Source organism: Rattus rattus, chromosome X (assembly GCF_011064425.1).
Source record: "Rattus rattus isolate New Zealand chromosome X, Rrattus_CSIRO_v1, whole genome shotgun sequence".
Lineage (NCBI taxonomy): Eukaryota > Metazoa > Chordata > Mammalia > Rodentia > Muridae > Rattus > Rattus rattus.
In genome coordinates, this window is record NC_046172.1 from 93187845 (window position 1) to 93259933 (window position 72089).

The following is a 72089-nucleotide window of genomic DNA, read 5'->3' on the forward strand; positions in this document are numbered from 1 at the left end:
GACATCTACAAAAGGAAAGTGAGGGTTTCCACATCATAAATCTGAAGAGGACCTGGGAGAAATTGTTGCTTGCAGCTTGCACTGTTGTTGCCATTGAGAACCTTGCCATCAGCATTATCTCCTCCGGGAACACTGGCCAGCGAGCTGTGCTAAAGTTTGCTGTTGCCACAGGAACCACTCCAAGTGCTGGCCACTTCACACCTGGGACCTTCACTAAGCAGATCCCATCAGCCTTCAGGGAGCCACGGCTTCTAGTGGTGACCGATTCCCAGGCTAACCACCAGCCCCTCACAGAGGCCTCTTAAGTCAGTCTGCCCACCACTGCTCTGTGTTAACACTGATTCTCCCCAGCGCTATGTGGACATTACCATCCCATGCAACAAGGGAGCTCGCTCAGTGGGGTCCGACGTGGTGGATTCTGGCCCAGGAAGTACTCCGCCTGCTCCTGCGAGGTACTATCTCCTGTGAACACCCATGGGAGGATTTGCCTGATTTTACTTCTACAGAGACCTAGGGGAGGTTGAGAAGGAAGAGCAGGCTGCTGTTGAGAAGGCTGTGACCAAGGAGGCATTCCAGGGTGAATGGACCGCACCAGCGCCCGAGTTCACTGCTCCTCAGCCTGAGGTAGCCAACTGGTCTGAGGGTGGTCAGGTACCCTTTGTGCCCATCAACTCAGAGGAGAAGGGGATGGGGAATGGGGGATAGGGGAAGGATTGTGGGAGAGGGTGACCTGGAGGGGGGCAGTGAGTGAGATGTAAAGTGAATAAGTAAAATATAAAATTAAATTAAAAAAGAAAACTACCCTAGGCACAGTTTTCTACTCCCTGAGTCCCTCTTTTCTTCCCTCTCGGCAGAGCCTTCTTTTTTTTTTTTTGGTTCTATTTTTCGGAGCTGGGGACCGAACTCAGGGCCTTGAGCTTCACTAGGTCAGCGCTCTACCACTGAGCTAAATCCCCAACCCCTAGGCAGAGCCTTCTTAACTTTCTATCTAGGCAACTCCCTCTGGACCGCCTCATTTCCGGAGTCTTTTTCCCCTTTCCCCACCTCTGAGAGCGTGGCTCTCCTGGCTCTCGTGCAGAATCTCTTTGCTGCCGGCAGAAAGTGAAAGAAGAGCAAATTGGTTTTGCAAACTCAGTGAGTGCTTCCGCATGGAGGCTGAGAAAAGCCCCTCCCCCCTTTAACTGGATGAAACCAGCCTGGAAATCAAGTAAGTTCCCTCAGGACTCAGCGACCCTAATTCCCCAGGGCTCTGGATACCCTTGGGAAGTGCCATTTCCCTAACTTTGGGACTTGAACGTAGGAGATAGCCAGCCAGAAGCCCCTTGGGGTTGAGAGACTATGATTCCGCTGTGAGTTTTTGCCGTGAGCGGGTCCTGGTCCTTGCACGAGGAGGGCCAGTTTGGTAAGCCTCAAAAGTTTGCTTCTGGTAGGGTAGGCATGCAGGGGATCGGAGGTGGGGATATGTGTGTGAGGGATGAAATGAATGTATGTGGGGGAGCACTACCAGAGATGCCAATTGGAAGCTTTTTGCCAATTGGAAGTTTTGTTCAAGGAAGTGGGGACTACATACACTAAAGTATTCCAGACTTAAGTGTAACCCCAAGCATTTTGAGCAAGGGGCCTTTAAAATAAAAAAAAAAAAAAACAAAAACAAAAAAACAAAAAACACATCCTGGTATCAGCTGCCTAAGGAGGCTTGTACAAGTAAGCAGTTGAACAGAAGCTAAGATATAACACGTGGGGTATCAAGACCTCGGGCCCTAGAATAGAGTTGGATGATTTTTCAGGGGAATTCTCCATCAAGAAGATAAATGTCCTGAAATGGCCTCAGTAACAATACAAGATGGCTGGAGGTCTTCACTGTCTTGCCCTGTGTGTGTGTGTGTGTGTGTGTGTGTGTGTGTGTGTGTGTGTGTGTGTGTGTGTGTGTGTGAAGTGGTTCACAGAGGAGATGCAAATGGATGTTTTTACCCAGCTGTAGTTGGGGCTGTGCACCCAGTGACTTTGGTACATTCAACCTAAAAGGGTGTGCAAGGGAATGTGGACTTAGAGGAGTTTGGGTGGGCGTGTCTGCAAGGGATTTGTATTCATTTGCACCTGCGTGCGTGCATACGTGCTTCCGTGCATGCCTGGGAGCGAGGTGCAGTGGGTGGGGGTGTTCTACCTGAACAGGTTCGCTTGTGCATGCTTGTACTTGCATGTGCATGCATGCGCTGGGGAGGGGGAAACCACCAGGAAGGCTAATCCAAAGTAGGAGTCGGGGCAGACACTGTAAGTGCCTGGGGCTGACACTGCACATCTGAGGGCTTTTGCTGATTGCTGGAAGTCATGGCTTTTACCTACAACTTTTTGCTTTTTTATTTTCTTTTTTCTCAGTTGGGCAGAAAAGTGACACGGACTTGTGGTAAATCTATGAAAACTCTTCACTATCCCTCTCTAAGTGCCTATAGTTTGCTTCTAAGCTTAGAGTTCATACAGTGGCTAGTCATAGTTCACAAGTCGTGACTTAGGAGAGGAACAGACCCAGACAAGTTTATTTGCTGTTGTAGTGTCTTTTGAATGTGTGACAGAAGACGTGGAACAGGTGACCTCCTGTTATGTAGTCTTTATTCGGGACTGTCTTTTACTTGGTATGACTGAAGGTAGGTATGCTGGTTCTGTGAGACAGGGAGTCCTCAGAGTGAGAGGATTGTGAGAAAGGACACCCCCCCCGTAAGCTTACAGGAGGATGGGCTCTGCACATCAAGTACAGAATTCCACTGTATGCAGCACCTGCATACCCTGTCCCTCCCCCAGTCTATCCGGGATATCATTAGTATTGGAGAGTATTTGCCAACTGATTGCCAAACAAGGTTGTAGTACTACAGCACATCCGGTGTGTGGGAGGCCAAGGTGAGACGTCACTGGATAAGTGATGGGAGACAAGCTGGCAGGGTTCTGACCCCATCTTTACCACTGAGTCACTGTAAACCTAAAGCAGTGTCCTTAATGTTTCCTGTGCCTTCTACACTCACAAAATTGGATGAGTTCACAGGAAATTAGAAGTGCAAGTACAACTATAATAAACTCTTAACCCCTGGGAAGCATTGAATAAGTAGCACCATATCTAGGAATTTGCATGCAGGTATCCAGTGCTCCCTTTATGTCCTAGGAGCGACACTTGCAGGAGGGGAGGTAGCTCAGCAGGTAAGAGCACTTGGTGCTCTTGCAGAGGATCCAGGTTTATTTCCCAGCACCCACGCGGTGGTGGCAAGGACCAGCCTTGACTTGGGAGAGGGGTTCTGAAAGAAGGGGTACTTGGGAGTGGCAAAAACAAAAGGCTTGAAGTCAAATCATGGGTATGTGCTGGCAGCTTATGCTCTGCTGGAGACACATTTCCAGCCTGCTTTCTCTGAGAGCTCAGACAGCTTAGCTCAAGGCTAGTATCTCTCTCCTCTCTCTCTCTCTCTCTCTCTCTCTCTCTCTCTCTCTCTCTCTCTCTCTCTCTCTCTCTGTTTTGTTTGAGACAGCTCTCCTAGCACTTCTCTCTAGCTATCCTAATTCTCTGGATAGCTCATCTCCTGCTTTTACTTACATATCAGTCCAGTCATTTACTCCAGGTTCCCTTTGATTATCTTATAAATCAACATCCCTTGACCTAAGCCTCTTAATTCTTAGGAGACTGCGAGCACACATTTTATTTTAACACTGCGAAAGCATTCGGAGACCTGCCTGCCTCTGTTAAGCACAGATGCTAAGCTAGCTGGGTGGGACCCCATCCTGAAATTACCATTTCTACCACATCTCAGCCTGGACTCACGTGTCCCAGGCTGACCTTGAACTAAGGAATCTGCCTGCCTTTTTATTTTTCTGTTAAGCTGGCTCATTCATGCAGCTGTTTTTGTTCCTTTAGATTCCTGAAGCCCCTCATAATTCATGTTGCATCCTCATAATTTACATTGGTGAGAAATTATATATTTTTGGGCTCACGTTTTCAGAGAGTCCTTGTCCACATCCTTAAGGGCAGTCCTGAAGGTCCCAGTGCTAACCATTTTGCTGAGGCAGTAGCCACACTTCCACACAGACTGGTGCTGTCTCAGATTATCAGGAAGTCATTAATAGAGAGGATATTCCTCCGAGGGACATGAAAATATGTACATCATATAACAAGCCTTATGCCCATGGCAGCCATTGACAATCATGGAGACCTACGTTCAATGGCCCTGTCCCAGTCGCAAGAACCATGTCATGCTGTGCCCACCAAGTCCATGCGGGACCTGGCATGGTGGTTCACAACTGTCTGTGAACTCCAGTTCCAGGGGTTCCCAGGCACACTTCTGACTTCTGCAGTCACTGGACGTGCATGTGGTATGCAGATATACATACAAGTAAAACATCCATACACAAAATAAAACAAGTAAATCTAAAAAAAAACCAAAAAACTTTTTTTCCAATTTTTTTCCCACTTTTGACACATTGTTGCCCAAGAAAATTTGATGATACTCTGGGTATATAGATATGTAGATAGGTATACAATGCAAAAAAAAATCAGTGGATAATCGTAAAGAAATTGATTCTATGATAATTTTTGGTATACATATTTTTCATTTATTAAATACAAAAGGAAATCAGCATTTTAGGTGGATGTGCTTAATTATTAAATACAGAGTTAAATCATGATATTATAGTTTTCAGAGATGAACAATAACTTTAATTCTATGACCACCAATGCAAAGAACTCCACCTTGTATTAATGTGTAGTACAAAACAACACAGATATATTTAGTGCTTTTGCAGAAATTCTTGGGAATGCTGTCCTAATTGTAAGCCAAAACTTACCTGATAATTTTTTTTGAAATTCAAGTCAGCAATTCAAAGAGCAATTTAAAAATGGAACATCCTAACAAAATACAAAGTATTCAATACATGACAGGAGGGGGATATTAAAAGTATTTTTTTTCTCTAAATTAAACCATCCTGTTTCTGTTGGAGGAGGAAACCATACATACAATAAAGCGCTACAATTCCTAATATGTAGGAGGTACAATCTGAGCTGTGGTCTTTCAGGTAGCATCTGCTGTGCTCATGACAGCATGCTCAGTACACAATGCACATGTGTGCTCAGAGCCAAGCCTACAGTGAAATTGCGTGATGGGGAACATAGCCAGAAGCATGTTGGATTTAGTAAGAATTCAATTCTGAATTAAATTTTGGTAACCGTACACCTAGAAACCTTATATTTGCCACCCAATTTTTTATGACCTCCACAATCAGGTGGCATTGCTGTGTCTTACTTCTTACATTGTTGAGCCTCATATAAAATGTAAGTTACAGTATCAACTATACACATACCCACAGTATACTTCCTTTTTGTTTGTTTGTATAGCCTTGGTTAGCCTGGAACTGTGTAGATCAGACTGGCCTCAAACTCACAGAGATCCGCCTGCTTCTGCCCCCCAAGTGCTGAGATTTAAAGAAATGCGCTACCACCAGAATGTAATTAAATCATCTCTGGATTAGTTACACGTGCTATGCCATAAAGGCTGTATAGATAGTTGTTATACTACATTGTTTAGATAATAATAGCAAGGAAAATCTCTACCTAGAAAAGTCTACATTTACTCAGTTCAAGTTATTTCTCAATCACTTTTGGTTCTCAAATAAAATCAAATTAGTTGAATGAGGAACCCTCCATAAGGGCTATTTTGTGTGTGTGTACACTTCACATATACACATGTAAGGGTATTAGCTACTTTATTCCGGATAGAAGATATTAAGCTGATTTCTTTGTGGTTTCTTTTTTGGCACGTCATGTGCTACCCTCATCCATAGCTTTCTGAGTCCATCTTGTGATGTTATACACTGAAAGTAAGTCGGACTTCATTTTGAATTACAGTGTTCAGGTCTTCCGTAAACCCATCTAGATTGCTGCTTTTGGCATTCAAGACTTTTTTTTGTCTTCTTTTCTTTGTCCCTTGGTAACAGCCTGTTCTACCACTCTCTCACTTGTGTGATCTTGTACAAGGTACTTCACAATCCAATCTCTTTGCCAGATGTGGTGATACTCCTAGCACTAAAGGAGGCTGAGGCAGGAGGATAATGATTTTGAGGCCAGGCTAGAGATCGTCCCTCAAAACAACCTCTTATTTGATGAAGGGGGTAAGGGTGCTGAATATTTCATGTGGTTTTTGGGAGGAGTAGCAGTGATCTAGATGGAGTGCCCTTCAGTAGCTACACCGTAAGTGCTAGATTAAAATCAGTAAATAGAAGACCAAGTATGGTGGTATACACCTTCAATCCCAGCACTTGGAAGGCAGAGGAAGGAGAACCTCTGAGTTCAAGGCCAGCCTATTCTACATGGCAAGTCCTAAGATAGCCAGAGCTACATAAAATGACCCTGTCTCAGAAAAAAAAAAAGGTAAATATGATTGAATATTCACAGAAAGGAGCAAAAATGGTGCTATATTCTCTGACATTTGTCTGTATTCCCAGCTCTCAGGAGGCTGAGGCAGGAGAATAAATTTTTGGCCAGCCATAGCTATAATGCAAAACTTTACCTTAAGGGAAACCAAACTTTCAGGTGATGCTTCCTGTTGAAATGATTCTAATTTGTGGCAAGTTGACATTTAAACCAACCCCAATACCTGACTATCACTGTATTGTTCTACTCTAGAGGCTAAGAAGGCAAACTTCAAGAAGTGACACGTGAAGTGGCCTTTGATTAGTTGGTTCATCTTACATTGTTGTTGTTGAGCTGTTTCTTGTGACTCTATAGAGAGAAATACACCAAAAACTTCTGGTGGTGTGCTGGTGGTGCCTTGATGCTTCTGCAAACTCGGGTCAATTGGCAGAGTGATGTCAGCTGATACAGACTGCCATGGAGTTTCACTAAGACAGACTCATGTGCTACATCTGGTGAGGCAAGATTTGTGGAGGACAGGAGATTATATATATGAATATATGATGTGGTCACAGTTAATGTAAAAAGTTAATGTAAATTAACAGTTAATGTAAAAAGAGTTCATGAATTTGAAAGGGAGCAGGGAGGAGTGTATGAAGAGGGTTTGGAGGGAAGAAAGCTAAGGAAAATGTAATCATATTATAATATAAAACAAAACCAAACAACTCTGTGGACATCTCGCTGGCCCTGGCTGTGGTTTTGAGAGCTGGTCTCATTTAAGCCAGACTAGGTTTGATCTTGATCCCTTTGTCTCTCACACCTGAGTGCTGGGGCTACAGCACATTTCACTAAGCCTGGCCTTATTGGCTTCTTCCTTAAGCAATGTAAAATCGTCTAGTTATTAAAAAAAAAAAAAAAACCACATCCCTGAAATAGAGTAAATTGTGCAAGTTCAGTTCATTTGTCCATTAGCATATATTTGTCCATAAATGTGCAGACTCAGCATGACATGTAACAATGCATCATCCAGTCATCACATTTCCACTTCCATGTATGGAAATCATGTCATTTCATTTTAAAATATTTTTTATTAATTCTTTGAGAATTTCATACAGCATATGAATCATGTCAACCCCACACCATCCCCATTGCTGCTTTTTTTGAGATAGAATCTTCCTATGCAGCCCTGACTGGCCTGGAACTTACCACGTAGACAAGGCTGGGTTTGAATTAAAGGCATGCACCATCATAACTGAGTACTTGTTAAAAGGTTTGGAGTATTCCATTACCTTCTTTAAAAAATATTTTTCTGAAGGCATCGGACAGGACAGCCACTATAAGATTGTAGAAACATCATACATCCTTATTTACTTCCTTAAGTGAGAATAACTGAGAATATTTCTAACACTTCATCATTAAGTATTTTGTTTGATGTGGCTTCTAAGAGTTAGACTTTATCAAGTAAATGACTTCAGTTTTTGCCTCTTTGCAGCTTTTTGAAAAACATTAATTGATGTGGATTTATCCACTTTATATCCTGATCACAGTCCTTCATTTTCTCTCAATCTCATCTCACATAGAACCCCCCCTTTCCCCCTCCTCTTCTCCTCTGAGGAGGGGACCCTTCCACACCAACCCATCCTAGCATGATGTGAAGATTTTTAAACTGCTTTTTCAACTTTTATTATACTAGTACTTATTCAGTGCTGCTTAAATTTGTGTGTGTGTGTGTGTGTGTGTGTGTGTGTGTGTGTGTGTGTGTGTAATATAGTGTAGTGTATGCATGTGTTCCTATGTGTACATGTGGAGACCAGAGGTTTCCACCTTATGTTTTTGTGACAGGGAGTCTTCCTGAATCTAGATCACTTCATTTGGACTAGACTGACCAATGAAATCCAAGAATCTGCTTTCTCCCATAGTTCTCCAGTGCCAGGGTAACAGATAAACACTATAGCGCCTGGCTTTTCTGTGATTGATGGGATCTGAACTCAGGTCCTGGTGCTTGAACAGCTAGTCCGTATCCCACTGAGCCATCTCCGTGGCCACCCCACAATGCTTTTAATGTTGAGATTCCTTGGAATCTAGATCCAACCAAGATCATTTTTTTGTATTAGGTTATATCTAATCTTTTTATTTTATTTATTTATTTTAAAATGGAAAATACTAACGTTTTATTTTGGAACATTCTAAATATATTCAAAGGCAGAATAATATGTCCTGTGTATTCCTGTTCTGCTCTAGGAATTTATGATAGATAATTTAATGTGGTATTAATGATTGTAAACAAATTGCTCTGGCTTGTTTTGTTTTTTAATTAGATATATGAAACAAACAGTTTCCTCATAGCATTTTCTTAAGTATGAAAGTTTTAATAGACCTCACTGCTTCGGTTTCTCTCTGATTATAATAATTTTAAATCTTTTTCTAAATTTGAAATTTTTACTTTATGGGCAGGAGTGTTTTGCCTACATGTACGTGTCTGCACCATGTACCTGCTTGGTGCCTAAGGAGGCCAGAAGAGTGTGTTAGATCTCCTGGAACTGGATTTATGTATGATTGTGAGGCACCGTATGGATGCTGGGGATAAAACCTGGATCCTCTGCAAGAGCGGCGGCCCGTGTTCTTAACCCCTGAGACATCTATCTCTCCATCTCCCTTGCTCATGTTAAATCTTTTCAAAGCTAAAAGCAAACAGTGCTTCATTTCTTTAAATCCCTTACCATTGGCTTGTTGAAGAAGTCGGGAATTTGTCCTGTAGGTTGTCCTGTGTTGAAGAAGTCGGGAATTTGTCCTGTGGGTTGTCCTGTGTTTTTGATTTGGCTGATAGTTCCTTCCTCCCGTTGTTTTACTTGTATTTAATGTCGTCTGGAAACAGTCTTGAGAATCGTGTTCTTTGTTCATATTTTAAGAAAGGATAGTTTATTGTTGAGGGTAAGAACTTTTATTTATATAATGTCTGCTCGCCTCACTTTTAGTACAAACACAAGTGGATTGAGGTACTGGAGATGTGACCACTCTATTGTCAAGTTTTCCTTTGTCTTCTTACTTAATGGCTTTACTAATCATTTGGTAAGTGTTCTCTAAATGATTTTATGAAGGGTTTCCAAGTAATGGTTTTCCAATTCTACACTTCTCAGCATTTGTCAGTTACAATTGCTTTGTAATAATTATCTGTGCCCTATTTGATAAGCCCAATAAACTTAAGCCCTTTTACTTGTCATTACTCCAGATAAGGAGTCAGCATTCTATTCCACATTGAGAGATCCTTAAATGCTAGCCTTCTTTGTATTTCTTGGATAAACTCTTTCTGGACAGGATGCATTCTTGTAAATGTACTGCAATATTTGAGTTATTATTATTTCACTCAGCATATTCCGTTTCTGTGTTCATAAGTGTGAATGCCTATAACACTGATTCTTAATCTGTGGAAAAGTACTTCCCTGTGGAGCATTTGGAAATACCTGGAGGTGCTTTAAATTTTCACCGTTAATTCAATACTTATTTCTGTATGTACTTTGTTATTAGTATTTAGCAGAAATTATCTAGAAATGCTAAATGCTAACTGACCTATCCAAATTGACAGCTGTTGCCAGGAATGGTGACACACAACTTTTATCCTTGCCCTCAGGAAACAGAGGTAGGTGGACAAATTGGATTCCAGCCTCGTCTTCATGCTGAGTTGCAGGCTAGCCAGGACTGTAGGCTTTGCTTTTTCAAAACCTACTTTTAATAAGGCTTTCTAAATGGTTTAACCTCCCTTCTAGCCCACCACCCACCAGAGGAAAAGAAAGGTCATTAAGACATGGGGGAAGTCAACCTGTTTAGAAATAGTTCTTTGGAGTAAATCCTATCTGGGTTGTCAGGATATATACCAGCAGTCCAGTTCAGTAGTGTCAGGATAACAAATGTGAATTGGCAGTGACAGTATGACCCAGCAGAAACAACCAGGCTTCTGCTGAATTGGCACGAGTCAGCAGGAGCTACCAGGACCAGCAGGGACACCAGAAATTCTCTGTCACACTTCTGTTAACGAAGTGAAGATCAGGGAAGATGTAAGACCAGTGAAGCATTGCAAAGCTAGCTATGCAAGCCAACAGTCACTGTCCATTGAGTCCTATTTATACTCCCTCCAAACATCACATGTTCTCCCATGGGTCTTGCCTCCCACGGGTCTTGCCTCAGCGAGATACCACATGAGTCTATCTTAGCAAAAGTCCACATGATTCTGTATCAGCTGACATCATTTTGCCAATTGGTCCAAGTCTGCAGAAGTGACAAGAACCTTCTTATTTGGGGGGGTCTCTCCCCTGTCTCTCTTGTCTGTCTGTCTGTCTGTCTGTCTGTCTGTCTGTCTCTCTCTCTCTCTCTCTCTCTCTCTGTGTGTGTGTGTGTGTGTGTGTGTGTGTGTGTGCATTTCTTTTTGGTTTTTGGTGCATTTCTTTCTATGAAGTCACTTCAAATGATGACCACTAGCAGCACCCACTGTCTGCTATGTTATATTTATATTCTTAACATCATGTGTCCTTTCACGTGTTTGCTTTAGCCAAACATCCTTTCACTGGTGTCTGCTTCAGGAAAAATGCTTTGACATAACTGAATTTCCAAAGATACCTGAAGTATCTTCCACTTCTATATAAAAGTCCTTCTATAAGGACTATATAAAACCCTTCTGAAGCATAAAACACACACACACACACACACACACACACAGAGAGAGAGAGAGAGAGAGAGAGAGAGAGAGAGAGACAGACAGACAGAGGGAGACAGAGAGACAGAGGCAGAGAGATAGAGAGACGGGGGGGGAGAGACCCCTAAATAATAATAAAGAAATTTCCAGCTGTTAAAAATGTACTTTTCTTGTGCATATCCAATGTTCTTGTGGAATTAATGTTCATAAGAGAGATGGGCCTGTAATGTCATCTCCTTATACTTGGCAGTTTGGGTATAGAGATTACACTACGCTCACTCTCGTAATGTAATTTACCTCATTTATTGTTGCTGTGGAAATTTGTATAAGACATTTTAACATTTTATAATTTAACTGTTCAGTGTAGTTCAACTTGTCATCTTGGACCTTTTAGTATTTTGCACAAAGATCCTATCTACACTGCTGGGGATCTGGGGCAATGTATAGCCTTCTCTAGCCTAGATCTGGGGCAATGTATAGCCTTCTCTAGCCTAGATCTGGGGCAATGTATAGCCTTCTCTAGCCTAGATCTGGGGCAATGTATAGCCTTCTCTAGCCTAGCATTTTGTCCATTCTACAGCCTTTATTCTAGTATAGATTACGAACTAGCTTTAAGTCTCCCCTCCACAACTCCCCAAAGGTTTCTCCACTTTAATTCAATCTCTGGGATTCATTTTATATCAAATTATTTCATTGTAAGCAACAGAAATTGATTTTACATAATGTAAACAAAAGTAAGACTATTTAGAAGGATATTGGAGTTATTCAAATTCAGTTGATGATGCTTGGAAAAACAATGCCTCAAGAAGTCAGGAAGCAGAGAGCTTAGGGTGTTTGGGGAGCAGTACACCTGACTCTGGTATCTTTAATCGAGATTGAAAAATTAAGGATGGTGTTGGGCAGTATGGAATACACCTTTAATCCTGGTACACAGAAAATAGAGGCAGGTGGATGTCTAAGGTCAAGGCCAGCCTAGTCTACAAAAGTGAGTTCAAGGACAGCTAAGGCTACAGAGAAACCTTGTCTCAAAGAAAATAGTAAGGATGCTAAGCTGACGAGATGGTTCAGAGGATAGCAGCGCTGTCTGCTCTTCGAGAGGACCTGGGTTTGATTTCCCGTCCTTACATGGAAACTTAAAGCTACCTGTGGTTTCAGTTCCAGGGTAGCTGATGCACAGGTCCAGACCCCACAGGCACCAGGCAATACTGACATTCAGGCAAAACACCTATACACAGAAAACATATTTTTAATTTAAGGATGGAAAACCTAACTATTCAAAGGACTGTTTAGAACTCATTTTAGTGTAAGAGGTCTGGGGACTGGGGTGGTGTCGGATGCACAGTTAGCTTGCAAGTAGAGCGCAGGGGAATTTCTGGTGGTGAACACTTCAGGAGTGTTCTCTTCCCAGGCAGTGGTATAGCTTTTGTGACAGATGTTCTAGGGGTGATTCTCACACACCTTTATTCCTTCTGGATAGCATCTTATGTACAGTTTGGGAGTGGGTTGGGTCTGACAGCAGGTGCTTCCTATTGGCTTGGCCTGAGATGTCTCATCTATATGAGGAGAGACTTGTGGGCATTGTTCCTAAGTGACTGATGGCCACATTTTTCTCTATGTGGGGTGGGGGCTGTGGCTATGGGACAGGGGACAGGAGCAGGCAAAGCTCCTACCTTCTCTTCTGGGTTTCTGGGGCTTCAAGCCTTAGCTTGACCTTACCAGGCATCCTCTCACGGTCTCCTGCCCCATAGCGGGCCAGTCAACTACATTTTTTTTTAAAAGCTAGCCATTCAATTTAGCCAGTAAATATTAAATGGGTATCTGTTCTGTTCCAAATGGTGTCTAGGCAAGCAGGAACTATCAATTGGCCCTTGCCACGGTGCAATGTAACAAAGCCCATAACATTTCTGATTGCTTTGGAAGTACTTGTTCTCACAGATTTGGAGGGCAGCTGAAAGCAGCTGATTAGTCGTATTTTGTTGGGCAACTCTGATTGAGACTGCAGTGGCTCTCCAGGTTTCTGCAGTCCTATGATTAAGTTACGGCAGCTGTGCTTTGCATACGTCTACTCTCAGACCAGTGAACTGGCTGCCATTGGTTGGAAATTAAGCACCACCTTTTTGTCTGTGTAGACTTGGAAGGTGCGTGGGCAAAGCTGAAAGTTGGACCCAGTAATTCAATTTAGCGGGGAAAGATGATATCATACAATATGTAAGTATAATCTATAAATAAATTACCAAGCATAGAAGAAGAAACCAAGTGGTAGTGCAAAGACAATGAAGGTTTAGAAGCTACCGTGAAAGCAATCCCAGTGTGCAGCTAGGACTGCGTGATGGCTAATCTTGCTCATCGACTTGTCTACATCCGGAATGAAGTAACGCCCAAGGAGCTGGCCATGCCTGTGAAGGGTTTTCTTGTTAGGATCATTTGGAGAAGACCCATCCTAAATCGGGGCCACATCTTCGGGTGCCTGTCCACCAACAAAGGACATGGAAGAAGGAAACTTGCTTTTTGCCTGCCTGCCTGCCTGCCTGCCTGCCTGCCTGCCTGCCTGCCTGCCTACCCTCACTCTAACTGGCAAATTCCTGTGTCCTGTTGCTGAGGCTTTCCTTTGCTCCTATTAGAACTAATTCTTTGGCATTCCAGCATAGACTCAGACCAGCAGCAATCTAGGAATTCCTTGGGGTCTAGCACTGGATTGGGACTGCTGTGATGTCGTCTCATGAATCGAATGACTGCTGACTTCCTGGCCTTTCCATTGGGGAGACAGTCATTGTTAGACTAGCTAAATCATAGCCTGTAAGCCACTCCAATAAATTCCCCTTTAATATGTATACTATATAATTAAATACATGAAGGTAATAGTTATATAAGTTCTGTTTCTTTGAAGAACCCTGACTAAACAGATGGAGTAGTTGTTCATAAAATAGTGACAATGAAACTTGGCCTGGTATTGCCTCAACCATATTAAAAGTAAGAATATGACCCTAAAAGTTGAAGAATATTATATCTAGCTAGAAATAAAGTTGGGGCCTAGGCCTCCCTCCTTACCTACCTACCTTCCTTCCTTCCTTTGTTTCTTTTTCTTTCTTTTTTCTTACGGGATAGGTTCTCACATTGTAGGCCAGTCTGACCTTAAACTCACATAGCTCTACCTGCCTCTACATCATGAGCACAGGAATTAAGACATGTACCACTGTCTTAGTTAGAGTCTTTTGCTGTGAACAGACACCATGACCAATGTGAGTTTTATAGAGTTTTTACAGGTTCAGAGGTTCAGTCCATTATCATCAAGGCAGGAACATGGCAGCATCCAGGCAGGCATGGTGCGGGATGAGCTGTGTTCTACATCTTCACCCGAAGGAAGCCAAGAACAGGCTCAGCACCCTCAGGCAGCCAGGAGGAGGGTCTCCTAGCCCACCCCCACAGTGACACACCTCCTCCAACTAGGAACACCTTCTAATAGTGCCACTCCCTGGGCCAAGCATATGCAAACCATCACAACCACCATGCCTGGCTTTGCATCTTGGTTTCTTAACCCTCTAGACAACAATGTTTGACTCTTTAGTCTTGGAATTTCCTCCTACTAGAGGCACCAAAAATACATTATAGAGAGTTATTATGTTAGCATCTCACTTACAGCTCACAATGTTGTTCTTGATTTTCCAGGATGAATACTCTGAAGAAAAGCAAAGATTTGGGACCTGCTGGCACCTCGAGTGTATTATCTGGGGAGAAAAGTGAGTAATTGGCTGAAGTAGAGAGAAGCATATAGGAAAGCCTTCCTGTTCTCTTTTATGGCCGCTTCCTATGGAGAGCAGAGGCTGGTTATTGTCAAGAGACTGCTCACTTTCCTGTGATAATCTAACATCTGCCTTTCTACACACCACTTTCTTCTATCCACTTTTATCCCTCCTTGTGTCCTACCTTCTTGCCAACTGTATGTGCCGCACTTTAAAATGTATGCAGTTGTTAAAAACAACAACAACAGAAACCAAGGATGTGGATATATGTGTTTTTATTTACCTATGTGTACGAGAATTTGGATTGAGTATTTGTTTATGTTATTTGAATGTAGATATTGTATAGATTTGTTGAAATACTGTTCAGCCATGCCATATCCTTCAATCAGTTACCACGTTGGGTGCTGTTGTGGTATGAATGCGAAATGCCCTCCATAAGCTTATATGTTGAAATACTTGTTCTCTAGTTGGTGGTGGAGGTTTGGAACTTTGTAAAACATTTACTACACATAGTTTTGATGAAACAAGTGGCTCTGTGTGGTGTGAACCTTGGGGTTCAACAGCCTGGTACCATTATATGTCACCTGGTTCCTCCCTGCAGAGGCAACATGAACAGCCAATTCAAACTGCTGCCGCCTTTCCTTCTCTGCCACAGAAAACTGTATAATCCCTAGAATTCTAAGCCCAAGTGAACCGTTCCTTCTTTAGGACACTCTTGCCTAAAGCTTCCATATTGTAAAAGACCTAGAATATCAATAAAGAATACTTCTGGGCTTGCCTGGAAGAACATTTCCAGAGGGGCTTAACTAAGGAGGGAAGAAAGACCTGAGCTCAATGGAGAAAAACCCATCCAATAGGCTGGGGGTCGATATAGATTAAAAAGGAAGAAGGAAGAAGCCCACTAACACGGGAGGAATTCTTTCTTCTTCCTGGCTGCCACAAAGTGAGCAGCTCTGTTACAGCAAGCTCGTTCACCATGATGCTTTTGCCTTAGAACAGATCCAGAACCAACTGATCCAGCCAACTAAGGACTCTGAAACTCCAGCACCAAAAATACATCCATCCTTTTACTATTTTTCTCAGTTATTTCACATCAATAAAAGTCTGACTTAACATATTAATTATGTAAATTAAAATGCCTATACCCTAAGAGAAGATGTTAATGGGACTTCTTATGATTTGCTTTATGTTGGATATTAGCTAAAAACACCTTTCTAGGTGTATTAGTTACCTTCTTTATTGCTGAGATGAAATATCCTACTCAAGCAACTTAAGAAAGGAAGGGTTCATTTTTGTTCATAGTCCATCATGGCCAAGAATGCATCGTAGCGGAAACAGAAAGCAGGCCATCAATTACACGGCATGCATCCGTAGTCAGGCTGCAGGGAGAGATGAATGCTGCTGCTCAGTTCACTGTCTCCTTTTTTTATTCAGTCCAGGATACTGGTCCATAGAAGAGTACCACCCACATTTAAGTTGGCCCTCTCTGTCTCAGTTATCCTAATGAGAAATTCTCCTACAAACAGGCTGCGAGGTTTGTGTCCTAGGTGACTCTAGATCCTGTCAAATTGGCAATCAGTACCAAACATCACAAGAGCATCCCCTGTCAACTTGGCATACAAATACTCGCTGATGTGACTAATACAGCTAGCCAGTTTGCTCCCGGCATCCTTTGGCTCTGCCTTTCGGGTGCTGCAATTATAGGCAAGCTGCCACACCTACCTGGTATTAACATGATGAGATATGGGTATGTCAAGTCCAGTCTTCGGGCTTGTATGGTAAATACTTTATCCATTGAGCCATATCCCAACCCCTGACTTTTAAACTGTAACCTTCTACTCTTTCTTTATATAGGTTCAGGATCATCTTCTAATACGAAATGCATTTAGTTCGTTTCTAAAAGGCCCCACAGTCTTTGAAGTTCTAACAGTTTTCAGAACTATCGGCGTAAAGTTATCTCTTCTGAGGCTCAGGCTGTCTTTTAACTCTGAGCCTCTATATCAAAAACAAAACATGTGACATACTTCCAACATTTAAAGAAACAGAGTAAACATTCCCATTCCAAAAGGGAATAATGGCGCATAGCAAGGAAAAATCAGGTCAAAATAAGATGAAAACCTAGCAGAAAAAAAAAAATCAAACCCTGCAGTTCTGAATCAGGCTTCTGTGGCTCGTGATAGAATTTATCATCTGGGCTCCAAAGAGCCTGGGGTAGCTCAACCTTTCCAGCTCTGCCACCTGAAGCACACTTAGCTTTACTCTTGAGTTAAGTGCTTTTGGTTTCCCTTAGTGAATGTCCCACAATCTTTGGCATGCTCGACATCTGATGATGTTTATTGTAGTTTAGGTTTATTTTGCTAATATTTCCATATCACAGTTCACCATAGAAGGAAGTGAAGACTAGAACTCTAATAGGACAGGAACCCAGAGCAGTTGAAGAGGCCATGGAGGAGTGTTGCTTAGCTTGCTCCCCCACAGCCTGCTTTCTTATAAGCAACTGTGGTGGTTTTCAATAGGTATGAAACCCCCATAAGTTCATGTGTTTGAATGCTTGACCCATAGAGAGGGGCACTATTAGGAGGTATGGCCTTATTGCAGTAGGTGTGGTGTTGGAGGCAGTGTGTCACTGCGGAGGTGGGCTTTGGGGTTTTATGTATTCAAGCCCCATCCGGTGTTGTACGCAGTCTTCTGCTGCTGCCTGCTCATTTAGATGTAAGAACTCTCAGCTCTGTCTGCAGCACCATGTCTACCTGGATGCTGCAATGCTCCCACCATGATGATGATGGACTAAAACCTCTGAAACTATAAGCTAGCTCAGTTAAATGTTTTTCTTTATAAGATTGGCCTTGGTTTTGGGGTCTCTTCACAATGGAAACCATAATAAGCAGCAACCAAAACTACCAGCTCAGGGGTGGCACTACCCACAATGGGCTGGACCCTCACCTATCAATAATGAATTAAGAAAATGTTGTAAGGCTTCTCTATAGCCTGATCTAATGGAGGTAGTTTCTCTCTCTCTCTCTCTCTCTCTCTCTCTCTCTCTCTCTCTCTCTCTCCTCCCCCTCCTCCTCCCTCCCTCCCTCCCCTTCCTTCCTCCCACTTTTCTCTCTCTCCTCTCTGTCTTCTTTTTTACCATTTTCCCCATAATTTATTTTTTTATTTACTTTATATCCCAATTGCAGCCCTCCTCCTCTCCTTGAAGTTTTGTATCCTTTTGTGTCAGCTATCTGGCTGCTGCGCATGGGACACTTCTCATAGTCTCTTTCCTCATTTAGGTGGGGTAATAGTTACCCTACTCCTTGGCTCTGCTTATACTTACCCAGTAAACAGTGTACATAATTTACTCAAGGAAGGCAACTGCCAATCTTTGATCAAGTTTAATCCCTTTAACCTACAATCCGCACGTGTGTGTGTGTGTGTGTGTGTGTGTGTGTGTGTGTGTGTGTGTGTATGTGTCTACCAACTGATATTTATTGCTTCTGTTATTCCTAAGGGCCACTAGGAACTGCAGCATACTTGTTTCCACGATCCACCCAAACATATTTTAACATTAATAAAAGATTAATCAATTCACAATTCAGCATGGGGCCCTTCAGTAACTCTGAATGGTTGTGATTTGCAGGTGTCCTTAGCCATTCCATTAGGGAAGCAGCTGGGGGGTTTCTAAAACTGAAGACCTTCTTCCTCTATAGTGTATGTGTGGTAGGTGTTATCATCCCTCTTTTGTATACCCACCTTTGTGGGGAAGTCCTGCATGCTGTAAGGCCTTCCAAAGACTTGCCAGCACTGAATTTTATCTTTGATCATTTTTATCTTGAGGGACTCCAGCTGGATGAAAATCTATCTACATTTGCCTCCAAGTGACTCAGAGAGATCCCTTTGTTGGCCTCCTCTTACCCCAAATCTGTGTTTGATTGTTTTAGCACCTTATAAATCGAGTTAAGAGGCTAGTCTGTCATCTGGCTCTATTTAAGTTTTTCTCCTACATGACAATGATCATGTCCGACTGTAGGACTTACCAGAGCCACCAAAGCTTCATCCCAGTCTCAAGGTCTCATCTGAATCAATCTCTTCCTCAGTTTTTGGATGAATAGCCTCATCTGGGCTGGTGAACTGGGCATCAGACACCTCTTATCTTTTAAGTAAGTGGTCGCTTTTGTCTTCTTTTTTCTTTTTTACCATCCAATGCTTTTTAAGTTTTGGGCCCTTAGGAAGGGCCCTTTATCACATAACTTGTATTCTTCCATGTATCTTGCTCATCAATCAGCAAGACAGCATGTCTAGCTCATCCTCTCTTATACAACAAATTTCCACCGATTAGCCATCTTAGTCCTGTGTGTGTGTGTGTGTGTGTGTGTGTGTGTGTGTGTGTGTGTATCAGCCCCAAAACCTATGTCGTAACCTGTTGAAACTCATTCCTTACATGTTACTCTCACAGAACACCAAATGTGCATGTCAACATCTAGATAGGATCACATGTGCCTGGAATCCTAGCACTGAGGAAACACAAAAGGGAGGAACCCTGGAGCTCTCTGGCCAGCTACCCGTGCTAAATTGGTGAGCTCCAGTGTAGTGAGTAAACTTGTCCCATGTTACCACCGAAGGCCATGTGGATGTCCCTGATCTGGGCTGCCTCCTGGGACCTTCTTGATGTCTAAGGGCTATGCAGAGCTGTCCTTTCCTCTCCCCAGCTGTAGCACTTGGGAAAGCAGGCCCTGACCTTGTCTGGGCAGCTTGGGAGAGCTGGCCCCAAGGGCCTGATAGTGCAATAGCTGGCTCTGCTCTTTGCTGGCTACAGCACTCGGGAGGGCAGGCCCTGTACCTTACCTGGGCAGCACAGTAAAGCTGGCCCTGGTGGTGTGGGTGCTGAGTGGCTTGAGGTTGTGAGAACAAGAGAGCTGGTTCTTCCCCTCTCCAGGGCATTGCTGGAGAGCTATCTGTGGTGTGGTGTGCGTGCGGGAGAGACAGACCCATCTGTCATAAGCAGGAGAGCTGGCTCTGGTAGGGCAGGTACAGGAGAACTTGTAGGATAAACAATATAGACAAACCCCAGGCCCAAATCTAGGGTTTTTTTTTTGGTTTTTTTTTTTTTTTTCGGAGCTGGGGACCCGAACCCAGGGCCTTGCAGCTTCCTAGGCAAGCTCTACCACTGAGCTAAATCCCAACCCCCAAATCTAGGGTTTTAGTTGACCTGCTCCAACATCTACCCTGTCTATGAATTGCTAGAACACATGAAGGGGCCAGTCCTGCCAAACCAAAGCTGCAGGATCTCCATGACACAGTCAACAACTCTTTGCAACAAGCAGTTTGCAAGTAAAGCTACTTGGGCAAAAGGGGTATACTGTGAGACATACTGTGATTCTGCAGCTTCCATAGTGAGATTTTGTTTGTTTGTTTGGGGAGGGTGAGTTTGCAAGGATAGATGGAGGATAATGAGGGGTGGGAGATGAATGGGATTGGAGCGTGTGATGTGAAATTCACAAAGAATCAATAAGAGGTTAAAATAAGCTGGAAAGCAATTGAGGAACATATGCACGTGCATGGGTATTTATGTGCATGTATACTTCCTAATCAGGAGTCCATGTACACATGCATGTAAACATATACAGGCAACACATATAAAACTGTTAAAAATGTTATACAGTAAATGTTGTTGGGAAAAGTCACTGATCTTCCAGTATAATAGTGGTTACAATACCATCAGCTATACTGCGCCTATTCTCTCTTTAATATTGTTCAATATGCAGGGTCCAAAGGTCAACAGTAGTAGGAGAATGATTAAAGGTCCTAACAAGGTGGATATGAGGGTGTTGACCAAGGGGAGGCATCAAAAAGAGAGTGATAAAAGCCTTTGGAATTTTCTTACTCTCTTTGGCATCGCTCTAAACTTTCTCACACTTCGGCTAGGGACTCTCTAATCACCCCTGAGTGATTTACATAGAAACAGCACTCCTCATATAATGTGGCACATAGCCTTCCCTGTTGTAAAAATACCAAATCTAGCCTTCTTCTATTCTGTAATACAACCTCTGCTAGGGCTAAATGGGAGATGGATTTCTTTAGATGTTGAATATCTTTATCAATATCTGCTTTGAGGCTATTATAATTCTTATCTTGTAGGGTTAACACTGCAATACCAGTACCTGCCCAGCTAGGCCTGCTCCCAAAATTAGGGCCAAGGTCAAAGAGACAAGTTCTATTTTCTGTAACATTAGACTTCCAGTTGGGTTCCCTAACAGAGCCTGGAGGACAGTTTCTTCAGAATAATAGGTTATTGGGGGCACCAACTGGACTATCACACAAACCCTTTAGGGTGGAAGGAATTGAGAATTTCTCCATGCACACAAGCGGTTAACTCGGTGGTGCAAGCCCACCAGGCTTGATGGTGGATGGTGGAGACTATCCAGCTTGAAGGTACAGAAGAGTTAGTCTGGTTACATGAGCAGATTGCCCATCTTCTGTACCATCCAGCGAGGGTCCCCAGAGAGCGAGACATTTGCAGGTTTCACATGAGAAGCATGCACCCAGGCTGCAATACCGTCCACCTTGAGGGTTGTGGGAGTGGTTAGCAGTACCAGGAAGGGTTCCTTCACTGAGTTCCAACAGCACACCGATGTCTCGAGGGCATAGTCGATCCTGATCTGGGCTTAGTGAGCAGGTGGAGGTCTCATCCTGGAGCATAAGGCAGACCGTTTGGGCCAAATCTCATGTTGTATAGACTGAGGGCTTGGAGCCTCAAGAAGAGGTTCCTATTAGTGAGTTAGGATACCTCCAGGGAGGGCCCAGTGGATACTAAGGGATTTAGGGTATCAAACAGAATCTCAAAAGGGGACAGGTTAAAATGGTAGGGGATGTTCTGGGCTCGGAACAGGGCCAGGGGAAGGAGCACTACCCAGTTAGCACCAGTCTCCAAGGTCAATTTAGTTAGTCGTTTTAGGGTTCTGTTCACCCTCTCTACCTGCTCTGAGCTCTGGGGATAGTACGTACAATGGAGCTTCCAATTAGTCCCCAATATCTCTGCTAATCCATGACTTACCTTACAAACAAACAAACAAACGAACAAACAAACAGAAAACAGGATCATTGTCCGATCTAATTACCTTGGGCATTCCGAATCTCAGAAAGATTTCTTCTAATATCTTTTTGGCTACCACAGTAGCTGTTTCCCACTTGGTGGGGAAAGCCTCAGCCTATCCAGAGAAAGTATCTACAAACACTAGGAGGTATTTGTAAGCATATTTTTCTGGCCTAACTTCCATAAAATCGACCTCCCAATATACCCCAGGTTGTTCTCTCCGAGGTCTCTTGCCCTGTTCACTCTTGGCTACATAAGCATTTACTTGCTGACATAACTTACACTTACACTGTTCTACTGTCTCTCTGGCCAAAACCTAAGGTTCATTACATATGCCTTGACTGCTTGGATGAGCTTCCTATCCCCTAATGAGTCCATTTGTGCATTCAGCCAAGTGAGTCTTTTGCTTGTTCTCTGGGGTACTCCAGGTTTTCCCCTCTTGAGTGCACAAAAGGGTGGCTAGTAATTTGGGCCTTTCCTTCTGTTGTATATTCTAAGTGAGGTCATCCCTTAGTCCGATCTCAGTTCCCTGCGTGTGTCTCTTGCAGGCCCATAAGTGGGAGAGGCTCCTGCATAGCCACTTCTTGAACCACTTGGTCTGCCTTGATCCCCGGGCCACTGAGTCTCCTTCCTTCTGATGTTCTGGGCAACGAATAATACTCACAGTTGCTGGCTTCATCAGGGCATCCAAGAGATCCAAGATCTCCTGTTGTTTTTTATTTCTTTTCCCTCTGTTGTGGGCAGTCCTCTCTTGGTATATAGCCCTGTGGACGTGGGCTGTGGCAAAGGCATACCTGCTAGCCGTGTAGATGCTAATTTTCTTGCTGGCCCCAGTTCCAAGGCTTTGGTGAGGGCAATTGGCTCCACTTTCTGTGCCAATGTGCCAGGGAGTGTATAGCTCAGATGACATTTGTGCAGTCCACCATGGCAGCACCCTCTCGTCTCTGACCTTCATGGAGAAAACTGCTCCCATCTGTAAACCAGGGAGCCTCGGATCCCCAGGATCTGTTGGAGAGGTCTTTCCTCCACCCACGGACTTCTGTCAGTATTTCTTGACATTCATTCTGTGGTGGCTTGAGGTCTGAATTAGGCAGCAAGGTGGCCAGATTGAGCCCAACTGGTACAGAATCTAGTCCATGTCAGTTGACCAGTGGTCCTATCCTCTGGGTCTTTCCATTGAAAGGCAAAGTGTTCTTGATTTTGGGATGCCAAGAGCAGGCAGAAGAAAGCATCTTTCAAGTTTAAGTACATGTACCAAATTCTGGAAGGTGGCAAAGAACTCAGAGTGTATGGGTTAGGCACAGTAGGGTGGATGTAAGCCACTTTCGATGGTTTAGCTCTCATAAGTACGTAGACTGGTGATAATCATTAGTACCGGCTTCTTAACTGGCAGAGTGGTGTGTTTCAGGCTTAATGGCACTTATGCAATACCTCAAGCTGGAGGAGCCTAAAAATGTGTGACTTAATACCTTCCCGTGCCTCCCGAGACATAGGGTATTGTCTGAGTGACACTGGGGTATCCTGCACCTTGAGTTCTACCACCACCTGGGGTGGTGGTGGTGGTGGTAATAATTTTGCTTTTCCCATCTCCTCCACTTTCACCCAGAGTGATGGAAATGTTTTCAACCACCAAGTCAAGTCCTGGTTCTGAGTAAAGGTGGTTTCAAATAATTTATACTCATCATCTAGTCTGGTAGTCAGAATGTGTATGGATTCTCTTTTTGGGCCAGTTAGTTGTGGCCTGTCAGGCAGGAAGTATATCTAGACCCCCATCTTGGAGAGTAAGTCTCACCGCAATAGAGGGTAGGGACAGTCTGGGATGACTATAAATGAATGGGGTACCTGGCCCATCCCTAGGTCCAATGCTCTTTGGGTAATCCATGAATACTGTTTAGTCCCAGTGCCCCCCCCCCCTTTTTGGTACGATTTTTTGCTAGAGATTGACCCATCAGTTTGGAGGAGGACTAAGTGTTGGGCCCCAGTATCCACCAAGAATTGGGTGGGTTTCCCTTCCACTTTCAAGGTTACTCTGTGTTCAGGGATAGGGTCTGAACCCTGTCCTCCCTAGTTGCTGTCTTTCCCCCAGGGCTAACACCTTTGCCATTTGGGAGAGCTTTTCCAAAGGCCTAGGATTTCTCACTTCCAGGGGCACTCTCAGGACCAGTGGCCCCTCTACTTGCAATATGTGCACTGGTCCTTTTCAAGGGATTTTGTCTCTCTCTCTCTTTGGTTGGAGTCTCTGTTCTCTGCTTTCCCTAACTACTGTAGCCAAGATTCTCTGTAAATTCCTTTCCTGTCACTTTTCTTTTTTCATCTCCCTTTCATTGTCTTTCTCTTTTTTTCCTCTGCTCCTTCTCCTCTGTCTCCCTGTTATGGCAGACTTTCTCAGCAATCTGCACTAAATCCCTCATCAACTTATCCTATGGTCCTTCTAGCCTCTGACGCTTTAACCTGGTATCTCTACTAGCCTGGTCTATAAAAGCCATGGTCACAGTAGCTTTGTGCTCCTCGCTGCTGGGGTCAGAGAGTGTATATTGGTGGAATGCCTCCATGAGTCACCTTAGAAAAGCTGAGGGCGACTAGTCTTATCCTTGCATAACCTCACATACCTTGGTCAAATTGGTGGGTCATCCTGCGACCCTCAGGAGCTCCTTATCTCTTGTCGTATTAAAGTCCCAATCAGGTCTAGTCAGGGGAAATCCACTGTTGATGACAGCCTGGTCAATCAATGATGCCCCCGTGTCTGAGAGGACATTCTTTCTGGCTTCCTGCATTGTCCTCTCTCCCTCTTCAGTCATGAAGAGCACTCTCACGAGTTGTTGGATATCATCCCAGGTGGGCCGATGAGTAAATAAAACAGTCTGAGATGAATTAGCCCCTTGGGGTTATCTGAAGAGGGGGGTGTTGGGCCTTGCAGTTGTACAAGTCAGCCAAAAAGAGAAGCCAATACTGCATGGCCTGATTGCCATCCTCATCTATGGGCCTGTAGGCTCGGAGAGGAAGGGCCACTGTTAGATCAAGTGAAGTGGCCCTTTTGCTCTGGGTCTCCATGGCCAGTCCCAATTCTGAGGGTCCCTCCCCATTCTCCACCCTTGCTGGGACCAGAGGAAGTGGGGTGGTAAAGGGACACTGGACGAGAGCTCAAGGGAGATCCTTGAGGAGGAGCCATGGGAACTGGGACCATGGTAAGGGGTTAAAGGGGTGGAGGATCCAACAGCAGCAGATCTGCTGTGGAAGGGTCCTGGAGGATGTTCTTTATAGACTCGTTGGTCTCTATGGGGTTCTTCTCCTTCATCCTCAGGACCTGTGAGAGTCTAGGAGATGAAAAAGCTTTTATCCAAGAGGGGGGTCCTCTTCTAGATCAACACACAGTTTGCCCCTGGCACAGGCGCAGAAACCAGGTAATCAGGCGACTTGGTTGGCTCTGACTGGTATTGAGTCTAGCGGGTTCCAAAAGGAGAGTAGTCCTCCCTACTCCTTCCAGAAGGGTGGGGAGGGGGGGGGCCTGAAGCATCCTCCAGACTCCCCATGGTCATGGCGTTAAGGCATATCTGCCTGCTGAAAATGACTGCAGCAGAACAGAGGCTTTCCAGCGGACACTACTCACAAGCCAAAAGTAGAAGCAAAAGACAAACACAGACAAACACTTGCTGCCTGTTGCTGAGCTCAGTCTTTTTCCCTCTGATTAGTCTAGTTGGTAGTTGCTCGGGGGTCTCCTTAAATCCTGGACGAGCCTCCAAATGTAAGACTCCCCCACCCCCTCAACCCTCGGGCAGTGGTACTTACTTTGAGGCATCCCTGAGTGAGACAGTGAGACGCAGCTCTATGCAAAAGCAACAGGTTTATTTTCCAGCTCATTGGGGTTGACCTTCAATTAGTCTCTCTAGACAAGTGACTAGGTGAACCTCATAGCTATTACAAGCAGTTTTTATACTTTTTAGGGGCACAGGTTACCTAAGCAAGGTTAGTTTGAACTTATTGGCTAAGCATATTGACCTTTAAGTCTACTGGGTAGCACGCATCAGTCAGTACATTCTGAGAATTTTCTATTCAAGAATGTTCCTGTGTGTGGAGAATAGAACCTGGCCTAGCCTCGACCTGAGGCGGGAAGTTGGAACCTAGCCCCGAGGTAGTAGGTGTAAGCCTGGCAAAAGCCCCTAGGGTCCTTCACCTCTTAAATTACTTTTATGTTTTCATCTCCTTTAGAGCCTTCAAATTGGACAATTTGCCAATGTGTCAGCTACACCTGTTCTGTCAAGCATTGTGTATTTCAAACTGCAAAATTAGTAAGTTGAAGTTTGCTTTAAACTCCTAAGGTATTAAAGATAAAGCCAGGGTTATCAGATGCTGGGTTGTGTTGGCCCGAGACCTTTCTACCACTGGGCATGGCCACTCAGGAAGGTGGAACTCAAGAGTTTGACTGCACTTATCCCACACCTTTGCTGGGCTAGGGCTCTGCCAGGGTGGGTGTTGGGCTGTAGGGAAGCCCCAAGGCACCACTCTGGAATGGGAAAGTGCAGTCTGAGATGTGGGAAAGCCAGATCTGGCTCAGGGGTCCTGAGGCCTGGGAGGCCAGAACCATGGGGTTCTCAGGTTCTTGGACATCCAGGCTCCGCTGGGAGTTGCAGAAGAGCTGAGAATGGAATCTGGGTCCACAGGCTGGGTATAGCCTGGGGTGGGGTCAGGGGGAAGGTGAGCCCTGCCTAGTCCCACTGTGATTGCTGTCTTTGGCTTGATGGGCAGCAGGCTTGGTGGTGGTTGTGGCTGGGAGTGCAGAGAGGCCTTCTACTGGGGATTAGACTATGGCTCTGCAGGTGAAGGTTTTCTTTGTGGCTCCCCATAGCTGATCTTGATGAAAAGAGGGTGTCCATGTTTTTGAAGTGTTGTCATGGCAGAAACTGGATGCATAAAACCATACCCCACTTCTCATGGTGAGCCTGAGCTTAAATACCTTTTGCAGGGAGGCGCGTCAGGGAAGGAAAGCTTATTGGCAATGCCCTCCAGACCTCCTGGTACTCAATTAGCACAGAGATCTCTGTCTTGAGCCCGTGTGACCTGTGGGCTTGGTCTGAGATGTTAGGGATGCCTCATCTACATGTGGGAGGGCTTGGGGTGTTGCCCTTATGGCCACAAATCTATGGGGGGGGTGGGCTGCGACTATGTGACAGGGGGCTAGTGCTGGGAGCAGGTGAAGCTCCTACTGTTCCTTCAGGATGTCTGAGGCTTCAAGCCTTTAGACTGAGGATCAGACTTCCTTTCATGGGTCCCAAAATCAGACATTACATTTCTAGAAGACTGAACCTGAAAAATATAGCCAGGACTCAGTTTATCTATTCTATAGTTGAACAGCAAAAGGGAAGATACTACAAGCCCTAAATGGGTAGGAATTAATCAATCTGAGAACTCTTTTCATTCCTCTTGCCTTTTGTCCTTTAGTATGTGATCTTCCTGCTAAAACGAGAGTGATAAATTTTTAAGTTTTGTGTTTGGTGCCCTTCTTGGGTCTCAGAAGAGCAATCCATTTTCACTGGACTCCGATTGTCTAAGTTTATTTTCAGTTTGGTCCTCCTTTACTCCCTGCACCTGGATGTTCTTTCCGTCCATGTCCAATTCTTAAATTCATTAATACCTTAAGGTGAACTCCTTTCACTGCCCGGGACTCCTGACCTCGCTCATTTGCAGGTGCATTGCCAACATAACACCCACCCACCCAGTCAGCTGCTACCCCCTGGACGGTCGCCTCTTTGCCAGATAACACTGTCTGCTGTCCTTTTTTCCTCCTATCCTTGAAAGAAATAGCATTTCCAAACTAAAGCGGGTAAAAAACTTTTATTTTGTGAACACCTTATTACTTTCAAAACATTGAAGTACATAAAGAAAAAACTTTATTGTATTCTATTCTATACCTCGATACCACACTGCCTTCTATTCCCTGCCTATTTTCTTTTCTAAATGTCTTTTCCATATCTTTTCAATGCTTACTGAAATACAAACTTTGTAGACACAAATTTGTAACATATTTACATATAACATACATATACATGAAACAACGGTCCCTTTCATAGTGTTGTTTTTCTTCTATTACCATTGGCTATTCCTCCTATGCCTTATACAAGACCATTTTCCTCTTTTTCTCCCATTTAAAGCTTTCTCTGTATATCTCCTTCAATGGCTCAAGTTTCTCCAATAAGTCTTCAGGAGCTTTCCTGCAGGCTGGATTGTTTTATCTTCGAGGAAATTGCTCCAAAAGTTACTAACCTTAACTCGTACTGCCTTTATCAGAGTTTAGATGCTAGTTAGAAATTGTATCCAATATATTTTGCCAAGAATGTTGGCTGACAGAATAACCCTTTCTTAAAAATGGCTCTCCCTTTACTCCCTTCCCTTCGAAGCCTAGAGTCCTTGTAAAGCAGTTGTTCTCAACCTGTGGGTTGTGACCTATATGGAGGTCAAAAACCCTTTCACAGGGGTCAACTTTGGAAGATACAGACATTTTACATTATAATTTATCATAGTAGGAAAATCGTAGTTATGAACTGCCAATGAAAATAATTTTATGGTTGGGGGTCACCACCACTTGAAACATTAAAGGTCGAAACCAGTGTTGTAGAGGGTAGAGGTCCCCCTCACTCCTCAGCCCTGGCAGTTTGGTTTCTGCTTTTCTACCACCCCGAGTTTTCCAAAGTAAACACCAGACCTGATGAACCTTTTTTAGCCAGCTTCAGCCTCTATGATAGTGTACTTTATCAGCACTGCTAAACCCTTCAACTGTCAACTCAGTTGTTCCCAACTCTGGTTGGTTTTGCCCCCTAGTGGACACGTGGCAGTATGCAGCGGCAGTTTTCAGTTTTGATTGTCACAACTGAAGGGGTAGGAGTGAGTCACACAGACAGAGATATTGTGGGTAGAGGTTAGGAATCTGCTGAACTCCCTACAGTACACAGGACCTCCTATGCCACAGCAAAGAACTCTCCAAATCCAGATGTCACGCGAAGTGAGGGTAGGAAGCCCTGCAGTAGATGGAGATAACCAAGCACAAAGGGTGTTCACAAAATTGCAGGCTAGGGATCTAGTCTGCAATCCTGGAGGTAACTATACCCTCACCAATGACAGACAATCCAAAGTCACATTTCTGCTCCTACAGGTGTCCCATGGGCCACAACAGCTTCACGTTCTCCAGGTTCATAGTCTCTGGGAGATAGTCGGGGCTCTTCCACTTGTGTCTCAGTCCAGTCCAGATACAGTCCTTCTTCCTTCTACCTGAGGACTAAAACACATATACAGTTCCTCTCAACTCACTTTATAGCCATAAAGGGAAAGAAACAGACTGATCTAACCCCCTACCCTTTACCCCCACCACTCCCGCCTTCCTCCACCACTCCCCTCCCACTGAGATAGAGTTCTGTTCCACTTTCCTTTCTGAATATACTGAGTCTTTGAAATCCACATTCTCCTCCATTTAGCACGATGCCGAGTTGGAAGAGAGAATGCCACCAGCTAGCACTATGCTTTGGCCCGTGTGGACTGGCAAACTCTCTGTGCACTTTCAGTAGCTGCCTCACCTTGGAGCAGCTGGCATAAGTTTCCTGTTCAGATCTGTTCTGCCCACTGGGGCTGGGGAAGAGTCCTGTTAAGAAGCTGGATACTCGTGGACGTCCTTGCTTGTACCTGGTGCTGGCATCCTCTGTAGTCTCTCAGGATTCTCATAGGGGTGGCAAATTTCTGTCATGTTAATTTGAGTCAAGCATAAACCTGAGGTTAATTTATCCCAGGTCTCATTTAATTTCTTGTGATATCACTCTGTCAAAATTCAAGCCTCCTATGCTGTTCACTCATGGGAACAATCACCCACAATAGCTAGGTTTGAGCTATTTCTGGCAATAGAATTCCCACAGAACTTAAGTGTCCTATCCAGTTTATTCTTGGGGCCTTGGCAGAAAGGAGTCGCCACTGTTTGCTTTCCACTTGTTCAACTCCCCTGTCAATTCCAACACTTAGGGAGTGGAGGCCGGAGGATCTGGCAACAGCTACATGATGAATTTGAGGCCAATCTGGGCCATATGAGCCCTTGTTTAAAAAAAAAATAAAAAAATCAAGATATAAAAGAAAAGTTAGCTGATATGAGAATGATCTAGTTGCTCAAAACTTCTGAAATTACGAAGAAGTGGCCTAGGTAAAAAGGGAACTTTATGTAACACAACTGCAGAGGTATAAAACGTAGCTGAGTTCTCTGAAGCCAGTTGATCAATTCCTTTGTATCTCCTTGTGTCTGTCAGCTCCCTGGAGTCTCCTACTAGGATTAGTCTAAAAATGTCTGGAAAACAGCCGATTCTGTTCCCTACCTTAGCCAGGACCAGGAATGGGCTGCTTCCAGTGATCCACTGACTCTACTCTGTCCGTCAGCTGATTCTCTGTTTAGGTCCACCAGCCTGAAATGTTTTGTCTCAGAATGGGTTGAATAACCACTATAGCTCTATCTTTTAAAGTCTAGATTTGTGGAAAGGGTGGGGTATTGCATATTTAGCTGTACCAGGAGGGGTATACATATGCACACCCAAACACCCCCCCAACACACGCATTGAAGCAGTTCAAGGGTATCGAATGCAAACAATCTGGAATACAAAAGAAATTATCAAAACTTGCCCCTCCCATACCAACTGTACCTATCCCATTACTTCCCTCCCATTCCCATGAACCCCCCTCCCGTTTTCCTTTTCCTACCTCTGAAAATTAACTTCCCCTTTGGGAGATTTCTATTCTCTACCACTTAAAAAAAAAAAAAAAACCTCACTGAGAGTTGGATAGCCAGCCTTGCCTCCCACAACGGAAGCAAGAATCCTTCTTCGAAAGATTCACAGATTTACACCAAGGGCAATCCCAATCCCCAGGTATGCAAAATGTTTTTCTCTGCTGCGAGGATCTGCTCTCATAACGGTCTTTAGGAGGATCTTGGAGGTACACAGTTGGGCCCTCGGTTTCGGACATATTCATGTCAGTGGCCATGAAGTAGGGCGGCATCTGAGGTTCTGTGACTGTGCTTGGTGGTGGGGATGGGGTGGGTGTGACTGGGAAGGGGCTTTCATATGAATATGTAAAGGAGACAGGGAGTTGGATATTAACCGGTTGTGCGGAGGCTGAGGACCTGAGACCCATTTGCTTAGAGGCAGAACTTTTGGGTGTTTCCATAGATTTGCCTCCCCCCTCCTCCTGCCCCTCCACTTCCAGGGGATAAGTTTTCCTTTCCACAGGCGAAAGCTGCTCCGGGGTGCTTCCTTCCAGTGCTACTGTGGATGCCCTAGGGGCAGCCATGGCTATAACCCCATTCATCTCCTTTTCTGGTACACACTCTGCCGTACGACTAGCTGTCACCGCTTCTTTCTCTCCTGCATTTTGTATCTCTGGCCCTGTCTGTGCCCCTGTAGCGGCAGCCGCGGCCGCGGCTACAGCCGCAGCCGCAGCCGCAGCTGCGGCGGCAGCAACAGCAGCAGCAGGAGAAACAGCAGCAGCAGGGGCACTAGTCATGATTGGCATCTGTGCAACGGGAACAGCCCTCAGCTCCTGGAGAGAAGTGAGCAGAGTTGAAATATATTCCTGGAATGGGGTATGGGTATAGGGGTGGAGAGGGGTGGGGCTAACATTGGGTTAGGAGGTAATCTTAACTTACTGCATGTAGTAGCTTCAGTCTCATCAAGTCGCGATCTCTCTGCACCTCTGCTAGTTTGGTGTGGGCCAACTGGAGCTGGTAGGCTGCCTCCTTGCGTTCCATCTCTTGCTGCTCGGTGAGCTTCTTCAGATCTGATGTCAAGCCTTGTGCTGCCGACCTGTGCAGGCTGGCGAAGTCATGCAGCCACTGCACTCGGCGCCCCTGCAACTGGGCTTGTTTAAAAGCAAAGCGAATACCCAAGGCCAGACTGCCCCAGGCACAGGCTTCCTGAACTTCGCGAGGTACCTCGCTACTCTCCAGGAGGACTTTGAGCTTTTCTTCCACCGCCTCCCAGGACAGGGACAGGTTCTCAAGGTAGAACTCGGGGCCTTTGGAGTTCTTGGACATTTGCTCATTGATGAACATTACCACCTTGGCATGCCGGAACCCACTAGTGGAATCATCGGGATTCATGGTGGCTGAGTGCCTTAGGGGCTTTGCTGGCCCTGGAAGAATAGAACCTGTTGTGGGTCTTTGTTAGCACCCTAAAGGGGGACTTCACCCTCCCATCAGTTCCTTAGCTTGCCCTTCCCCTGTGACTTTCCAGCCACTTTAATCTATGAATCTTTGGAACACACGCCCTCTTTCCCCCCCAAAAAAACAAACAAACAAAACAAAATCCAAACCAGCCCTCACCTCTCTGAGAGCTAGTGGCCTGAGAAAGTATGAGCCGAACGTACCTATTATAAGACCAGTCTGCAAAACAAGGGCGACAGAGACAGAAGACCACTTGCCTTGCACCTGCGACAGCACCCAAAAAAAGGACGTGGGAGGGCAAAGTCTCGTTGAAAATCTCGCGGCTTTTGCTTTTGGACTGTTCCAACTTACAAGATTGGCAGGAGGATGCATGTATGAGAGGGTGTGGGGTGGAGGGAGTGGCAATTAATTACCAGGAAAAAAAAGAGAAATAACTATTTGTTGGTAGTATTGAAACCCATTGAAGACAGAAAGAAACAGTGAAACAGAAAAAAACCCTAAAAAAGAATTAACGATCTAAGCAAGTTTCAAGCCATACCCACCATGTGCAATGGTTTATCCCACGCCCTCAACGCCATTTGTATGGATGGAATGTTCAAGAACGCAAATGGCACCACACAGGGTTTTCTGGCACTACCCCCAGGAAGAGGGCGCTGTCTCAGGGAAACTCTATCTGCGTAGTCCACCGTAGTAATCGGTGGTCATTTCTTCACCCTGAACAAAGCACCTCCAACCTCCACATGCCCGCCATAGTCAGTGTCTCTCCTCCATGTGTAATCAGGTCTCTTTCATTTCTCCCATTCTACTAAAGCTCTCCGAGATTAGGCAGGTAGCAATCCTACCCCGACTTCAGAAGTACTTATATGTCTGTTAGAATGCACAATGAGGAGGTTGAAGAGAAGGCTCCGTAGTTAGGAACACTGGTTGCTCCTGCTGAGGTTTTGAGTTCAAGCGGAGGTTCCGAGTTCAATTCCTAGTACTTGTCTGGCGGTTTACAAACGTCTTACTGTATAGTCCTATGGGATCCTGTGTCCTGGTACAGACGTACATGCAGATAAAATGCCCATAAACATAGAGAGATAAATAGACAGATCGACCAGAGTAGGAGAGTATAAATGCCATACATTTATTATTTGGGGGAGGTGGGCTTAAAGGGGTAGTTAGGGGAAATGAATTAAAAGTTCTCTCTTTGGTTTCATTTGTTATAAAGAAAATAGATATGCATGTATTAAAAACCTCTAATATTAGCCAGGCACAGTGGTGCACACCTTTAGTCCTTACATTCGGGAGGCAGAGGCAGGTGGGTCTCAAGAGTTCGAGGCTAGAGTCTAGCCGGTCTATAGAAGGAGTTCTAGCACTGTTGAGTCTGTAGAGGAACCCTGTATTTTTTTCTTAGTTAACGTTCCGTTTTTATTAAAGAAGCATAGACTGAGTAATTTGCAGTGAATACAAGTTTACGCATCCAACATCTCTGGAATCTGGGGAGCCAAAGAGCGAGGTCTATTGTGCGATGAGGAATTTCTTTTAAAATTCACTTTACCTCCTGATCACAGTCTCCCCCTCCCGATTATTCCCTCCCACAATCCCTCCTCCTTACCTTCTCCCCTGGGAGGGTGGGCCCCCTGGGGGCCCCCTCCTTGCACATCAAGTCTCTGTGAGGCTAGGTACTTCCTCTTCTGCGGAGGCCAGACAAAGCGGCCCAGCTAGAAGAACATATCCCACAGACGGGTAACAGCTTCGATATAGCTAGCCCTTGCTCTAGTTGTTTTGGACAAACAATGAAGACCAAGCTGCACATCTGTTACATTGGGGTGAAGGGGCTAGGTCCAGGCTGTTGGTCTTCCTGTGCAGTAAGCAAACCTGTCTTGGGATTGGGGTTTGGTCCTCACTCCGAGGGGTGGGGGTGCAGAGTCAGTGGGGAGAGGAACCCTGTCTTAACAACAGAACAAAGAAAATCTGGGTATCATATGACCGTATGATATTTTAGTTGTAATTTTCTTTTGAGCAATAGGAATATCAGGTGGTATGGTGTGTGTGTGTGTGTGTGTGTGTGTGTGTGTGTGTGTGTGTGTGTGAGAGAGAGAGAGAGACAGAGAGAGAGAGAGAGAGAGAGAGAGAGAGAGAGAGAGAGAGAGAGAGAGAGAGAGAGCGAGAGAGCGGCTTACTGTGTAGCCTTTGCCAGGATGGCCTCAAATTCACAGAAATTATCCTGCTTCTGCCTCTAAAATGCTAGGTTAAATATGTCCCCTACCAACCTTAGCTAGAGCATTTTCTAAATGAGATTTTTTGTTGTTATGAAAATGTTTAGAGGCTAGAGACAAGGGTCAGTGGAAAACAGCAATTGCCACACAGATGGAGGACCAGAGTTTTAAATCCGCAGAACCTACAAAAGCCAGATATGGTAGGTGGTATCTGTAATCCCAGTGCCCCTGAGGGTAGAAGAAAGGCAGAGACGGGTGACTCAGAAACCTGGCTTTGTTAACAGCAAAACAAGAGATACTGTCTCAAGATGTACATGAGGAGGGGTACCGGAGGTTACAGTCTGACCTACAGACACACAGCCTTGGCAAGTACATGCCCACAGTCACACACGCAGAAATTATTTTAAGTTGATGAGAAGATGTATTATATTTCCCCAAACAGAAGAAAAGATAATTTTCCTGATAATATTAGATAATTGTAAATATTCTTTTAAAAAATTATCAATATATATTCATTATGTAAAAGGATAGTTTTTTTTTGTTCTGACATTTTCACGTGTATATTTTGTACTTTGCTCATAGCCATGGCCCCATTATCCTCTCTTGTCCCTCTTACTGCCCCCACTTCATCTCAGATAGTATAGTACCCCTTCTACTTTGTCATATCATATAATATATGATAAATATGATAAATCATATAATAAATAAATGATACGACATGTGTGTGTGTGTGTGATACATTTTGCATAAGACAAAACTTTAACACTGGTCTTTCTAACTATGGCTCATTTCCTCAAAAACATGGCCTCAAGTTTATCCATTTTCTTAAAATCGACAAGATTTTTTTCCTATTTTTAATGAAGTTTTTGTGTATGCTATATATGTATGAATATATATATATATATGTATATATATATGTAAATATCCTTTCCTCTGCTGTCACATTTGGAAGCCAGACATTGATATTGAGATCTTTTGTAAGCTGGAGAGATGGCTCAGCAGTTAAGAGATATCTTTTGCAATCACTTCTCTACTTTATTTTTTTAATTACATCTATGTATTTATCATATACATGTGTTACAGTACATATGTAGAAGTCAGAGGACATCTTGCAGGAATGGGTTTCTTCTACTATGTGGATCCTAGGTATCAAGCTCAGGTCATGCTTGAAAGCAAATGCCTTTTACCCCCAGTTCTGTTTTCCTATCCCTAACTTTTTTTTTTTTTTGATTTGGTCTCTTATTGAACCTAGAACTGGAGGTTTTGTGTACATTGGCTGGCCAGAGAGCTCCTGTGTTTTGCATATTTTGAGCCCTCAACACTGGGATTATGGAGACATGGTGCCACCTTTGGCTTTTTCCATGGGTGCTAGGGATTAGAATTCAAGTCCTAATACTTGTACAGCAAGTACTTACACTGAGCCATCTCCTTAGCCCACAATTTTATTTTTCCTTATGGATAAATACAACTTCATTATATCTATCCTATATAAAATATATAATATTATAACATATAAAATATATTATATATTTATATGTATCATATTATAATATAATATATATTTCCTTATGCACTTTTTGTTGGTGGACATCTAGGCTAACTCTAAGACTTAGCCATAGTAAACAGTGCCTTAATAAATATGAATGTGCAGGTATCTCTGTTGTATGCAAACTTCAGTATCAGATATAATAGAAGATATTTCTATTTTTAGGGTTTTAAGGAACCTCCATACTAATTTCTATAGTTGTTTACACTAAGGTTGTGTTGTTACTGTCTCCACATTCTCTAATATCTCAGTATAGCTTTGATTCTCATTTCACTGAAGGCTAAGGGTATCGAAAGTTTTTCCTCATATCTACTTTTTTCTTACTTTAAGAACTTGATTATTTGTTGATCAGATGCCATTTTGGTGTTTGACAGTCTGAGATTTTTATATATTATATATCATAACTATAGTCAGACATAAAAATATGTTAAATCTTTTCTTGCTTTTCTATACTGTGTTGTCTCATTTGCTCTGGATATGCATTCTGATCTCCTGCAGGGCCATTTTTCTGTCTGTGCTCTTATATCCAGGACTATTGGAATGCTCTTCAGGAAGTCTTTGCCTATGTCTATAACTTGAAGTGTTTCTTCTGTTTTCTTCTAGAAGGTTCAAAGTTTTGAAGTCTTAAATTCAGGTCTTGATGATCCAGTTTTGGATCAGTTTTCTTATTTAAAAATTATTGGTTATTTTATTTATTTACATTTCAAATGTTATCCCCTTTCCCAGTCTCCCCTCCATAACCCCCCTATCCCTCCTCCTTCACCCTGCTTCTATGAGGATACTCCCCCTCTCATCCACCCACTCCCTCCTCAATGCCCTGGTATTATCCTACACTGGGGAAATGAGCCTTCACAGACCAAGGGCTTTTTTCCCATTGATGCTGGACAGTGCCATCCTCTGCTAATATACTGCTAGACATCATGGGTCATTCCTTGTGTACTCACTGGTTGGTGGTTTACTCCTTGGGAGCTCTGGGTTGGGGTGGGTCTGTTTGGTTGATACTGCTGTTCTCCCTATGGGGTTACAAACCCCTTCAGCTTCTTCAGTCCTTTCTCTAACTCTTCCATTGGAGTCCCTGTGCTCAGTCCAATGGTTAGCTGCAAGCATCCTCATCTGTATCAGTAGGGCTCTGGCAGACCCTCTCAGGAGACAGGCATATCAGGCTTCTGTCAGCAAGCACTTCTTGGCATCACAATAGTGACTGGGTTTGGTGTCTGTATATGGGATGGATCTCCATGTGTGGCAGTCTCTGGATGGCCTTTCTTTCAGTCTCTGCTGCACAACCTGTCCCTGTGATCATAAGTGTGTCAGCACTCCTAGGAGACCTGCTCTCTCTGGGCAGGATTGGAGTGTGGATAGATAGCTGTGTCACAGGGTCAGCCCTAGACACTTGCATCAGTTTTCATGAAGGATAAGAGGTACTGATTTTTTTTCATTTTGCTACATGTGGACATCCAGATTTTCCAGTACCATTTGCTGAAGAGACTGTCTTTTCTTTTCTTCATTATCTGTTTTGGAGATATTTGAAAACCAGGTGGCTATGTGCATTTAAATTGTGCCTTATTTTTTAATTCCATTGGTCTGTGTGCCTTCTCTTGTGCTAGAAACATTCTGGGTTTGATAGTATGGCTCTGCACTCTCATTTGAAATCCGGTACTATGATTCCTCCGGCACTGCTCTTTCTGCTCAGAATTGGTTTGTCGATCTGGAGTCTTTTGTGCTGCCATAATAAACCATTGTGTTTTCTGTCTCCCTGAGAAAAACGATTAGAATTTTAATGGGGCTTGCATTGACTCTGTAGATCACTTTTGGTAATTAACCATTTTCACAGTATTAATTCTGCAAGTCAATGTTCATTTCTTCTAATATCTCCTTCAAGTTCTTCAGTTTTTATTTTAACCTTTTGAAAAAACACCTTGGTTACTTTTGTTCCTAGCTAGACACCCTTCTTTCTTTTTGGATGTTGTGAATTGAATTGTTTTTCTTGATTTCTTTCTCAGTATGTTCATTATTATCTGGAAACTAATTTTTACATTTTGCTTTTTGTATCATTTTATTTGACTGCAATTGATTACCAGGTCCAATATATTTTTTAAACTTTTTATTGGTTCTTTTTGAATTTCAATCACACATCCCAATCCCACTCATCTCCCCCTCCCCTCTTACCCACCCTTCACCACTGCAACCTCCTTCCCCACAGAGAAAAAAAAAATCTCATCGTGGAGGCTGTAGTATGTCACAGTGTGTCCCACAGCATACCCTTTAGTCCACACTTTTTTGTGTGCAAATGTTCATTGCAATGAGTGTGGTACAAGGCCTCTGGCTTCTGCTACTCTATCTATATTGGAATCTCACTGGCACTCCTGGATATCCTGTTGTTGTTCTGTGTCATGGAGATATTGTAGTATTGGATCTGTAGGCCTAGCCCCTTCATGCAATCCAGCAGTTCATTGATGGGGTAGATACTGGAGTGGGCCAATTGAAAGTCCTTCGTCTAGGCCTGACGGGTATTTGAGCTGGTCAGTCCATCAGCTCTCCCACACTCACACCACTGGGAACAGTTTACTGGCATTCCACACAACCAGGGCCAGCTATACCCTGCTGGCCAGGTGTAGTGACCTCTCTTGAGTACAACAGTTGGTGAGGTACAAGGCTAGTTCCTGCTCCTGTAACTCCAGGGCCAGCTTTCCCACCTGCCATAGGTGACAAGGGATAAGGGTCAGAGGCCAGTTCTCCCTCCCCCATATCAGTACAAAGCAGAGAGCTTGTGGGGTCAGCTTTCTCATGCTCCTGCCCTTGGGACCCAGCTAACCCATGCCCCCACTACCAGGGTCAGCTCAACTGTGGTGCCTAGGTAGGTGCAGGACCCACTCTCCTGAGTGGTGCAGCTGGTGAGGGGCAAGGGCAGCTCTCCTGTTCTTATGACCCCAGAGCCAGGTCTCTTACCTGCTACAAGTGGTGAGGGCAAGGAGGTTATCTCTCCCAAATCTATGCCACCACACAGGAGATCAGTGGCAAGGCCAGCTCTCCCATGCTGCTTTCCTTGGGGACCGGTTCACCTACAACCCCTCAATGTGCAGGGTACACTCACCTCACTACTGCAGCTGGTTAGGGATGGGGTCAGCTCTCTTGCTTTCATGCTCCTAGGCCCAGCTCTCCAAGGATGCCCAGATGAGGGGTAGGGCCAGTTCTGCACAGCCCTCAGACATTAACCTGTCCCTGGGTGGCAGCCAAGAGCAGAAACATATGATCCCAGGTGGCATCACCAACTGTTCACATCAACCTGTCCCTCACTACCCTCGAGTCTCTGGTTTTGCTCTCTTCATTGTACCCACATCCTTCTTTTTTTCTTTTTCTTCCATTTTTACACTAAGTATTTGTTTCTCTTGGTGGCATCTGGGGTCTCTGAATGTCTGGGGTCATCTCAGAAGTGGTCTCGAAGTGCTACGCACATTATGGCACTGGCAAGGGATCATCCCAGGCATGGTCTCCCTGCCCATGCACATGTGTGCAGTGCCTGACTGGTGGTCATCTTAAGCTAGCTCCCTGTTGGCTCAGGCCCCCTTTTGTCAGGGAATATTAGGCTAATCATCCAGATGTTCACAGGTCAGAACACTGAGGGAAGACAGCCTCTCTCCTCTCTGCTGCCTACTGATGTACATGTGACCCAGCAGCCACACCAGCAATGCCTTTAGGGGCAGGCAGATCCAATAACTTTTAATATCCATGAATATAACAGTTATTTTTCTTACTGCTGTAACAAAAGCAATGTAAGAACAGAATGGTTTATGCTGGTTTATGATTCAAAGTATAGTCCATCATGGTAAATAAATACATTATGGTGACCAGAGTGTGAGACGGCAAGAAAACAGAAATAAATGAATGTTGATGCTTAGCTCACTTTCCCCGCAGGATCCCAGTACATGGAACAATGCCACACACATTATGTTGTATCTTCCTACCTCTGTTAACCAAATCTAAATTCCTTCAGTGACATATGCAGAAATTTGTCTCCTACGTAATTGTGGGTCCTGTCAAGTTCACCATATTATCTATCCCAATGGACTTTAAAGTCTGGGGTCATATTACTTGGAAATAAGGATAATTTGACTTCTTCCCTTTCTATTTGTATTCCCTTTATTTATTTCTCTTGTCTAAATTCTCTGGATAAAAATTAAAGGAATAAATGAATAACAATGGAGAAAATAGACAATCCTGTCTCTTTCTTGATTTTAGAGGAAATGCTTTCTTGTTTTTCTCTTTCTTAGCCTAACATTATAGTATGTTGGGATATTTGCCTTTTATTCCTAATTTCTCAGGGCTTTTATCAAGCTTGTCGAAAATCCTTTTAAACAATATGTTAAAATAATCATGTGATTTCTGTTTGTATGGTAGTTGATTCTTACCGCAGGGGTATTATATTCTTTCTAATTTCTTTATTTAAGTACTCATAATTACAAACTCCCCTCTTACAGCTTCTTCTATTGTATTCTAAAAATTCTAATTGCATTTTCAGTGATCATTCCAGAGTGTTGCTTATTATGCATATATTTATATATTTTCTATAGTTTCTCTTGCTATTGAGTTGAAATTTGATTCCATTATGACCCGAGAAATTAAAAAAATAATTTTTGCCTTTTCTTTGTGTTGTAGATTGTATTCTTTTTAGAGAAGGTCCCATTTGCTGCTGAGAAGCATGTCAAAGCTGTTGCAAAGCGTGTCCTATACATCTTGGTTAAGTCTCTGTCATCTGTGGTTTCACTGTGAATTTTTTTTTTATCTTGAGTAGTCTGTTAAAGATAAAGAGTATTGGTCTATTAATGATAATGGGTATTGAAATCACCCACTATTATTGTACCCAAACCTGTCTTTTCTTCCGTGAAGTAGTGTTTTATAAAATTGATTTTTACCCCTCATTATAATATTTAACGATCATATTTGTCTTGCCTAAGTTTTCCTTAAAGACTGCTTTGTTAGAACTACAGTTACCCTTGCTTGTTTTTAGCTTTAACTTGCTACATTTATACATGCTTTTTCATCCTTTTGCTTTAACCTTTCTTTACTAACGAGCTCTGTGGCTTACAGACAATAAACACCTGGATCTTGATTTTTTTTTTAATTTATTCAAATAGTTTGTGATTTTTTTATCTGAAGAATTAAGGCATTTACATTTAGGATTATTATTGAGAGGTATGTGCTGACTCCTTTACTTGCTTTTGTTTAATTAAACTTTTATTTATTTTATTTTTAATTAAAAATATTGTGTGTGGGGGTGGTTTGCCTACATGTATGTCTTGTGCCATGCTGGCAGAGACCAGAAAACGATCCTATATCCTCCAAAACTGTTATTACAGCTGGTGGGTTGCCACCATGTGGGTGCTGGTGGGTGTGGGTCCCCTGGAATAGCAGCAAATTCTCTTAAACTCTACATCATCTTTCCAGCCCCAGTCTCTGATACTTTTCTTTTGAACTTGTCTTGTACTAGTTCTTGTACTAGTGATGCTATTCACAGGTCTTGTACTAGTGATGCTATTCACAGCGGGTTTGTTTGGGGGGGGTGGCATACTGAGTATTTCATTTCCAGTAGTTTTTTTCCCACTTTTTCTAAATTTCAATTTCCTTGATAAATTTCCTGGCCAGTTCCTGAATTGATTTTCTTTACTTCGTTTATCCATTTGTTTGAGCCATTTTTCATTGATCATTTTTTTCTTTGTGATGAGGCTTCTAAATGTTTGGCTGACATTCCAACCCTTCCAGTATGTTTAGATTCAGTAGTTGAGAAGTTGTAATCATTTGGAGGAGTCATGTTGCTTTGTTGTTTCAGGGTATTTGCGTTTCTGAGTTGGGATTTGCACAGGTGTTAGAACTGGTATTTCTTCTGGTTTTATTCAGGGAGCTTCTTAATGAGCACGGTTTTCTTGAAGGCTCCATTCCCAGGGCCAGTTACAGAGTAGAAAATGAATATAAATGCAACAATACTAAACCAATCCAGATATAGAAATACAATTAAAATTAATTAAAACCAACTGCTATACCACTATATACAAAGAAATGGTAAAAAAAAATGTAGTTATGTACTGTATATTATGTAGTAACTATGTTATGTAATGAGTCTTAGTTATGGTACTGTTATAGTAAAGAGACATCGCGACCAAGGCAACTCTTTTTTTTTTAAATTAACTTGAGTATTTCTTATTTACATTTCGAATGTTATTCCCTTTCCCGGTTTCTGGGCAAACATCCCCCTAATCCCTCCCCCTCCCCTTCTATATGGGTGTTCCCCTCCCCATCCTCCCCCCATTACCACCCTCCCCCCAACAATCACGTTCACTGGGGGTTCAGTCTTAGCAGGACCAAGGGCTTCCCCTTCCACTGGTGCTCTTACAAGGCTATTCATTGCTACCTATGAGGTCGGAGCCCAGGGTCAGTCCATGTATAGTCTTTGGATAGTGCCAAGGCAACTCTTAAAAGAAAAAGAAGACATTTAACTAGGGACTTGCTTACCATTTCAGAGGATTGAAAGCAGCCAGGCATTGCTCTGGAAGAATAGCTGAGAACTTTACATCCTTGTCCACAGGCAGCAGGCAAAGAGAGAGCCTGGGCCTGGTGTGGACTTTCAAACCTCAAACCACTCCCAGTCACACACTTTCTCCAACAAGGACACACCCCCTCATCCTGCTCAGAACTAAGCTTGTGAGAAGATGAGCCCATAGGAGGCATTTTCCCTCAAACCACCTCAGTAAGTTATAAAGCTAGAAATTAAATAAAAGAGTAATGATGATAAGTGAATTAAATAAGAAGGCTGGAAAGGGAAAAACGAAGAAAGGTTAAATAAAAGAAAGTAAATAGAAAAACAAAGAATATGAGGCAAAGGAAGGGAGAAAATATATATAAATAAAATTTGATGAAGGGAATAAAACTAAAATCCTTAAACCAAGTGTTTTAGGGTTTCTATTGCTGCAATGAGACACTATGACCTAAAGCAACTTGCTGAGAGAAGGGTTTCAGGAACTCACTCACACAGGGCGGGAACCCGGAGGGAGGAGCTGATACACAGGCTATGGAGGGGTGCCGCTTACTGGCTTGATCCCCATGGCTTGCTCATTTTGCCTTCTTATAGAGCCCAGGATGATCATCAGCCCAGATGGCATCACCCACAATGGGCTGGGCCCTCCCCATCAATCATTAAGTAAGAAAATTCCTTACAGCTGGATCTATGGAGGCATTTTTCTCAGTTGAGGTTTCCTCCTTTTGACATAAAACTCTACCTAGCACAAATACCATGGACCTTAATGTCAGATACATTTGGATTTAGAATTATGTCTTGTTTGCTATGTATTTAGCCTAATGGTGTCAGCTTTCCATTTCCTTTTCTGCCAACAGAGAAATAATGATCTAGACCTCTGAGCTGTTGTGCAGACTAAAGGAAATCAGACATTCAGAGCATTTACCACAACAATTAGTAGAAAGTAATTATTTAATAAATGTGCGTTATTTTCATTGATATTTATAGTTGAAATAAAAATTCCCTTGTGAATCATGTTACATAGGGACATTTTAAAAGACTGCACTATTGTTGTTTCCTCCTGTGATTCTGTGAATGCACTGTGATCACAGAAATAGCACCTATATTAAATTTTATATTAAAAATCATTGCATAATGGTAACCAACAATTGAAATTTAATTTAGCCTTCTGTAACTTGCAGTCTGGATCTTTTAAACTTTCACAGACATTGCAAAGCTTGGCTTCTGATTTGGTTTCACTAAACTCAAGCTCAGTAGGCCACTAATTGATGCCAAGAATGGAAGCTAACACCCCACAGGAAGCAGAAGAGCTAAGGCACCTGTACAAGCTTCAGAGAGCAGAAGAATGACATCATTGCCTCGTTCATACCCTGCCCCCCAAACAAATTGGACAAGAATGGTATGAATAAAACAGTAACAAATTATCACACTGTCCTTTCCGTCAATGTCTGCAATATACAGCTTGCTATTTTAATCTTTCACACAGAAGCTTCTTTCCAGAACCTTCCAGGGTAATTTATCTTGAATTGCGAGTCTCGGATACTGGTTGGTTTCAAATACTGAGAAGAGATCTCTAACACAAGACAATGGAGGAGGTGGCAGACCAATTTGTCTGTGAAGAAAATGGCATTTCAGGAAACAGAATGGTTGTGGTAAAAGGTAATCCCTTATTCTTTACAGATGAGATTAATTTTTTAATTTGTTTAATAAATTACTTGGTGCTCACTACTATGATAGATGCTTAAAAATAGAGATGCTTAAGACATAAACTATGCACTCAAGGAATGCCCTGAACAGGAAAAAGATTAGAAAATAATAGATAATAATCCATTGACAAAAATACTATAAGAAAAATAGAGAATGCGTTGTAGGAACATAGAAAGTATACACAATTTAGCCGAATGTGAAATAAGATATGGAGAATCAAGAAATATGAGGAAGAAATATTTGAGCACCTGTGTGAGGAGAAACAAAATTGAATAGGAGTTATACAGATGAACAAATGACAGCAGAAAGAGGAGGGACTGTAGGTACTCACAGGGAGCAGCGTGTGCCAAAGCCAAGAAGCAAGAGAAGATGAAATGTGTGTGTTTATAGAGTCGCTGAGACAACTCAGTGGGTGACGGTGCTTACCAAGCCTGAAAAGTTTAGTTTGATCTTGGAGATCCACATGGTGGGAAAAAAATGCCTCCCTGGAAGATGTCTTATTCACCTCTATACTCATGCTGTGATACACAAGGACGCATGCAAACACAAACGTGCAAATGCATTCAAAAGCAAAAACTGTATAGTATCTATCTATCTATCTATCTATCTATCTATCTATCTATCTATCTATCTATCTATCTATCTATCTATCCTCATCTATCTTCTGTCTCTTCCCTCCCTCCTCTCCTCTCCTCTCTCTCTCTCTCTCTCTCTCTCTCTCTCTCTCTCTCTCTTTCTCTCTCTCTTTCTCTCTCTCTCTCTCTCTCATCTACTTCAGACAGTTAACCCATTCATTGGTCATTGGTGTGATTATAGGAAAATGTGCACTTTCTGGGTACTTAGGAGTCTAGATAGGTGATGGTCCCCAAGAGACAAATATGGAGCATGGAGGGTCAGACATGGACACACTGAGACATTTAGGCAGTAGAGGGCTCAGACTTGAAAGGTGCATCTGGTACATAGCCATACCCTGAGGGTAACAGCAGAGGCTGATAACCCTGAGCCCTTAGTGGTAGTAAGTGGACTGCTCTGCTTCTAGAGTTGCCTCCCTGCCATCTGTGCTTGGCTACACAAAGGACTGAGAATTTGAAGCCCAGGTCCAGTTGATGACATGATTTCTATAGCTTCCTCCTCACTACAATTAAGTATTTTAATGTAGTTTAGATCTGAAAATAGAGACCACTAGGCTGAATTCTGGTTTCCCTTGATTATGCAGCTCCAATATATAGATCTCAGCACTTTGCTCTCACTTAGCTCTCGGTTGCATTCAGGGGACAGTGAAGTGGAAACTTTAAGGGTTCCCTGGAAAGTCAGTTTGATGGTGTTTTGCTGGGGCAAACATGCGAAGGGGGGCTTTCTTGAAGTAGACACGTGAAAGACTAAAGCAGACTCTAGAACGAACATTTTGGTGAAGCAGACAAAGGATGCTTTGCTAAAGCAAGCACGTGAAAGGACATGTGATGAAGGATTCTTCCCTAACAACACACATGTATTGGTTCACCTTACATTGCATAGCTGAGCTCCATTTATTGAGACTGCATAGAGAGAAATGCAGCAAAAGAACTTCTGGTGCTGTTCTGGCAGCTTCTTGACACTTCTGTAGATTCAGGCTGATTGGCAGAAAGATGTCTAGCTGATAGAGACAAGTGGAGTGTTGTTAAGACAGACTTGTGTGCTAAGAAAGACACACGGTGAGGCAAGACCTGTGCAGCGCTCATGATATTTGGAGCGAGTGTGAATAGGACTCAATAGACTGTGAGAGAGGCTTGCCCGCACAGCTACCTTTGCAGTGCTTCTTGGCCTGGCATCTTCGCTGATCTTCACTTCACTGAGAGAGGTGCAACCAAGAACTTCCTGGTATCCCTGCTGGTCCTCAACCCTCCTGCTGACTCTGGTTGTCACTGCTATTAGTGCCACCTGATCATTCATGTTTGCTATCCTGACACTACCAAACTGGACTGCTGGTATGTCTGTGAAGTGTTTGCAAATGGATCGAGCTGCCAATGCTGGTTCATTTGAACCAGACTGCTGATTTCCCAACAAGATTGGAATCTCCTCAAAGAACTATTTCTAAACAGGTTCATTTCTCCTGTATCCTAATAACCTTTCTTTCCACTACCTCTGGTGGGTGGTAGGCTAAAAGGGAGGTTAAAACATTTAAGAACCGTTATTAAAAATAGGGATGAGAGAAATTTAATCCTACAGTATACTGAGGATGGGATTCCAAAATCTACCCTATACTTGTATTAACTACATAAAGAATAACTGCATATGGTAAGAGATATACACTTGGGATTCTGTTTCTCCCATAATTTGGAGATTTCATTTGGATTGTCTTTTTATATGCATATATTTTAGGAATTTTCTGCTGTATTAGATTTCCATACTACTACTACCTCTGACAGTTTTAGCTGTCCTTCCTTGTATTCCCCCTCCCTCCTCCTCTTCCTTCCCCTCCCCACTTGATCCTCCCATTTTAGAGCTCCCCATCTCTCCATAGCTATCGATTCTACTCCCTTTTCTAACAAGATCTCTTCCTTCCAGCCCCTACCATCTGTGGTTCTATTGATTGTAGCATGGTTATCATTGTCTTCACAGTTAATATCTGCATATAAAGGAACACATATGATTTTCTAGTTCCATCCATTTTTCTTGCAAATTTCATGATGCCATTTTCTAATAACAGCTAAGTAATATTCCATTGTTTAAAAATAGCACATTTTCTTTATCCATTTTTCTGTTGAGAGATATTCAGGTTGTTTCCAGTTTCTGGGTATTATGAATATAGCAGCAATGAACGTGGTTGAGCAAAGGTCTCTGTGGTACAATGAAACATCCGTGGGTATATGCTCAAAAGTGATCTAGCTGCATCTTGAGGTAGATTGATTTCCAGCTTCTTGAGGAAATGTCACGGTGATTTTATAGTGGCCATTTGAGTTTGCACTCCTACCAGCAATGGAGGAATGTTGCTATTACTCCATAGCCTTGCCAGCACGAGCTTGTGTTGTTGATCTTAGCCATTTAGACAGGTGTAACATGAACTCCCAAAAGACTTTGATTTGCATTTTTTGATGGCTAAAGATGTTGAACATTTCTTTAAAAGTTTCTCAGCCATTTGAGTTTCCTCTTTTGAGAATTCCCTGTTTAGACCTGTTCCCGTTTTTTAACTGGGTTATTTGTTTTCTTGATACCTAGTTTCTTGAGTTCTTTATATATCAGATGTGTAGTTGGTAAAAAAAAAAAAAACCCATTCTGTAGGCTGCCACTTTGTCCAAATCACAGTGTCCTATGCTGTGCGGATTTTTTTTCAGTTTCATGAGGTCTCATTTGTTAGTTGTCGATCTTAGGGTCTGGGCTAATGGTGTTTAATTCATAAAGTCTTTTCCTGTATGAGTTCAAGGCTATTCCCCACGTTCTCTTTTATTGGGTTCAGTGTATTTGGTTTATGTTGAGGTATTTGATCCGCTTAGAGTTAATTTTTTGCGCAGGTTGATAAGTGTGTATCTATTTTGATTTTTCTATATGAAGCCATCTTGTTTGTCCAGCACAACTGAACATTAACAAACAAACTATTACCCCTGGGAGAACGAAGATCAGTTTTGTCCAATAGAGTTCAAACTGGGTGTAACAACTACTCTAGAATAGGCATCATGTTCAGAACTAGTAGTTGACCAACATATAATTGGACTCCACAATTTTTTTTCTGTGATTTTATTTGATTACAATTTGATATTTGTTTTTTAATGTGATTTTATTTTGTTTTGCTGGTTTGGGGTGTTTTATCCTTGTACTGGGTTTTTGTTTTCTTAAGAAAGAAAAGCTTTTATAAATAGGGGGAGGGGAGAGAATCTGGAACAACTTATAGGCATACTTTTTTCATAACCCACTTTAATTAGGGTTCAACCTCCTCTTTAGCCTACCCCCCACCAGAGGTAGTAGAAAAGAAAAGAAAGGTTATTAGGATACAGGGGGAAGGTGAACCTGTTTACACGTAGTTCTTTGAGGCGATTCCAATATTTGTTGTTCTCAGTCTAGGCCACTAGCAAACAGCAAACACAAATCAGCAACTATAGTCCAGTTTGCTCAGCAGACACCATACACAAATCAGCAAGGGCAGTTCAATTTAGAAGAAACTGAAAGGCTCTCCAAACTGGCCTGAGTGCACGGAAATGCCAAGAAGCCTCAGGAACCTCACAAGAAGTTCTTTGGTGAGTTTTTCTCTATGAAGTTTCCACAAGCAAAGTTCAGCAACACAATGTAAGGTGAACCAATACATGTGGGTTGTCAGTGAATACCAGTGAGGCAGAGCAAAGAGGACTAATGCTTGAGCTCCCACTGTCTGTATGGTCATATTTATATTCCTTCTGAACATCATGTGTTCTTTCACATGTTTGCCACAGCAAAACATCCTTTCATTTGGCTTCAGAAAAACATTCTTTCATGTGTCTGCTTTAGCAAAACATTCTTTCACTTGTCTGTCCCAGCAAAACATCATTATAACCTAACTGTGTCTCCAAAGAAGCTAGAGATTTCTACTTTACTTTGGAGAAGGGAAGAATATGATAAAAAATATTTAAGTTTAAATAATAAAAATATTATAGTGATAATAATAAAAGAAAAGCTATGTATGCTAGATATGAGGGCTAGATATGAATGATGTTATAACAAGGTCTTCAGATTACAAAGCTGCCCTTAGGGACACTTTTTTATATAACAAACATCAGCTGAACCAAGGAAGATGAAGAAGGTTCTTTGAGCTGGAGACCTCAGGAGGGGCTTCTCTGGGTAGGTGAGGTAGGAACTGGGCCTCAGACAGGAAGCAAGGATATTGGTAGAATGTCCTCAGAAATACAAAATTGTACTAATGACCGTTTTTCTCATTTTCTTTGATTAGCTTGAACTTGCTACCTGGTTAAAACTCTTAGACTTTAAAATAACCATTTATTTTTGGTAATGTCCTAGGGGACACAGGAGTCCTGCATCTTCGTTAAAATCTGGTGCATGAAAAGGACACAACTGAGAATGTTTTGTATGTTCTTGCCCTTGTCTTTCCTGGCCTTTAGCATTTGGGGATCTTAAGAGCCGAATCATCTTGCCATTCCTCTGGACTTTCTAAGTGGCCCCTCTCTGCAGCTTGTTGCAAGCCTCTTGCATAAGTCCCTAGCTCTACCCAGAACCTAAAAAGACTGCTGCTAATTCATAATAAAAGTGGAGATTTGGGACTGAAATTGTTATGTGAAGGATTAAAACAGCCTGACAGTTAACTAATCTGACCTGAATATCATGAGCTGTAGGCATGGATAGAATTTATGATGTCATGGCAACCCCTAAATTTACGTATTGTTTTTTTTTTTTGTCCAGCTAACTGAATCTCAAAGGAAGAAAAATAATAGGAAGTCAATATAGTGGGAATAAAACATCCCTTTCCCAGAATCTCTGCTTATCCCTGGCCCAAGGGATCTTTTTTTACATGGCATTTGGATTTTCTAGTGTGCTTTTAAAAATGAGTCCTAAAGTTTCCTGGCGCAGGTGAGATGATGAAGTCCTTCTCTGCGTTGCAGACTTGTCACTGGACCAGAGTGTGTGGTCAGGATTTATGCATTGCATTCTATAGCAATCAACATCTGAGAGGTGACAAGGGTATGCAGGTCCTGTATGAAGGGTTGAAACACCTTTGCTGCAAACTACAGACCTTGTGGTAAGTACCAGGAGAGTCTGTGTTTAGGAAGCTTTTGCTCAAGGCTGGATATGAAAGGGATGGCGAGTGAAAAATCTGGGATAAAATGAACTTCTTTTTTCCTCTATAATTGGGGTGGTGGGTTGAAACAACCTTGGCACCTATAGCAGGCTAGCTTTGGACACGCATCCAGCCTCCTGCCTCTTTTTCCTGACTGCTGGGAATACAGTATGTACCATCATGGCTAGTGAAGTTGATTTCTTTCCTAAATCTCTTTGCAGGTTGGCATGTAGCAGTACTCATGCCTGTGTCTTCAACAGAGGTAAGAGCCTAATACTACTAGGTGTAAAAATGCACTCAAGGATTTTAGAGAACGGATGCTGTGTGATGCACTGATTCATTCAATGTATAAAGCTGACACACTCTAGTAAGTCACTGTTGAGGGTAAAATGGGGAAGAAGGGTACAGATGGGCATGTTGAATTTAGTTGGAAACAGCTGCAGTGTTTGTTTGTTTTAAAGGGGAAAACTGAGGGTAGGCCAAACCTAGGCAAAATGGTAAAGTAAATACAATTACCAATAGACACCTTGTTTTCCTTGGATCTAAACACAGGAGCAGAGGCAGATAACAGGCAGTTTATATCTCACTGCTAAGAAAAATAACATTAAAGAAGAAGAAAACCACAGGACCTGGATGCTAGGTTTGGCTCAACCATGTATTTGATCATGTATATGATTACAATAACTTAATCTCTCAGAGCTTCAGTATCCTTGACTGTTAAACGGAGATAATGCTGCTTGCTGGCTACATGAAGTCAATATAAGGATCGAATAGAGAAGTCAATTGTAAATGTCCCTATTAGATATACCCTTAGCGCAGAGGAGATGCCACAGGTTAAGCCAGTTGCTTTTCTATTTCTCATAACCACCAGTGTGCTAATGAGAACATTTTGAGTGTCTTTGAAACTCCAGGGGGATGAAACTCTTAATGGTACGCTTTCAAGGGGTGGAGGTCTCCACCTTCTGTGGTCAGTGTCCATCTGCTAGCTCAGCAGGCTGATATGCACACACAGTAACTCTTAATCACCGTACAACTATGCTCTGTTGGCAGCTAACCAGTGGCCAGGTGGCCATTCGTGTTTGGTATTCAGAACGGCAACACATAATGGAAAGTTAAGCCTTAGTGTGAAAATTCCACAGTCCAAAGCCAATTTGGTAGATTGGAGTCAAGCTGAACTTAGCATAAAGAGCTGATTACAAGGCTGCAATAGAAACTGCTTCTCCGCTCCAAAGTGATATCTTTAGGTTTTAAAAGCTCCAGGGAGTGCTCATTACCAACCAACCAGAGGGAATTATGCATAACATTGAGTCTTAAAGGGTAGGGACTTTCACAGTGTTATTCTCAAAAATATATGAATGGGACCTTTATTGTCATGATTGACATAAACTTAGCTGAAATACATCCTTAACACTTCTTTAAATGTGAGAGTAGCATAAGTAGCATCACCTCAGCCATGTGCCACCATAAATATTCTAATTAAGAGCAAAAGAAGTCATTTTGTTGGGATGGAAGGCCATTGTGTGTGTTTGATGTAAATCGTACCACCATTCCCCAATTCCTTGTGCTTCTTTACTTTTTACCTAACAAGCGCCTACTGTATTTTCAGGCCAACTTTGAAAGCCTCTATAATCTAACACGACAAGGTCATAGCAGTGTGTATGTCCTTTGAATACATATAATCACACAGGTAGCTATAATTTTTGACATCAAATAAATCTTGAGCATTTAAATTCATATGGCAGAGCTGGGAAATCAGTACAAAAAAACACCTATTATCAAAATAGGTGAGAGAAAGATATGGATTATTTAAAAATGGTGAGCTGGAGTAAATCCAGGAATAACTCCTAGAAGGCAGGGTATTCCTTGGCACTTATAAGGACTGGAAGAAATGTACTTTCTTTGAGCTGCTTGCCAGGTTCTGAATCTGGCAAGTTTATTCCTTAAACTGTATTTTGCTCTATCGGTGTTCTAGCACAAATCATCAGGAAGTACATATAAGAGGTCAGTTAGTAATTAGGGTATCTAGGAGAAAGACAAGAAGACAGATGTACAATAAATAGTAAACAACTATGTAAAGTGAGCAGAGTGGCTAACACCTGTAATCATATTCAGAAGCTCAGGCAGGAAGATTGCAAGTTCAAGCCCAGCCTTGGCTGCATAGTGAGGCCCTGGCTCTAACAACAGAAGGATTAGGTATTAGTCAACATCCAGCAAAGACAGGGAAAGGGTAACAGACCTATGCATAGTTGAAGATATACAGAATTGACCTGCTGAGGAGAGCATCAGTTTGCTTCGAGAGGAGAAAACCCTCGAATGGATTCTCCATGCCCAAATGATCAACTCTACATGCATATATGGAAATAGAGAATGAGAACATGAATTTGAGAGGAGGGTAGAGGTACAGGGGGAGTTGGAGGAGAGAAGGAGGAAGATATGACACAAGTATATTATAGTCATATATAAAATTATCAAAAGAATAAAATTAGAAAATTGTTAAAAGATTGGATATTTATAAAAATGCTAAAAGACTGGATGTTTACAAGGTTAAGAGGAAGTAAGATATTGTGTCCTCATGATGACAAAGTTCACCTTAGGTTTCTTCTCAATGATTTATTGAATATATCTTATATGATAAACAATTATGCCAAGAGCTCTGCGAACATGAATAAGATATCAGATATCTTCTGTGTACTACTTTTTAAAAAATCATTTACTTATTTACTTATTTATTTATTTATTTTTACACTCCAGATTTTATTCCCCTCCCAGTCCACCCTCTGACTGTTCCATATTCCATATCTCCTCCCCACCCCCCACTGTCTGCATGAGGATGTCCCCACCCCACCAAACCTCTAAGCACCCTGGGACCTCCCAGTCTTTTGAGGGTTAGATGCATCTTCTCTGACTGAACCCAGACCTGGAAATCCTCTGCTGTATATGTGTTGGGGGCCTCATCTCAGCTGGTGTATGTTGCCTGGTTGGTGATCCAGTGTCTGAGAGATCTCAGGGGTCCAGGTTAATTGAGACTGCTGGTCCTCCTACAGGGTAGCCTTCCTTCTCAGCTTCCTCCAGCTTTTCCCTAATTCAACCAGAGGGGTCAGCAGCTTCTGTTCATTGGTTGGATGTACATATCTTCATCTGACTCTTTCAGCTGCTTATTGGGTCTTTCGGAGGGCAGTCATGATAGGTCCCTTTTTGTGAATGCCCCATAGCCTCAGTAATGATATCAGGCCTTAGGGTCTCCCCTTGAGCTAGAACCCACTTTGGCCCTGTCACTGGACTTTCTTTTCCTCAGGCACTTTTCCATTTCCATCCCTGCATTTTTTTTCAGACAGGAAGAATTATGGGTCAGACTGTGGGATGGCAACCCCATCCCTCACTTGATGCCCTGTCTTCCTGCTGGAGGTGGCTCTACAAGTTCCCTCTCCCCCCCTGTAGGGCATTTCATCTAGGGTCCCCCCCATTTGAATCCTGAGAGTCTCTCACTTCCCAGGTCTCTGGTACATTCTGGTGGGTCCTCCTTCCTCCCGAGGTCACCTGTTTCCATTCTTTCTGCTGGTCCTCAGGGCTTCAGTCCTTTCCCCACACCTGATACCAGATCTTATTCCCCTCTCCCACTACCCCTTTTGCTCCCAGGTCCTTCCCTCCCTCTCCCTTGTGGCTGCTTTCTTCTCCCTCCCAAGTGGGACTGAGGCGTCCTCACTCACTTGGACCCTTCAGCTTGTTGACCTTTTTGAGTTCTGTAGACTGTATCTTGGGTATTCTGTACTTGGTTTTCTTTTTCTGTGTGGCTAATATCCACTTATTAGTGAGAACATACCATGCATGACCTTTTGGGTCTGAGTTACCTCCCTCAGGATGGTATTTTCTAGTTCCATCCATTTTCTTGCAAAACTCAGGATGTCCTCATTCTTAATAGCTGAGTAGTATTCCATTGTGTAAATGAACCACACTTTCTGTATCCATTCTTCTGTTGTTGGGCATCTGGGTTGTTTCCAGCTTCTGGCTATCACTTATAAGGCCACTATGAACATAGTGCAACATGTGCTCCTGTGGCATGGTAGGGCATCTTTAGGTATATTCCCAAGAGTGTATTTCTGGGTTTTTGCAGGTCTATTTCTAATTTCCTGAGGATCCTCCAAATTGATTTCAGAATGTTTGTACCAGTTGCAATCACCAACAATGGAGGGAGTGTTCCTCTTTCACATCCTCACATCAGCATCTGCTGTCGCCATACAGTTTTTTGATCTTAGTCATTCTGACTGACCAGGTGGAATCTCAGTGTTGTTTTGATTTGCATTTCCCTGATCACTTAGGACTTTGAACATTTCTTTAGGTGCTTCTCAGCCATTCAAAATTCTTCTGTTGTGAATTCTCGGTTTAGTTCTGTACCGCCTTTTTTGATTGGGTTGTTTGGTTTATTGGTGGTTAGTTTCTTGAGTTCTTTATATATTTGGGACATTAGCCCTCTATCAGATGTGGGGTTAGTGAAGATTTTTTCCCAATCTGTAGGATGCCAATTTGTCTTATTGACTATGTCCTTTGCCTTACAGAAGCTTTCTGATTTCATGATGTCACATTTATCAATTCTTGATCTTATTGCATGAGCCTTTGGAGTTCTGTTTAGGAAAATTTCCCCTGTACCAATGAGTTCAAGGCTCTTTCCCACTTTCTCTTCTGTTAGATTGAGCGTATCTGGTTTTGTGTTGAGGTCCTTGATCCACTTGGACTTGAGCTTTGTGAAAGGTCACAAATATGGGTCTGTTTTCATTTTTCTATATACAGACAGCCAGGTAGACCAGCACCACTTATTTAAGATGCTTCCTTTTTTTCCATTGTATATTTTTGGCCTCTTTGTCATAGATCAAGTATGTGTAAGTGTGTGGGTTCATTTCTGGGTCTTCAGTTCTATTCTATTGATCTATCTGCCTGTCTCTGTACCAACACCATGTAGTTTTTTATCACTATTGCTCTGTAGTAGAGCTTGAGGTCAGGGTTGGTTATTCCCCCAGCTGTACTTTTATTGTTAAGAATAGTTTTCGCTATTCTGGTTTTTTGTTTGTTTGTTTTTTGTTTTGTTTTTGTTTTGTTTTTGTTTTTGCTTTTGTCTTTCCAGATGAATTTGAGAATTGCTCTTTCCACGTCTTTGAAGAATTGTGTTGGGATTTTGGTGTTCTATAGGCTTCTTATACTTTTATGGCCATCTCTTTCTTTAGGTTGGGGAAGTATTCTTCTATAATTTTGTTGAAGATGTTTTCAGGTTCTTTGAGCTGGGAATCTTCATTCTCCTCTATTTCAATTATTCTTAGATTTGATCTTTTCAGTGTGTCCTGAATTTACTGCATGTTTTGGGTTTAGAGTTTTTTATGTTTTGAATTTTCTTTGTCCGTTGTCTCAGTCTCTTCTACTGTATCTTTTACACCAGAGATTCTCTCTTCTAACTCTTGTATTCTGTTAGTGATATTTACATCTGTAATTCCTGACCTCTTTCCTAGGTTTTCCATTTCCTTGTTTGCCTCCATTTGTGTTTTCTTTATTGCTTCTACTTCCACTTTTAGGTCTTGGACTACTTTATACAATTCCTTCACTTGTTTGATTGTGTTTACCTGCATTTCTTTAAGAGATTTATTTATTTCCTCTTTAAGGGCTTCTATCTATTTACCTGTGTTTTCCTGTATTTATTTCAGAGAGTTATTTATATGTTCCTTAAAGGACTCTATTATCTTCGTGAGATAGGATTTTATGTCAGCTTCCTGATTTTCAGGTGTGTTGGTGTAGTCAGGGCTTGCTGTGGTGGGGAGAACTGGGTTCTGAATGATGCCCCATATGTTAGCTATTTCTGTTGCATTATAGTCTTGCCTCTCACCATCTGGTTATCCCTAGTGTTTGCTGGTCTGGGTGACTCTGTGTGGAGTCTGCCTCTTTTGTCCCTTGGTTGCACCAGGTCTCCTGATAGTCCTGTGGCCCTGGTTGTAGCAGACCTCCTGTGGTGCCTTCCAACTGGAGGGTGGGAATTCAGAGTGGCAGAGAAGCTGCTGATTTGTTGCCCTGGCTGCAGTAGATCTCCTGGGAGGACTTCAGACTGTTGGGTCTTCAGAGGAGCAGTCATGCTGTTGTCATGTGAGAAGCTATTTTCAGGGTGTGTGTGTGTGTGTGTGTGTGTGTGTGTGTGTGTGTGTGTGTGTATGAATGGACTGTGGTTTCTGTTTCCTTGTGTGCAGCCACACTCTAAGGAGGCTTTCAGTCTTTTGGGTCAGTTGCCTTGCATGCCTCAGAGCCCCCTGGATGGTCTTCAGACTGTGGTGTCAGTTTTCCAGTTGCTCTATGTACAGAGGAACTCCTGGGATGCCCTCAAGCTGTTGTGTCCTGGGTGTCTCTGGTTGTGGTGTCAGATGCCTTGGGTATAGTGGATCTCCTGGTATGCTTCAGGATATGATGTCAAATGTTCTGAGTGCAGTGAGTCTTCTGGTATGCTTCAGGATATAGCATCCTTCCAGGGAGCAAACAAGCTAGCAGTCTGTCCCAGCAGAAAAGACCAGGCAGAAGGGGATTGGTATTTGGCGGATAGGGGGTTTGGGGGGATGGTGGGTCCCCAAGTCCACTAGTCTTCAGCAGCAGCTGTGGACTTTGGGGTTGTCTTACCAAATGTTCTGAGTGCAGCAGATCCTCTGGTATGCCTCAGGATATAACATCTTCTGGGAAGCATACTAGCTAGCTGTCTGTCTCAGCAGAAAGAACCAGGCAGAAGGTTCTGTGTACTTTTGAGGGCAGTGGTCTCAGGGCAGAAAGGGAAATAAACTGAATAATGTAGTGAAACAATCTCAAGGTCTCAAAGGAGCCATAGCAGGTTACAACTAACCTATCCCGGGTGATCAGGATAAACTTCTATTAAAGAGAGAGAGAGAGAGAGAGAGAGAGAGAGAGAGAGAGAGAGAGAGAGAGAGAGAGAGAGTTCAGTTGAATCTCAGGGCTGTAGTTAGGGGAGATGTAGGTAAAGATGGAGAAGGGCAGTCTGTTTAGGAGTAGCCTGAACAGCAGTACCCAGGATAATAATTGGTATGGTTTATGGTACTCGTTGGTGGCAGTTTGGACAATTACAAGACTGTGATATTGCTGGAGCATGGACGTATAAAGCAGAGTATGTGTGGGCAAATGGGCCTGGGGAGATCACCAGGATGCCATCCATATACATTGTCTGGTACATAAAGCGTGTTAACAGGGTGCAGAGTGCAATGCCAGTCCCTTCTCTCTTCCTTCCATGGCCTCTTAGAGTAGTGCATATTTTGAGACTTTTCTTCATCCCACCTTTTCAAAACTGACTGCAAAGGTGGGGACAATTTTACTTCTACAGCTACACAGAAAGTCCACTTACACTCCACGATTCCATATGTCTTGGTCTGCAGACAGATGAGCAGTCACTGTTCTGTAAACACTGTTAAACCTAGGCTGCATGGCTGTAGAGGAGCTCCATTCATAAGCACAGTTACATGTGCTTGGTTGTCCCTTTCCCCATTCCAGTCCTTAAGTCCATTTATGTAATTTATTACATTTGTTGATTTGAGTGTGTTGAATCAGCCCTGCATTTCAGGTAGAAAGCCAACTTGTTCACAGTGTATAATCTTTCTGATGTATGCCTGTATTCTGTGTGGAAATATTTAATTAAGGATTTTAAAAATTACATTAATCAGGGATATTGGACTGTACTTTCCTTTCGTCGTTGTTGTTGATGTGTCTTCACCTGGTTTGGGTATTAACGTGATACTGACTTCACAGAAGTGTGGGAATGCTCCATCTGCTTCTATTGTTTTGAATAGTTCAAGGAGGATTCACTGTAACTCTTCTTTGGAAGTTCGGTACAATTCTTCTGTGAATCCATCTAAGCCTTGGACTTGTTTTTTATTGTTCTTTCAGTATTATTATTATGTATTTAGTAGAGGTTCTTTTATTGTCATTTTTTTATTTTTTTTTTCATTGTGCTAAGATAGGATGCAAGGAGTGAGAATAAAGAAGGCTCTTTGTGTGTGTGTGTGTGTGTCCCAGAATGTGATCTATTTTAGAAAAGTTTCCATGTGCTCCAGAGTAGGATGCATATTTGTAGCATTTGGGTGAAATATTCTCTGGATATCTGGTAAGTCTGTGTGATGTATGATGCCATTGGATTCTGATGATTATCTGGTTTTGTATGTCCAGATGCCCTGCTTTTTGGAAAAAATGGGTATTGAAATCACCTACAATTAATGAATGGATTGTTGTTCCTCCGTGTCTTTAAATCCAATAGTACTTTTTTTTTAAATGGGCACACCACAGTTTGGTACATATGTGTTTAGGATAGTAGTATCTTCTTGGTTAACTGTTCCTAGGATTAAATTGAAGTGTCTTCCTTTATCTCTTTTAATTATTTTTAGTTTCATGTCTACTTTGTCATGTATTAGGATAGCAATGCCTCCTTGATACCTGCTCCCAGTGGATGGAACACTTTCCTCTATCCTTTTATATTAAGGCACCATCTATCTTTAAAGCTAAGACGTGTTTCATATGAACAACAGGTAGATGGTTGTAACTTTAATTTTTTCAAAAAATTAATGATGATTTTTACATGCTTTAACCTCCCTTGTAGCCCACCACCCACCAGAGGTAGTGGAAAAGAAAGGATACAGGGGAAGTGGACCTGTTTAGGAAGGTTCTTTGGAGCATCTCTCATCTCTGTTGTCTGGAAATTGGCAATTCAGTTCACAGGTTAGCAGCAGCAGTTAGATCCACTGGCAAACCCCTCATAGATACACCAGAAGTCCAGTTTGGTTGGGTAGGGATAGCAAACACGAATCAGCAGCAGTGGCATGACCGAGCAGAGACAGCCAGGCTTCAGCCTCCATAGCAGTTAGCAGGAAGGACCAGGGAGGGACACCATGAGAAGTTCTTGACTGTGCCTCTCTCAGTGAAGTGAAGATCAGTTAAGACTTGAGACCAACAAGTGTTACACAGCTCTATAAGCAAGCCTGGCTCAGCCTCCATCACTGTCCATTGAGTCCTATTTATACCCTCCAAATCCCATATGTCCTTTACGGGTCTTACCTCAGCACATGCAATGTGCCGCCTCTCAGCTGACATCATTTTGCTAATCAGCCCGAGTCCATGAAAGCAGCAAGAAACTGCTAGACACCACCAGAAGGTTTTTGGTGTTTCTATGGAGTCCCAACAAATGGAGCTCAACTGTACAAATAGACCAATACATAACTGTTGTTAGCAAATACTCCTTCATCATATATCCTGTCACTGTTTGCTTTAGCAGAACATCCTTCCTCCTGTGTCTGCTTCTACCAAACGTTCCTTCATGAGTCTGCCTTAGTCTTTTACCTGTTTCCACTTCAGGAAAACACTCCTTTATGTGTTTGTCCCAGCAAAACATCATTCAACACAACTGACCTTCCAAAGAACCCCTGAGCTTCCATTTCATATTCTCTCTCTCTCTCTCTCTCTCTCCTCTCTCTCTCCCCCACTTTACCATCCTGCTCCACGGCCCCCTGGTCACTGTCTCCCACAATCCTTCCCCATCCCCCATCTATTCTGAGTGGGTGCCCTACCCCCCAACCCCCAGCACATCAAGTCTCTGTTACACTAGGCGCTTCCTCTCCCACTGAGGCCAGACAAGGTAGCCCAGCTAGAAGAACACATCCCACAGACGGGCAGCAGCTTTCGGGATAGTTCCCATTCCAGTTGTATCCATGTTGGGATAGTCGCAGACCCACATGAAGGCCAAGCTGCACATCTATTATATAGGAGCAAGGATTCCTAGGTCCAGCCTTCTTTCTCTTTCTCTTTCTCTTATTTTTTCCTTTTCTTTTTGTTACACAGGGTTTCTCTATGTAATACTGGCTGTCCTGGACTTGATTTGTAGATCAAGCTGACCTTGAACTTACAGAAATCCACTGGTGTCTGCCTCTCTTTAGATGTCTGCCTCTTTCTCATGGCCTCTTTCTGCCTCTACCTCTCTACCTGTCTGTTCTTCTATATCTCTTCCTCCAACTCCCTTGCCTCTGACTCTCCGTATCTCTGGCTCTTGGCCTCCCTGCATCTTGGCTTCGTGGCCTTTCGGACTCTTAGCCTCCTTGAATTTGGCTCTCTGCCCCTTTGTCCTGCTGCCTCTCTCTCCCCCTCTTGGTTTCTCCTCTTCTTCTTGGCTCTTGGCCTCTACATCCTTGACTCTCTACTCCTCTCTCTGCCTTTCTGCTTCTCTACCCTTACCTCTCTGCCTTTCACCCCAGGCTCTGTTTCTGTGCCTGTCTACCACTCTACCCTCTGAGTAAGCTTAGACATTTCTCCTCCCTAATTTTAATGATGGTTCTTAAATGCTTTCTCCTCCCTTCTAGCCCACCACCCACCGGAGGTAGTAGAAAAGAAAGGTTATTAGGATATGGGGGAAGTGGACCTTTTTAGAAATTGCTCTTTCGAGCAAATCCTGTCTGCTTTGTCAGGAAATCAGCAGTCCAGTTCACAGGTCAGCAGCAGCAGCTTGATCCACTCGAAAACACTTCACAGATACACCAGCAGTCCAGTTCAATAGTGTCGGGATAGCAAACATGAATCAGCAGAGGTGGCACGACCTAGCAGAAACAGCCAGGCTTCCATCAAATTGGCCCAAGTCAGCAGGAGTGACCAGGACCAGCAGGGACAACAGAAGACATTCTCTGCTGTGCCCCTCTCTATTAAATGAAGAGCAGTGAAGACTGGGTCCAAGAAGCAACACTTTTAGCTATGCAAGCAAACCCCTCCAGTCCACTGAGTCCTATTTATACTCCCTCCAAACATCGCATGTCCTCCCATGGGTCTTGCCTCACCACTTGTCTTGCTTCAGCACGTGAATCTGTTTTAGCAAAACTCCACATGAGTCTGTGCCAGGCAATTAGCTTAAGTCCACAGAAGTAGCAAGAAGCCACCAGAAAAACCACCAGAAGATTTTTGGTGCATTTCTCCTAAAGGAGTAGTGACAAATGGAGCTCAACTACACAATGTTAAGGCAAATCAATACATGGCTGTTGTTAGTAAAGAATCCTTTATCACATGTCCATTCATGTGCTTGCTTTAGCAGAACATCCTCTCATATGAGCAGAGTTGATCCGATGCAACTCACAGCAGGGTCTTTATTCCAGGTAGCTCAGGCCCCTCAGCTCACCTCTCACATGCAGGACTATTTTCAGTGGAGAGGGGAGTCCTGAAAATCTATTGAGGCAAGGCTTTTTTTTTCCGTGTCAGGCCAGGAGAGGAAGAGAGAGAGGGGGGCAAGGCTTTAAAGTAAAGCAGCAAGCAGGAGTGAAGGTGGGTGGGGGTGGTGGGGTGTGGGGGTGGGTGGGTGTGGGTGGTAGGGAGTGAGTGTGTAAGCATCTAATTGAGAGTTACTATAGCTTTTAGCATAAATGGCTGGTGCTGGGAATCAAAGTATAAATGTAATTTCTGCTTCTCTCTGCATTGGCGGTCATTAGGCAGGAGCTGGGCTTGTAACCTGGGGCTGCGGATTTGTTGGGGTAATAACCGGGAGACACTGGTCTTGTTGAGGGTGAACCTAGAAACTGGAGCTAGGCTTGGGTTTTTGTTGGTAGGGGTAACTTGGAAACTAATGCCTATTACTTTACCTGAGTTCAAACTTAGGTCAGGTTCTCTAAAATGGAGTCTAAATGTCAAAGATCTGGCCTCTCAGGCCCACTCTGCATTCCCCTTGGTCCCTCAGCCTGCACTTCTGCCCCTGTGCCTGCCTGTTGGTCCCTTGGCCTGTCTCTTGGCCCCTTGGCCTTCTTTTCTGCCTCTCAGCCCCTTGCCCCCTCAGACTCCTCCTCTGCCCACCTCTGCACCTGTTGTCTGCCCCTAGCCACATCAGCACCTGGCCTCCTTGGATTGCCTTTCTGCCCATAGGGTTCTCAACCTGTCCTTCTGCCTGACTCTGCCCTCAGCTTGTCTTGGCTTTTCGAGTTGCCCTCAGCTTTCCTCCAGACCTGTCAGCATGCCCTTTGTTTTGCCCCTTGGCCCCTCTGACTGCCCCTTGGCCTATCGCTCAGTCCCTTGGACTGGCTGTGGATCCCTCGGTGCCTAGCACCCTTGGCCTTCTCCTTAACCCCTTAGCCCCTGGGCCCACCCCTAGGCCCATTGACCTGGACCTCTGTCCCTTATCCTGCCTCAGCTCATCAGCCTGCCCCTGCCCCTAGGCCCTTTGGCCTGCCCTTCATTTTTTGCTCCTTGGCTTCTTGGCCTGATCTTGGGCCCTCTGCCTGCTCTAGGTCACGTAGCTTGCCCTTAGGCCTGTCCCTTGGTCTGTCTCTTGGTCCCTGTCTGCTGCTTGACCCCTTTGCCTACCCTTAGGCTGCTCTTAGTTCTGCCCTTGGGCCAGCCTCTCAGCTCCTCGGGCGCCTCAGCTCATTTGGTCCCTTGGCTTGTCCTCCTCCCCACCTATTAACCCTTTGGTATGTTCTTTGGTCCCCTCTGCCTGCCCCTTAGCCCTCTCAGCCTGCCTCGGCCCCTTGGGACTCCGGGCCACTTTAGTCTACCCTCTGCCTTCCCTTAGCCCCCTGCCCCTGGACCCTGCCCCTCAGCCTGCCTTTGGGCATCTTGGCCCCTTGGCCTGCCTGCCTTTCTGCCTCTTGGCCCATCAGGCTGCCCCTAGGCCCCTCAGCCCACCTCTAGGCCCCATTGGTCTGCCTCTCTGTCCCTTTGCCTGCCCATCCTTCCTGCCTCAGTCTGCACCTTGTCCTCTCTGCCTGCCTCTTAGCCCCTCCACTTACCCTTTAGACCCTCATCCTACCCCTATGCTTGCCCTTCTACCCTAGGACCCTCAGCACCTGACCCCCTTGTCCTGCTCCTTGGTCTGCCTCACAGTCTATGACTTGACCCCTCAGCCTGCTCCTCAGTCTACCCCTCAGTACCTTTCCCTGCCACTCAGCACCTTTGCTTGCTTCTGCCACTCTGCCTGCCTCTTGGCCCCAGGCCCTGTGACCTCTGCCTGCCACTCAGCCCCTCGACCTGGGCCTTGGCTTGCCCCTTTGTCCCCAGGCTCCTTGGTGCCTGTCCCCCTTGTCCTGCCCCTAGGTCTACCCCTTGGCCCTTTGGCCTATTCCTCAGCAAGAAGCTGCCAGAATATGACCAGAAGATTTTTGATGCACTTCTCTCTATGGAGTCAAGACAAATGGAGTTCAAATATACAATGTAAAGTAAACCAATACACGCATGTTGATAGTTAAGAATCCTTTTACGTGCTTGCTTTAGCAGAACATCCTTTCACCTGTGTGTGCTTCCATGAAATATTCTTTGATGTGTCTGCTTTAGCAAAACACCATCCAAACACAACTGACTTTCCAAAGAAACCATAAGTTTCTACTTCACACTACTGAGTTTCAGTCCCAAATTCTGGATTATCTTCCTCATTTCCATTACCCCTGTGTTTGTGTTTCTCTTTGGCATAGCTTAGACTCTCCTTAAGTTATCTTTCCTTAATTTCAGGTATCTACTTATTAGTGTCTTCTTTAACATCCTCGAATTCTTGGATGAAGGTTATGATTGTTCTTCTAAATTGTGTGCTGTGCTTTATCTAGGAAATTACCATTGGCAAAAAAAAATCTATAGGACTGGTAGGTTTTTGAGAAAACAGCCTTTATCTTTCATATCATTCACATATTTGTAATGCAATTTCATTTTATGGACTTTAGATAGTTCTGCGTCTGGTGTGGACAGAAGAGAAGATGTATGGGTTGGTTGGGCTTAGTGTTTGGAAATGGCTGGGGTGGAATAAAGTCAGGTGGAAAGAGAGGCCTGGACTGGTATACTGGATGCGTATCCTGGTCCAAGCCTGGAGTGTGATGATAGATCTGGCTGCATGGAAAGGTTGGATATCATATGAGAAGGGCCTGACAAAACCTGGAGTTTAGCTTTGTTATAGGCAGTAATAGTCAGACTAGGCCAGGGCACTGAATTTGGGACCCAAGCTAGATCTGATGTGGGGTTGGGAAATGGATGGGAGGATCAGGCAGTTACTGGACTAGATCCTGGAGATAGATGTGCAGGACCTGGTTAGGTAGAGAGGTTGGATGTGGCGTGAGTCATTTTTATTTTAAAACAGGGTCTCATATTATATTCAGGCTCACGTTACCCGGGAACTCACTCCAGTCCTCTGCCTCAGTCTCCTGAGGTTGGGTTATGGTATGAGCCACCACACCAAGTTAGAAGGCCATTTGCCCAGAAATTTATAGGGGAAAAACACATGAAGTCATAGCTGGAAGAACTTGTAGGGTTGGAGAAAACAGGTAATTATTTTTTTATCTATCTTTTTGCCTTGTTTTGAGCTAGATATACTTGTAGAAAAAGAAATAGAAATGGTGATGCTTCATGAATCAAATCAAACAAACTAGTGGCATAGGTTATTAGACAAGATAGGAAAGGACAGAACCATCTTGTAATTTTTAAAAATTAATTTATTCCCCAGTTTTATGTATGTGAATAATGAATATTAGTCATTCTTAGCCAGCTAAACTCTTATCTCCCATTCTCCCACTGAAACACTTTTTCCCTACAAATCTGCTGCCTACTTCATGTCTTGTCTGTGATCATCTGAGTTTAAATAGGGTTGCATTGATGATTATAGGTGGAAGGTTATTGATCAATATATGAATGGTTAGTGAAGTAGAAATTTCTGGGTTTGGGGGGACTCAGGCCATAATGATATTTTGCTAGGGCCGACAGATGAAAGGATGTTTTGCTAAAGCAGACACAGGTGTTAGGATGTTTCACTGAAGCAGACCTGTGAGAGGATGCATGAAGTTTAGAAACAATATAAATACGACCACAGACAATGAGACAAGGCTCGTGCCTTGATTCGCCTTGCACTGCTTCATTAGTGTCCACTAAGGATGCTCTGATTTGTGCTTGTCGCGACTTCGTAGAGAGTAACTCTCCAAAGAACTTATATTCTGGCTGATCCAGCAGAGCCTCGCGGTTTCTTCTGGATTGAGTTGCTGCTGCTGATTCATGTATGGCATTTGCTGAGTGGACAGGACCGAAGCTGCTGATTTGTGTTTGGTGGCTTGCTAGCCTTTTGAACTGCTAATATCTTATCAACAAAGTTGGAATCACCCTAAAGAACAATGTCTAAACAGGTCCACTTTTCCATATCCTAATAACCTTTCTTTCTACTACCTGCACCAGGGTGGTGGGCCTGAAGGGAGGTTAAAGCATTTAAGAACCCTTATTAAAGTGGGTTTTGAAAAATCTAAGCCAATTGGTTAGATCACTGAAGAAAGGGCACCCCTTCCCTGCACATGTCCCTATCAGTAGTCCCTCAGAGAAGAGTTTCAGCCTATGAACTCTTCCCCTTTACATGATGAAATGTTATCAGGCTCAATAGTGTGAGGTTCTTGTATAGGTGACCACAGCTCCAGTGAGCTCACTGGTCATTCCATGTGCACAAAACAGTTTCACAGCATTCCTTCTCAAACTCTGGCTTCCAGCCTATACAGTTTTCCATCTTTTCGGTGGTGGTGGTGGTGGCGTGCGTGCGCGTGCGCGCACGTGTGTGTGTGTGTGTGTGTGTGTGTGTGTGTGTGTGTGTGTGTGTATGTATGTATGTCCTGGTCCCATTTAGGGCCTAATACTATTTTCTTTTTGCATTTTGACCGATTGAGTCTTTTTATTACCTGCCATCCATTGCAAGAAAAAGCTTCTCTGATAAGGACTAAGAGCTATACTTACCTATCAGTACGAAGACATATTTAGGCTGTAATGTGACACTATGTCAGTTAAACAGACCAACATTAGTAGGTTCTTCCTTAGGGCCTGTGATTTACCCACTCACAAGTTCTTGCCCAGGTTTACAGTATCAGCATCTCCATCTGTGCAGTGTGCCTTCAATTTAATCAGTAAATGAGTGCTTACTCTTATGAGTCATGCCACTATTGAACCAATAGACACATGTTGCCAGACTGGTCATTATCGTAGCTTGCATTGTGTAAAGCTGGGTAGAACTGTTGATAGTGTTTCTCTGCCAGCAGCCTACGTAGCACCTTCCAGCACCATGAAAACTAGCCAGCAAGGAGGAAGCTTCCAAGTCAGTACCAGTGTATGGTGTCTTCAGCAATAATGTCTTACCATTACGTTCTATTAGGTATTGAGGAAGAATGGCAGTACCTTGGATTATTTAATGCAACAGATGTGTTAGGATTATTAAGGCAACAGACACCATTAACTTTAGATTTTTTTCAAAACCTACTTCTAATTTGGGTTCTTAAATGTTTTAACCTCCCTTCTAGCCCACCACTTATCAGAAGTAGTCTAAAAGAAAGGTTATTAGGATGTGGGGGAAGTGGATCTGCTTAGAAATCCTTTCGAGCAAATCCGATAGGTATTGTCAGGAAGTCAGTAGTTCAGTGCTTCATCCATTCACAAACATTTCACAGATACACCAGCAGTCCAGTTCAGTAGTGTCAGGGTAGCAAACACAAATCAGCAGAGGTGGCACGACCTAGCAGAAGCAGCCAGGCCTCCACCAAATCGGCATGAGTCAGCGGGAGCGACCCGGATCAGCAGGGATGCTAGGAGAAGTTCTCAACTGTGCCTCTCTCAATAAAGTGAAGATCCGAGAAGAAGTAAGACCAACAAAGCGTTGCAAAGCTAACTACGTAAGCCAGCAGTCATTGTCTGTCGAGTCCTATTTATACTCCTTCCAAACTCATGTGAACTCCCGCAGGTCTTGCCTCAGCATGTGAGTCTCTGTCAGCTAACATCAATCTGACAATCAGCCCACATTCGTGGAAGCGGCAAGAAGCAGCAGGAACCTCACGAGAAGTTCTATGGTGTATTTCTCTCTATGGGGTCTCAACAAATGGAGCTCATCAGTGCAATGTAAGGCAAGCCAATACGTGCGTGTCAATAGTAAAGAATCCTTCATTACGAGTCCTTTCACATGTCTGCTTTAGCGAAACATCCTTTTACCTGTGTGCACTTCGGGAAAACACTCCTTCAAGTGTCTGTCCCAGAAAACACCATCCAATACAACTGACATCCCAAAGAAACCATAAGTTTCCACTTCAGATATTGTCTGTAGCTTTCTTATTTTCAAAAGATAAAGTGACTTGAGATACAAGAAAACAGGAAGAAGTTAGATAATTGGATGGATGGGTTTACTGAGTTCTATCATGTTGTAAATCAGAATGAGAATCTTATACTTAAGACTAGGAACCGGGGTCTGGATAAATAGCCCAATGGTTAAGAGTATTCACTGCTCTTCCCAATGTCCTGGGTTCAATTCCTAGACACCCACATGGCAGTTCACACCTGTCTTTCTTTAAAAGGTTTATTTATTTATTTTATTATAGGCATACACTGTCACTGTCCTCAGACGCACCAAAGGAAGGCATCAGATTCCATTACAGATGGTTGTGAGCCACCATGTGGTTACTGGGAATTGAACTCAGGACCTCTGGAAGAGCAGTCAGTGCTCTTAACCTCTGAGCCATCTCTCCAGTCCCAGCTCACACCTGTCTTGATGTTAGATTCTGGCGTGTATATACACAGTCAGAAAAAGTAACCAAACATATAAATATTATCTTTTAAAAGAGAATAGGAAAACTACTGTAGAGACATCTGTTCCCTTATGTTAAAACAAGATTCCTTTCCTTTCTTTATGGCATTAACACAGATCACTTATATAAAGATACATTTAGGAAGCCATAAGTTTTAAAAAAAATTTGTAGGCCTGGACTCAATTGGTAGTTTTTTATAGAAAGCTTCTGAAAGGATAACTCATATACTTTCATCTTGTATCAGCCATCCCTAAAACCTGCAGAGTATTATTTTTCCAAATCTCTTAAACTTTGAGGAGGACACATATATGAAACACATAACAGTGGTTGTGGTATATTACATAAATCATTCCACTAGGGAGGATGCAATAGGCAGAAGTACCTTAATGGAAATATCCAAGCAATATTTCATGCATATAGTATCTTGTTTACTTGCTGTCTTAAGAGCCTTCTGAACTGGAAAGATGGTGTTCAGGAAAATTGTGATTAGCTACACTAGAATACAGCTAGGTTTTTCAACGCCCCAATGCAAAACCACACAGAAATAACACACACACACACACACACACACACACACACACACACACACACACACACACTTAAAGAAAATAAAGTAAGGTAATAAACAGAATGTAGACTTAGTTTTTTTTTCAAAACCTACTTTTAGTAGTTCTTAAATGCTTCAATCTCCCTTCCAGCCCACCACCCACCAGAAGTAGTGGGAAAGAAAGTTATTAGGATATGGGGGACCTGCTCAGAAATAGTTCTTTGGAGTAAATGCAATCTACATTGTCACAGTATCAGCAATTCAGTTCACACAAATCAGCAGAGGCAGCTCAATCCAGAAGAAGCCCCGAGACTCTGCTCTATGCTGTTTAGAAATAGTTCTTTGGGGAGATTTCAATCTCCAACTGTCAGGATACCAGCACATCAGTTTAGTTGTGTCAGGATAGCAAACATGAATTAGTAGAAGTGGCAGGACCTAGCAGAAACAGCCAGACCTCTGTGGAATCAGCATGAGTCAGCAGGAGGAACCAGGACCTGCAGAACACCGGAAGTTCGCTGCTATGCCTCTCTCAAGGAAGTGAAGATCAGCGAAGCATTGCAAAGCCAGCTATGCAAGCCTGCAGTCACTGTCCATTGAGTTCTATTTCTGCTTCCTCCAAATAGCACGTGTCCTCCCGTGGTCTTGCCTCAGCAGAACTCCACGTGAGCCTGTATCAGCTGACATATCCAGAAACTTCCGCTTCACTCTGCCAATCAGCCTGAGTCTGTAGAATTGTCTAGAAGCTGCCAGAATAGCACCAGAAATTTCTGGGTGTGTTTTGCTCTATGAAGTCGTGGAAATCGATGACCAGTAAGCAATGGCAAGACATACCAATATCCTGCGCCATCTGCTCTCTGGTTATATTTATATTCCTTCTAAATATCATGCGCCCTTTCTTGTATCTGCTTTAGAAAAACATCATTTGACATAACTGACTTTCCAAAGAAAACACGTGTCCATTTCAAAAGAATATACATGTACATATTTTTCTTGTGGTAATGATTTTAAGTAAAATTGCAAGTATAAATGAAAGAATAGGAAGGTTTTTTTGAAGGATGTAGTACTTGATGTGTCATTGTAGAATGAATCGGCTTGAGGTAGATGATGATGTAATGGCTAGTGGACTCAGGGTTAGAGTGCTTGACTAGCATTTGTGAAACCGTAGGTTTTTATCCCTAGAAGAACACACACACACACACACACACACACACACACACACACACACACAGACATGCACACAGACATGCACACATACATGCATGCACTTGCACACGTGTGCACACATACTGTGCCTTTAAGACCACAGGATTACAGGGTGTATTTGTAATCAGTTTACCAAAACAGTAAACAGAGAGAAATATTTACATTATAATTTCATCAACTGCCACAGCCCACTCCAGACTCCTTAAGAGTGCTCTTCAGTTCCCCGTGTCAACAACCTTCTAGAACGTTTAATTATTCTCAAGTATGATTGTATTTGTACATGGATTCCCAAGACTAGCTCATTCCTCACTCTTCACAGCGTCTTATTCAGGACAACGTTGATCTTTAGAACCCTCTTTCTATCTCTTACTATTTTCTACCTAGTCATAGATGAGGCATGCAGAGAAAGGGCTTAGGTAAGGAAAATAACACAGAGTCAGATAAGGACGAATAGAGTGTGGCATTATCAGAAAGGAAGCTGGCCTTGTTAAACTTAAGACTTCTACCTGGAAGCTATTTAATGCATTCTGTGACCATTGCCAAGGCTGGAACCTTGGGTTTGTGATGATAACCTCGCAAGGCATATTCCCCATTTGATGCCCTGTTTACAGTATTCTAGTTGTTGGACTTCTAGCTTTTCTTGCTGTTCTAGAGGTGCTGTTAACTGTGTCATTGAACTCAGTATGCATACTGGATGAAGTTAGCTTATTATGGAAGAGATAGAACTGTCCTCATCCGGCATTGCGTATTATTCCCAGCTGCCTTAGAAGATGGTAACTCTCAGTAGAGAGACTACATCTGACCTGAGAAGAATGATTGTAGGTTGTCCTTACATTCCTCCAGTCCTTTATTTTTTAGATATTTAACACATTTATTGAGTATTAATTATATGTCAAGTTTTATGTTGGTTTAGAAAGATGAATTTGCTCTTTTTTGAGTATTTCTACTATGTGCTTTCTGATTACCCTGCTACATTTGGCAATAGGTAAAAATCTGATTAAAATCAGCCAGTCCTATAAAGACTCAAGGAGCCCGCTGCAGTGGCGCATGCGTGGTGCTCCAGCCCTTGAAAAGTGAAGACAGGGAGGCCAGCATCAGTTCCATGATGTGTTCAAGGACAGCCTAGAATACATAAAACCATGTTTTAGAGATATAAAGTTAAGTGAATAATTTCAAAACTGTATGTACAAATGTGTGTATTTACAATTAGTCTATAAAATTATATACACATACATGCATATGTACTATGTATATATGTACATATTTCCATGGGAAATACACACATACACACACAAACACACATGCACACACATACAAACATACAAGAAACTACTAAGAGTGATTACTTCTGACTAGGGGAACTTGACAAGTAGGGAAGTAGTGAGAACTTTCCTTTTGTAGCATGTGCATGTATTACTTTTGTAATTAATAGACTTGTTATTAAAACCAAATCTCAAAGCTTAGGATTTAGCTCAGTGGTAGAGCGCTTTTATAGCATGTGCAGGCCTTGGGTTGAATCTCCAGCACTGGAATAAAACAAACAAATATAAATCTAACCATATAGCAGAGTCCTTTCTTTCTTCTTCCCCCCTCCATCTTTTTCTCTGCCTCATTATTCCTCCTCTTTCCTCCTCCTCCTCCTCTTTCCTCCTCCTCCTCCTCTCATTCCTCCTCCTCCCTCCTCCTCCTCCTCCTCCTCCTCCTCCTCCTCCTCCTCCTCCTCCTCCCTCCTCCTCCCTCTTCTTCTTCTTCTTCTTCTTCTTCTTCTTCTTCTTCTTCTTCTTCTTCTTCTTCTTCTTCTTCTTCATTTTTCCTTAATTTATTTAACAGATATTTATTTGTGAGTTGGGGAAGGCATGTATGCTCCAGGATGCATGTGTGGAGGTCAGAGAACAAGTTGTGCATGACTGCTTCTCTCTTAGTATGGGGATTGATTTCAAGTCACCAGGATCCTTAGCAAGTACACTCACCCAGTGAACCACCTTCTTAAATATATTTTTAATTTTAATTATGTATGTACCTGTTTCAAGGAAATATGCACATGTGAGTGCAATTGCTTGTGGGTCCAGAATAGGGCATTGTTCCCTTGAAACTGTAGCTATAGTGATAAGCCATGCAGTGTGGGTGCTAGGATCCCAACTTGGGTCCTCAGGAAGAACTTCTGAGGAAGAACTTCTCCAGCTCTTCACTGAATAGTCATTTTTCAGGTCCTTCTTTGATTTTTTTGGAAGGGCATCTTACTGTGTAGCCCAAGGTACCTCTGAACACTGTATTGTTCAGACACGAATAAGAATTGTGATCATCTGTTCTCAGCCTTCTGAGTTTTACAGATGAATGCCAAAGGCAGGGTGTTTTTTGTTTTCTTTAATAATAGTCCAAGGATGTTTTAAACCAATTCTGGAGGTCAGAAATCCAATAGGTGTAAAGTGTAGAGGCTAACAGAGCTACAGTTCTGGGGGAAAGCTGTTTCCTTGTATTCGTAGCTTCTGCAGGCTGATTTACTCTTGGGCTTGATGGTTCTTTCCTCTGTCTTCAAAGCCAGCACTGTGATCTTTTCACACCTCTTCCAAAATCCATCCTCACTGAGTGTGCATTTTCTTTATTTTGTAAAGCCCATCAAATCCAATTTGTTGATCAAATACTCTTGGTTGTTAGGGGATGGATCAGCCCACCGGGGGTCCCAATCTTTATTTCTCCCAATATCTCTTCAACTAGAGAAGAAACATAGGCATCATGGCTCAAGCGTGTAATCTCAGCATTCAAGAAGCTGACGCAGAGGATAGTTCAGACTACCCTGGGTGTAGTGAATTCCACACCAGCCTGGGTGAGTTACAGGTTGAAATCCTTTTGGAAGAAAAGAAATAAGGAAAGGGGAGAGACATGGGAGAGGAAAATAAATGAAAAGGATTCGCTAGAGAGCATTTAATAAGGGCGTTGGTGGTTGTCTAGAGAGTCACTGTGCTCACTTCCCTGGTACGAAGAATTGAATGTCCAGGAAAGACAAGACCA

The 72089-nt window shown here is 43.1% G+C and overlaps 1 protein-coding gene, 1 non-coding gene and 1 pseudogene across 2 annotated transcripts; 1 reads left to right on the forward strand and 2 right to left on the reverse strand.

Moving 5' to 3' along the window:
- Positions 1–684, forward strand: part of LOC116888085 — a 732-nt pseudogene extending 48 nt beyond the window's left edge.
- A 24390-nt stretch (positions 685–25074) lies between these two features.
- On the reverse strand, positions 25075–32308 carry Tex13b (testis expressed 13B). Its single transcript, XM_032889456.1, has 4 exons — positions 32265–32308; positions 31546–32030; positions 29491–29603; positions 25075–25195 (listed from the first exon to the last, which is right to left on the reverse strand). Exons 2-4 carry the CDS (start codon positions 31996–31998, stop codon positions 25075–25077), a joined length of 687 nt encoding a protein of 228 aa, XP_032745347.1. The 5' UTR covers positions 31999–32030; positions 32265–32308.
- Positions 32309–39383: 7075 nt separating this feature from the next.
- Positions 39384–39510, reverse strand: LOC116889510. Its single transcript, XR_004386455.1, has one exon. It is a non-coding gene; the product is annotated as a small nucleolar RNA SNORA17 (small nucleolar RNA).
- Positions 39511–72089: the final 32579 nt, after the last annotated feature.

Coding starts and splice junctions, on each gene's coding strand:
- Tex13b (XM_032889456.1), bottom strand. CDS start 31,998: ATGAATCCCGATGATTCCACTAGTGGGTTCCGGCATGCCAAGGTGGTA. Junction 29,604..31,545: donor GACTGAAGCTACTACATGCA/GTAAGTTAAGAT, acceptor TTAACATGACAG/AAATTTGCCACCCCTATGAG. Junction 25,196..29,490: donor AGGACTCTTCCCCAGCCCCA/GTGGGCAGAACA, acceptor TTCATCTCCTAG/ACTCTCACAGGTCCTGAGGA.